This window comes from Akebia trifoliata, chromosome 5 (assembly GCF_017979445.1).
Source record: "Akebia trifoliata isolate Shusen 1 chromosome 5, ASM1797944v1, whole genome shotgun sequence".
Classification (NCBI taxonomy): domain Eukaryota; kingdom Viridiplantae; phylum Streptophyta; class Magnoliopsida; order Ranunculales; family Lardizabalaceae; genus Akebia; species Akebia trifoliata.
This window is the reverse complement of record NC_141379.1, coordinates 6274887-6346975: the sequence shown is the minus strand read 5'-3', so window position 1 is coordinate 6346975 and position 72089 is coordinate 6274887. Positions and strand designations below refer to the sequence as shown.

The following is a 72089-nucleotide window of genomic DNA, read 5'->3' as shown; positions in this document are numbered from 1 at the left end:
CCACTAGAACGACCAGAAGAGTGGCCACCGTATGATCCGTAACCACCACCACCACTCTGCAAAGAAGACATAAAGAACAATTTATAACAAATTGAGAGAGAGAGAGATTATAAAAAAATCAATCAAGGTGACATTGTATAAGTAGGTGCATAAACAAACTAAAAAATCGAGTTAGAAACAGTACGCCAGGAAAAAAAACATATTGACTCAAAACTTGGAAAATGGGGAAAAAGACAAACTAGTTGAACAATAAACGTGTGCAGATTACCTGTGAGCCCCCATAACTTTCATAATTGTCTCTAGGAGACACATCACTTGGACCACCATAACCACTAGAGTACGAAGAATATCCACGACCATGAGATTTACCATCTTTATTTTCATATTTTGAGCCATCAGAGACATCTGCTTCCATGGGGAAGTAAGGAACCGCTAGTGGAAAAGCAGATAATGCACCCTCCCTCTCAAAAAAATTAGCTTTTAACCGTGTTATTACTTGCACAAGAGCATTCTTAGCAACTTCAATGTCTCCACTGATCTGGATAGCACCACCACACAAATATGTAAGATATGGTCTCTACTGGTGCTAGAGGAGAACGCACAAAGTCGGCACAACAAATTATACAATTAATACTTATAAAAAGAAACAAAATATACAATTAATAGGATATACACGAAGTGCCAACTCAGTAAAGTTGGTAAGATGTGTGGAGAGTTGTTCTCACATCCTAGGTTCAAATCCCTTTCAACCAAACTTCACAATAATAGCCACCGACCCTTTTACCTATCAAAATAAACATGACATACATAGCTGAAAACAATATAATTATGACTTACCTGAACCATCTCATCATCTTCAGTTGCAACTTTTGGAAGGTTTTCCTTTGAAAGTACGCGAATATTTGCTTTGGTCTGTCTCCTCATCTCAGAGATGATAGCCCCACCTTTACCGATGAGGCAGCCAATGCGGGATGATGGGACAAGAAGACGAGTCATGTAAGAAGGTTCACCATGGTCCTTCTCTATTTTCTCACTACATCTGGGCTGTAGGCGCACTGCTGCACTGATAGTTGGAGAGATTGGGTCTTCAAAGAACTAGAGGATTTGGCACATGTTAGAATAATATGATGGCACATGACCTGCATTTCTTTGTTGATACAAAACCCAGATGTTAAGATGCACACCTCTTTTGCTGAGATAGTTATTATGCAATCATCTCCTTCGGCAGCTGAACTATCAACTTTGATATATGCCCCAGATTCCTGTCTGATTTGCTGGATAATGACACCACCCTTACCAATCACACCTCCAATATTTTCAGTCGGGCAAACCACACGAAGAGAAAACTCCTTTGCGGATGACCCATCCCTTGGAGCAGAATAAAAAGGAGCTTCACCTTTGTATCCTCCATAAGGACCCATCAAAGGAGCTAAACCCATTATTGAAGCACCCGCATTTGATCCCATGAATGGACCACCCGACTGATACATATTAGACATGGCAGAGGCGAGGAAATGTTGGGATCGAGACGGATTATCATGAAGTCGTAATGATACTTGATACAGAGCCTTCTTCACAACTGAGGCCTCCCCAGTTATCTAAAACAAAAAACATCTTGAGTTAGCTTCATTCTGCTAATATAATCAGTTTACAGCACCAGCAATGCAGTTCAACAATGCAAATAGTATTAGCAGGATAAAAAATTCATGATGGACTATAAACAAGAATAAAAGGCCAGGTAAAACTCACAACACTACACACATTCACTCGATTATAATACTGAACATAAATTCTCTACAGATATCCACACACACACTCACGCTCGCGTGCACACACACGCACATATGAGAAGCGTTCGGAGGCCCTAGAGAGAACCAAACAGTTTAGGTATGGGCTGATTTTTTTGTGAGGATGATCTCTATGGTGAAGAGATCATCCTCACCAAAAATCAGCTCATTCCAAAACTTCAAACCCTAGTTTACAAATTAAAGAATCATGGACCGTCCGATTTTTGTAAACCACTTTTGATGGGGTTAGAAGTTTCGGAATGGGCCGATTTTTGGCAAGGCAGATCTCCTCATCATAGAGATCATCCTCACAAAAAATCAGCCCATTCCGAAACTTCTAACCCATACATTGAAAAAATGTTCCCGCTTTTTAGGGCCTCCGAATGCCTCCCCATATATATATATATGGGGCAAGATCAAGATCCAACATTTTATCCAACATGTTTTGTCCTATATGGGTTAGAAGTTTTGGAATGGGCTGATTTTGTGTGAGGATGATCTTTGTGGTGATGAAATCATCCTCACCAAAAATCAGCCCATTTCGAAACTTATAACCCCATCAAAAGTGGTTTACAAAAATTGGACGGTTCACGATTCTTCAACTTGTAAACTGGCGTTAGAAGCTTTGGAATGGGGTTATTTTAGGTGAGGATGATCTCCTCACCATAGAGACTATCCTCACCAAAATTAGTCCATTCTGAAACTTCTGACCCCAATTTACAAAACATGTTAGATAAAATGTTGGATCTTGATTTTGTCCCTATATATATATAAAGGTGTTCCAGGGGGAGGAAAAGACTTATCAGGAACTGGTTCTAGACATCTTGGGCTTATTGTTTTTGTTTTTTTTTTTTTTTTTTTTTGGAGTAAGCTAAGCAAAGACGTTGAACGCATGTTTTTTTGAAGATGTTGTGCTTAGTGCGGTAGTGATCATGATGTGGGCTGTTTGTTTTTGTTGTTCTTTTGTCTCTCTTTTCTTTGTTTTTTCTTTTCTTGTACAGGGGCCACTTCTCTTTTTCAATCAATAAAAACTTAATCCAAAACAAAAAATTATAGGAGTGTATCGAAAATAAAGGGAAATCGATGAAAATGATCTGCAATACCTGAAGAAGCTCATCGGTAGTCAAAGCACATGGAGGTAGATGTTCATTCTTAAGAATTCGAATCTGAGCACCAGTATCACTTCGTATACCTTGAATTATCTGCCCACCTTTCCCAATAACACATCCAATCTGATCCGACTGCACAAGCAGACGAACAGTAACTTCATGAGGCCCTTCATCATCTTCATCAGCAGGAACCTCATCGGCAACAAGCCTGTCATGCACCTTGAAGAGAGCATCTTGAGCTGGGCAGATGAGATCATCGGTGTCTTCAAATGAGTTACTTTCCTGGCTCGAACTAAATATAGTAACAACACGTTCATCACAGCCTGGCACAGTGTCACCTATCCTGATCTTTGATTGAGTGTCAGCTCTTAATTTCTTAACAATCTCACCTCCCTTGCCAATGATACTTCCAATCTTTCTACCGGGACACAAGTAACGGAACACTGTATCTTCTGGCCCGGGAGCATACTGTTCTCTCTCATCACCAGGGTTTCTTCTTTTACTTCCTCCTCCACTGTCAGCATGATTGGATTGAGAGTGGGATCGCTTTCCATATTTATCTCTTTGGTCAGCCATGGCAAAAATGACCTGATACCTATTTCCTGATCAATTATCTGCAAAGTAAAACCAATGGATAAGATGCTTGAAGGTATCACAAACGGAACACACCAATTTTTTATGGCATGAATGTATACTAGAAACAAAAGTAAGATGTATGGAGGAAGAAAAACCCTATAGGTGACAATTACTGATTGAAGATATTCAAAACACCTACTGATTGAATAAAGGTGACAATTAGTGACTTACAGGGACTTTCTACCTCAAAATTTTAAACAATGAAAAATACATTTTACAGCTTTAAACTCTTAAAAGATAAGAAAGAAAAGCCCTAGTTTCCTCTTCTTAAGGCTCTGTAACTCTTAACAGCTATCTGCATAAAGTCATAGAGATAGTATTGCCCATGTTCTTCATGAAAACCATATCCAATCAAGAGCACAGTTGCAGACCAGACTCTGAGCTACACCTCATCATAGGGTCAAAATTAAACTGTTTTTTTTTTTTTTTTTTTTTTCAGAAAACTAGTGATCCTGACTTTGCAAGCCTGGAAGGAAAAAAAAAAGTGTCTTTGAGCTCTACACATTCAACCTTGATAGGATTACTTGTAGAATGCAGTGAAATTCAAAACCCAGAACATTAAAAGGTCAAGACGGCAAGAAACAACATTAACATCAGCATCAAGAGCTAAAAATGAACCAAACTACACAACCAAATTAGATCCCCAACGAAAATTAAAAAATTGCATGGACTTCAATAAACCTTATAATGTCAAAATATCAAACACACACAAAACACAACCAAATTAGACAAAGAACGGGTTTGGGATATTACATTCGGCTAGGAGAAGTATTAATGCTTTGAAAATAGGAAAAATGGAAGATTTCATAGATTAAACAGTTCCACTACCACAAATGACGACTTACAAAATACACATAGTGATTTACAGAGCATAAATGGAGACTTCAGATCACACAACCAAATAATAAACCCTAGAAGATAATATCAGTCTCCTCTGCTTAAGGTATGTCACTCTTAACAGCTGTTGGCATAAAGTGATAGTGATAATATTGCCCATGTTCTTCATGAATACCATATCCAATAAAGAGGGCATTAGCAGACCAGATACTCTGAAGGCTGAACTAAACCTCATCAGAGGTTTAGAAAAAAAAAAACATAAAACCCATTTTTTTTTTCAGAAAACCAGTGATCCTGACTTTTCAAGCTGAAAAAAAGAATTCTTTGATCTCTGCACATCAAATCTTGATAAAATTACTTGGAGAACGCAGTGAAGTTCAAAACCCAACACATTAAAAAGACAAACCCACAAGAAGCAACGTTAACAATCAACATCAAAGCTCAAATGCTAAAAATGAACCAAACTATACAACAAAATTAAGACCCATAACCCAATAAAAATTAGAATTTCTATGGACTTCAATCAACTTATTACATCAAAATTCCAAAAAACAAAACCAATTAGAAAAAGAACAGTTTGGATCATCGATATTCAGTTCGGAGAAGTGTTGATTCTTCGAAAATACCAAGAAATGGTAGATCATACAGTTCCACTACCACAAACAACGACTTACGAAATACACATAGTGATTTACAGAAAATAAAACGCAGAATTTAGATCACGAAACCAAATAAAAACCCTAGAATTTAGATAACATTTTGTACCTTGTCTTAGCGCGCGAATATTGTAACCTAACCGAGAGGGATTTCTCATACTAAATTTCAGTTTCTTCGGATAAGAGAAACTCTGTAAAAATATCTTCGGACACTGTGATTTTGACCCTAGGCATAGGGTTTTGATCAGATTCTACGCATGGCACAACATCGGTGATTTAGACATGCCACCCCATATTTCGGTGAATATTAGATATGCCCCCATAGATGACCTCAGTCTTCTTATAGACTAATAGTAAAAAAAGACTCAAATACCCTCATCTTCAACCTCCAACTAAAATCCTTGATTTTTCTTCTCAAAAATAGTCATCTTCAATCTCTTTTGAAAAAAATTTAAGATCCGTCATCAACCTTAAGATTTGACCTACTTCAAATCTTCAACTTTCAAATTTTGAGGCAAGATAGGGTTTTTGAGGAAGTATTAAATGATAAAATTTTAGATAGACTACAAATGAGACAAGGTAAAAACTAATTAATGAAAATAAAGTTAAATAAATTAAAATTAATATAGGGGTTGAAGAGTTTGAAGATGATTAGTTTTAGAAAGAAGAAGCAAATAAGATTTTTTGGGAATTATGAGATTTTCAATTGAAAAACTAGGGTTTTTTTTTTTTGTAAAGGATTAATTCTAAGTTGAAAATGATGAATCAAAGATAAATTTGAGTTATTAAAAAGTTTGAAGATGACTGATTTTGAGGAAAAATCAATGTTTTTTTTTTTTTTTTTTAAAGAGATTGAAGATTAGGGTATTTGGGTCTTTGGCCATTAGTCTAACGGTCAAGGGGTGCATGACATGAGTCCAGAACTCATGGGTATCTATAATATTCACCAGGCCCCTAATTCCTAATGGGCCAAGGACTCTGGACTTGAAAGATAGTGAAAGCCTCTAATCTACGTTGAAAATAAATAAACTAACAAATCACTTGTCATATGGAGTCAAAATCGTCATTGTCTCGCATCTTCGTGGACACGTAACCTGCATTTTGTTCTTGAAATTTGTTCAAAAAATTATATTTTCTTATTTTATTTATTATTTTATTGATACACTTGTTGGGATATCAATGGATTGGGACGGTCTTAAATTGTTCAAATCTAATCAAGTAAGATATCGAGCACAATTCTAAACCATTTATTATCCAACGTTGGATCTAACATTTTTCAAAAATCTATATATATATATATATATTGCTAAGCATTATAAAATTTTATATAATAAAACACTTTACTATAGTTGTGTGGGATAAATGTCTCGTCCGCTATAATTTTTGTGTGGGACAAACATCTCATTGAGTCAGAGATTTTGTGGGATTTACTTTATTATCTTTTGTTATCATTCATTTAACTCTATTATGTTTCATTTATTACCCTCTTATATATTTAATTTTTTTTTTAATAATATCTTTTCATTTTTTATTTTTATTTTTTACTTTTACTCCCTTGACCCTAAAGAGGATGATCATGTTGTAGGCACGGGTGAACTCTATTAGATAAGACGCACGACGCATATGCATTGCAAGAAAGAGTGGAAGGAAATACTGGAAAGAAAGAAAAAAATGCAGAAGATTCGAAAATAAACAAGCATTACTGTTACTTCTTTATGACACGAGCTCCAAATGAATGTCCAACCATCTAAAATAGAACATGTATTGTTCCTATTGAGAACTCGATCATTTTGTCCAAAAATATCATGGCTGAACTCCAAAAAAATTATTTACATGACAAAGGCATTGTTTTACATGAAAAAAGTTGCTTGACTCTTCCCAAAGATTAATGCGCATAGCATGTGGAGTATGCACATGGCAGTCCACAACAACAGTTCTCAATCACGCTCATGTCGTGTGAGCATGTATTAGATCACCTTGATAAGAGAAGTACAAAGAAAAGTCATAAACGAATCAAATCTTGCAAGGTTGCAAAATTGTGTTTTTCTCGCTTTGCCTATGTTGGGAACTAAGCTAGCAAAATAACACACAATAGGAAAGATCAATTTGGGATATATTCTACCCATCAATTGTATTGCATATATCTCTATAAAAACATCCCAACCCTTAAACACAAAATCCAATAGTTGAGATTTATGAGTATCTTGATAACACAAATCTCAGAGATACTTATCCCAATGATAAATCCATTGGATTTTGCATTTAAAAGGTTGGGATCATGTTTTTTTTTTTTTTTTCATGAATCACTCTTAGGAGTCAAGGGATCTTGACCCATCTCTATGTGTAGTTATTATAATTGTACTCTATATATCCAATCATGATTTTACTTATTCTAAAGTTTTTGGCATCTAAAGTAGCTCCCCAAAATTTTAGTTGTGTAGCGTAGTCAACCACACAATGGTATAAACATATATAGACTTAAATGAATTTTTGCCTATTATAAGCAACAATTATTAGAGATAGAGAGAAGAATGTACAATGTGTTCAAGATTGAACACCACGAAAGAGTAACAACAACAAGACTGTACCTTACAAACTTAATCCCATCTAACAACAAGATCTTCAAAGAAGGTTAAATTCATTGTTTTTTATCCACAAAATCTATCATCTTCGAGCTCTTCAATTTCTAAGGTAAATTAGTCTCAACATACCTTATCTTCTCTTCAACGTGTCACCTTCAATCTTTTGTACAAAACCCCTTGACTTTTTTACCTAAAAATTCATTGTCTTCTATGCCACCTAGTTTGCTTTCCTCCATGATGGTTTGGAGGTTGAAGGAGGTAGAATCCTTGATGTTGGAGAGTGGGGTTTTGGGTAATATTATTGTACTAGAAGTTGTAAATGAGTTTTTGCAGAGAAAAAAAGTAAATCTTTTCAATTAAAGACTAAAAATGATGGCATTTTAGTCATTTTTAGTTAAAATTCTCAGAGAGACCCTTGTCATGAAACATTGAAGGGTATGTCTAAATCACCCTTATTTAAAATTAAAAAGAAAAATCGTGATAATCCCCCCTCCCCCATGTCATACTTGAATTAAATACTCTCCTGACATGGCATGTACTAGAACCATAGATTTTATGCCCTGGGATACACAACTGCACATCCCCATAAATATGTGTAGTTGTTATCTTAATTAAAGAAAATCTATGATTTTGGCACATGCCACGTCGGGAGAATATTTTGAGTATGCCACACGGGGCTGTCATATTATCATTACTTTTAAAAAAAGGATCCCTTACATTTTGTTATTCAACAGAGAATCATCAAAGTGCTTAAAATACGAGGTATTTCAAATCAATCCCAAAACTAAGAGGGATGCATCTTAAATTCTAAAAACATAAAGAGGTTATTTAGACATAGACCTCCACTAGTAAATAATTGAGATACGACTGTATTTTCAAATTAATGGCATGTCAACCTAAATGTTATCAATCAAGTGCTAGGGTGGTTGATATGTGTGGCCCACCAAAGCAAAAAAAAAAAAAAACCCTAAATGTTATTAAGGGTACAATTTTTTATTGTGATTCGACTTTAAAACTCTATCTTGTCAAGCCTTCAAACCTCTAGAGAAAGATAGGATTTTTTGACATGTTAGAGATGATGTATTTTTACGTCAAACTTTCTTCCTCCAAACCTATCATATATGGTATTTTTTTTTTCTCCCCATTTTAAATCTTAATATTCTTTCTCAATCAATCCTCAAACCTCAAGAACAAGACATAATTATTGGGAAGTAGAAGAAGATGGAGGTATAAGTATGGAAAAACCGCCTGAGGGTTTTCCAAAAGGGTTGAAGATAAAATTGAAGATGTTAAACTAATTTAGGGATATGTATGAAAAAGAGATCAATTTTTGACGAATTTACGATTCTGGCTCATCATTCATTTCAATTGCCAAAACATGAACAATAATGAATTTAGAGGTTTTTAAAGTGACTAACTCAAATTCTTAACCGTTTTGAATTTTTTTTTTTTTTTATAATGAAAATACGATCATTCACGTTTTGATAATTAAAATGAACAATTAACCAGATTCGTAAATAACTCATTTTCAGCTCACGAAATGATAATTCACCCAATGATTTACTTGTTATAGGGCATTTAGGTCATTGTATAAAAGTTTTACGAAATAGATGGAGGTCAAGAGAGGCATGTCTAAAACGCCTAACAAAGGAAAATCTAGGATACTGTTGATTCACGTGGACTTGGAAGTAAGATATTATCAAATAATGAAACGAGGAGAAATAATTAAGGGCATAATGGGTAACAAACTATTAAAAATTTGGTACACCAATATGCTTCCTTTCTGATTTAAGATCTAATTAATTAACTATTGTTTTCATACTTATGGATACTTATGGCTTTCTTTATTTGTGGTTGTAACTTTTATATAAATTAATAAAAGCTGCCCACAACTCAAGAGCACTACCTACCCACCTATTCCCCTTATAATCAACAAACAAAAGCTTCCAACCTAAATAAATGTGTTTAAAGTTACAGTTAAAGAAAAGCTTCATGGAATGGGGAAATACTAATATTGTATTGCTTCACTTTTTGGTTACTTATGTTTAAATGGGTCCCCATTAAACCACTTAATGACTACTTAAGTAGTAATAGAAATCGACATTTGATTTCACATCTAGAAATGAGTTTCGATGAGAAAATTTGATTGGAATCTTACCATGAAAATTTAAGACGATAAAATCATTTTCCATCATGATTTCCTATAAAACTATTTTCTTGATAAATGATGAAATCGATGTCGACAAGATACTTCTTTCAGAGTTTGAGTTTTTTTTTTACGAAGAATCAAACACACCTCTGGTAATTAGTTGTTGCCAACTCTTATCAAAGCTCGCAAGTCAATTATGGAGACTACATGAATGGGACTCTTAGCCACTTGCCCTTGCCCTCTAAATAAATTTCATCACTAAGAATTATTACTTCCTCTAATTATTTCCTCTTGAATTACTAGGTACATTATTTATGTAATAACATGCAAACCACAGTGCCTCATTAGTGGAGAAATATGAGGTGGCCCTATGTGTTTTTTTTTTTTTTCTTCCCTTGGATGGTGACAACCGTTTAATTTGGGTTTTGCTCACAAGGGCATTTGGATGAATCTCAAATAGAAACCATTTTTTCCCCATCTATTGCCTTTTTATGTTACATTTTCTACATATATGTGATGATTCCAATCTCCCTGATTCCTTCGGATAAAAGTCTTACACGCACACGTACAAGGACGAAGTTAATAAGGAGTCTAGTGGGGGCAATTGCCTCACAAAACTTTGAGATACTCATGTATTTTGAGCTAATTATATGCCCCATTTGCCCCCACCCCCTCACCGCCCTCCAATTTTTGCCCCCACCCTACCTTTCAATGCTTTGAAGATGATATTACCTCTTAATTGAGCATTCTCTCACATACTAATTGGAAAATGACCTAAATATTATTTTCTTCGATTTGTAATCAGAAGGAAAATCTTGGGGTGACATTGGGATTTACTGTGATTCTCATATTTTTGATGTGGAGGTACGTACATATATTTTCTCTAGATACGAGCATAAGGCATCTACGAGTATGTGTGCACTTCCACATAAAAAATGTGAGAATCGCAGTATATCCCTAAGTAACCCCGACATTACTCTAACAAAAAATCTTTGAATTTCATCCTAAAATCATTCATCTTCAAACTCTTTAATTATATCATAAACTATAGTTTGTCCTCGCTACAAGAAAATCTTGATTCCACCCATGCATATGTGCATACATTAGCTACTAGAAATGTACAAAATAAAAAAAATGTTGAATTATCGATAGAACCAATGATAATTATAATTAGGAAAAAATACTTAACGGATCCCGTGAATTTCTTTCTAAATGTAATCTAATGTTTTGGACGGGATCTCAACAACCTGGCTAGTAAAACTTTCTTTCTTAATGCCTTGTCATCCCTATAAAATATCAAACTGAAATTGTTAGATCGGATCATTCAAATCATTGATCTAGATATTTGAATTGAATTTTCGACAGTTGTAAAAGGTCAATCTCAACAATTGATCAAAGGTCTATTTCAACAATTTGAATCATCGATCTAAAAATTGAAAGAGGGTAAGGAGAGCTAAAATAAACTAATCGGAGTATCAAGTTAGTGGTATTTAGAAAGAAATCACTATCTTAGGTTTCATTAAGTAATTTTCCCTTATAATTATATTTCGATCTATATTTACTTGTGGGGCCAATATAGATACCATCTATATAGATAAAGTCACCATTTGATATAAATTTTCTTTAGATTTAAAACGGTGATTGCCCAAATTATCTAAGACCATTTGATTAATTTGGTATTTTGCCACTTAGATCTCTTTGATATGACACATGGTAGGGATCCCAACCCAGTTGAATGTCGATGGTTAATATTCTTACTTTTTTTTTTTGTTTGTCTAAGTCGATTTGATTGCATGAAAATTCAATTTCCATGGATTTCAACAAAAAAAAAAAAAAAAAAAAAAAACCCATGATGGAAAATCAAATATTTGGTATTTGATTTCATCTTAAAAAAAAATAGTAGCAAGAAAAAAAAAATCAGAAAAGAGGAACAAGCAGAAGAAGAAGAAAAATAGAGGGATGGTGGTCACTAGAGATGGCGATGTGGTCGATGAAGATGGTGATTGTAACAATGATGACGACAATGATGGTGGTGGTGTGAAAGAAAAAGAGAGGTGATTAGAATTTTGATTTGGGGGATGAGAATTTTGAGAGAATTTCATTTTTTTATGGGTATAAGTGAAAAAATGAAATTCACCATTTATTAGACTTTTAGAAGAAGTGGAAAAATATAATTTTTCAATCAAACACACGAAAGATGACATTTTTCGTAGAAAATTATTTTCAGAAAATAATTTTCCATCATATTTTTCAAAAATCCCTCGAAAAAGTTTAAGGGACATAAAGGACATTCGGAAAATAATTTTCCATCATATTTTTCAAAAATCCCTCGAAAAAGTTTAAGGGACATAAAGGACATTCGGACAAAGGTCGGGGCAACGAAGCGAAATAAGGGAATATTCTTTCCCTCCGTCATAATTCATAAAGCAACAGATTAGGCTGTTTTAGCTGAAAGTGCTGGCCAGAAGAACCAAAAACACCTCTCTCTCTCTCTCTCTCTGAGAAATTAGGGTTTCTCTTTACTCTTCGATGACTTCACAGCAAGTTCAATCTCTGTTACTCTTCGATGACTTCACAGCAATTGCAATCTCTGTCACTCATTCTCTAATCTAATCGGTAAGCTCTCTCAAAAGTTTATTTTATTTTTCCCCTTTTTCTTAGTTTTTTTTCCTGTTCGAAAGGGTTTTTTGAGTACATGAAAGCTATCTACTTATGGTTGATTTGTGGGATTTTGGTTTCATTTTAAGACCATTTTCTTGATTGAAGTGATATATTTTATTCTGATTTTAGTGTTTAAATAGATTTCAGCTTCAAAATGGTTGCTCATTGTCCACATTTGATTGTATTTCGAGTTCTTATCCGATTACATGAAAGCTATGTACTTGTAGTTAGTTTATTGATATAGGGTTTACTTTAAGATTATTTTCGTGATAACTGTAATTGTTTACCTCTGATTTTAGCGTTTAAATCAATTTCATTTTCATCTTCAAAATGTTTCCGTATTTTTAACATTCTAATGATGTAATCGCATTTCAGGTTTTGTTTGTTGTTTTTTATGATCTCTATTGGATTTTTGGGTTTTAGATTGATAAGGTTGCTGTTAGATTGACCGTGGCCCTAAAACTGTTGCCCTTTAAAAAAAATTTATTAATATTTGTGAGTTTTTTTTTTTGAAAGATATCACCCTTTTTTTGTGGGTCATAATGATTTGCTGTCTGTTATTTTATTATTCAATCCTTCTAGGTGCTGTATTTGTTACTAGGTTACCCTTCACTTCACTTGCCGCACTCAAGCCTTTGATCCTTTTACTTGCTTTTGTGTCTATTGAGTGCAAAAAATGATTTTAGGTTCCACTGTTTATTTCTTTTCTGTTTTATGGTTTTTGTTTGCTTCCAATTTCCATGAAACCCTTTTCTTTGTCCTTCAGTTTTAGTTTATAACTTATTCTCTATATCGGTATCAATAGATGCGTTTTCTTTATTAATCGGTATCACACCACTAATCTTCGTGTGTTCTTTCTGTAATTCATATTAAGGTCTTCTATCCATAAATCATGATTTATGACGCTTTTGGTTTGTAGGGTATAATGTTAAATTGCGTGATCATAATAATTTTGAAATGCAGCTTGGTATTGTTGGATTCATATTATTTCAAAATTTATTGTTCTTTTTTATTAGTGCGCTAGAATTTGATTAAGGAATACGAGCTATCTTTTTTGGCATTTTAAACATTGAAGGCCTGGCAATGTCTCATTTACTACATTACTCCATAAGGATTTGAATATCTTTGTTTCTTCAAAGGGTCCATATTTGTCTTCAAATACCCCCTTTATAAGCTTAGTTACTTGATTGTGGTTTTTGGTTTGTGTTTTCTGTTCAAAATGGTATTTTAATTGTGTATTTTATATGGTGTAGTGTTGTCAAAAGCTGCGCCTAGGCCCACCTGTTTTAAGCGGGATTTTACAAAATAGGGTTAAAATGGTGAATTTATGTAATATATATTTTGTGAAATAGTGGTCCAAGGAGTATTTAATCAATTTTAAAACATAAGGAGTGTGTCAAATATTCACCAAATTTGGAGGGACATGCTTAAAATTAAAAGACATTTGAGAGGGGAATATTCGTGGTTGCATAGTTTTTATTTTGCTGGCAAGTTATTTGTGTCGACTTCCTGCTTGGTATTTTAATTATATTGGTAATGATATATTTATATTATTTTTTTTGCTCATTTTTTTGCATGACCTTTACTACATATAAAAAATTGAAATATATTTTTTTGCTGCTCAAGCCCTGTGGAGACCCTACCTAGGCCCTATGGGGGTCCACTGCCCAGGTCCCACCTGACTCTTTTAACAACCTTGATGTAGCTAGTGCATGGCTTTAACTTCCAGAACATGCTGAAAGTTTTCAAGACAGATTTTGGTGTTTGTCTTGTTCTGGTTATGTAAGCAATTGTTTTGTTTATATGATGCCAGGACTTCTGTTCTGAACCTAGTCGATTCTTTGAAAAAAATGCAATACTCACAAGATATTCAGGACATTATTGGAGTTAATGGTATGTTGCTAATATTTGTGGAAACCTGATTATCACCCAAATATCTGGTCTAAGGTGTGTGTGTTGATTGTTAAATTGTCCCAGTTGATATAAATTAATTTTATGGGGTATTTTTTTGCAGATTCCCATGCCATTGTACGCATTGGTTCTAAATTGGTTAACCATGGAGCAAGCTAATTTGAGGAAAGATTGTTTGTAACATAATGGAAATTCTGTATCTGAGGTTTTAAATTCATGATTTGAGTTAATCATCACGAGATAAAAAGGGTTAAAAGTGAACGGTACTGGTTTTTGCTAGTTCCAAAAAACATAGCTAAGACGGGGTCGCTTTGTTGTGTGGCTGCAAGGCCACATGTTTCCAATACAGCTAGCAGAGACTGGTCCATGGGTCCTCATGAACCCTACTGGAGGTCAAATATGAGTTTCTCACCTCCCATATCAAGATGGGAGCATAGATTCCAAAATGAAGGTCTACCATATGGGGAGCATAGATTCCAAACTGAAGGCCTACCGTATGGGTCACATAGCGGTGTTCAGCAGCATGGGTCTTCTCTCTCGTCAAACAGTAAAGAAAGCGGGATCTCGGTGAGAGATGACCATTTCCCCAATCATTCTGCATCTGATGGTGCTGGGTCGTATTTTAGCAGTCCATCTGACAGCTTTCAGACCCATCAGTGGACCCCATCACCAATTCAAGGAGTCAAAATTGATGATTTCATGTCTGGAACCATGAGAGGTACTGCACAATACCTATGTATCTCTGTATGTGTTCACTTTTTTCATGCTAGTATCTCTCTCTCTCTCTCTCACTATGCTAAAGTTGACAATATCTGCTTTTATATGATTCTTTTTTTGATCGTTTCTTTTATATGATTCTAATTCCATTATACTGTTCTATGTTCCAATTATGTTTTATTTTATTTTATTTTATTTTTTTGTTGTCCTTTTGTTTTAACATTTTTAATGATCAGAAAATTGGGAAGTTAGTTCCAGTTCACCTTTCATTCACGTGGTCTTGTTTACATTTTTTTTGTTAAAACAACACCGCAGCCAATGGTTTAATCTGGGCTATTTTGAGGTTTCATTAAGAAAGTGATTTGTTGACCTCATTTTTACCTTCTTCTTTTCTGTATTTTCAAACTAAAGTTAGAGATGATATGGTCGAGCTTATGGATTGACTCTGTAAACTAAGCAAGTTTCACATGCATATGTAGATTACTGCATAACTGGACTGGAAACTGATAAATTATCTTACCTTTCTACCATTTGTATTTTGAGTTTAAGAAGCTACATGTGCAAGGTTCTTACCTTCAGGTATAGGAAATAGGCTGACAGAGAAGTTCCTTGCTCCTGTGAATAACACAAGGGTAGATGCCCTAAGGTGGTGTGATTAGTTTAACTTATGATTGAGGAGGTCAGTTATATTGTATAACTGCTGGTACTTATTGCCATAGTCTTAGTTAGGACGTTCGAAGTACTTATGTTATTACTGTGAAACTTCAAAATGTCTACTAAATGTTTGCCTCTATATTTCCATTACATAACACTTGACACCTCTCCCTCCCCACCAAAAAAAAAAAAAAATAGAAGAAGAAGAAGAAAAGAAAATATACCTTTGTTATCATACAAGTAATCCCAGGATCGCTGACCTGTTTGAATGTACAAATAGAACAATTATTGGAGTGCAATGTAACTTACCTTATGGAAATTAGGAACACAAGTGAACAAGATATTTATAAAAGAATCCATGATTTACACCAAATTAGCCACTCAACAGAAAGGTTGACTTACCATAGAAGCTACAAGAAGAGTTCTACAAGAAGACTCAGGCTGTCATATATTAGGATTTAGTTAGTTTTTCCCCTTATCAGAAGGATTAGATAATATCTTGTCTATCTTTGATGCAAAAGAACCATTGATTGATTGTGAAGAATTGAGCTTACTTTCAAGTAGAGGATTTTCTCTCTTTGACCTTTGGTTAAAATCCACTCTTCATCTTTAATTATTAGCCACAGACGTACTTGTCTTAACACTGTATACATAAAAGACCTCTTAAAGTAATCGTCAAGCTTGACTCTATTTGTATGAAATATTTGCTTGACTTGTACACAGCCCAAATGCCAGACAAGGTGGTAAAAGTCTGCATGTTTTGACTTGGGGACTTGTGACTTGGAAGCTTGGTTCCCTAGGGTAGATTTTAGGAAAAAATGGTCCAGTCCCTTAATTTTGTCAATTTTATAGCATTGGAAAACATTCAGAATTTTTATTTAGTGAAATAATGGGATGTTGGTTGGCGTTCTCTTTATAGTTTTCCTGTGATTTTCCAAGCTAGGTATCATCTTATGTATCCCTAAGTGAGAATCACTCACATTGTGATTTAGTGATTTGCAAGTTATCTACTAGATCTGCCAACTCCGTTCTTGTCGACTTTAATATGGCTTTTCTTCTGTGTTTATTGGCCCTTGAGATTATTGTCCATTTTTCCCATGACTAATTTTAGCCTTCTGTTTTTTGCTGTTGGTTTTAGTTATGTTACTGTGTTTATCAAAGTTAATGTTACTCTTAGAAGTTACTTGATTTTTCAATTTATAAGTTTATTATTAAGATAACTGTTTCGTTTGTGAAAGTTTAAGGTAATTATAATGGCTAGGAATGCTCATTGTAGCTTCTCTATTACAGTATGCCAAAATAGAAAATTTTCTGAGATGAAAATAAAATAAAGAAAAAAGAAACCATAATTTATAAAAGAAGTTTATATAATTTTTGGAGGAGAAGCTATGCGTTTTTTTGGATCTTTGTTCTCCTTTATTTGAATTTCTAAGGGGTCTCAGTGTTTTGGACTTGAATAGGCTAAAAAAGAATACATGAATTTGGCAAGAATGGTGTTCCCACATGCATTGTGCATTTGTTTTATTGACAAGTATCTTACACGAAAGATGGACTGATAAAAGGTCGATTATGGTCTCTTTTTAGTTGCATTTCTTTGAATAGGAACATTTTTCATCCAATTTAAAATCTTCTAACAACAACAAAGCCTTTTCCCAAGGATTTGGGGTTTGCTAAATGAATCCTATTCTTCCGTTCTTCTCTGTCCAGAGGCATGTCTTCTGTTATTGACAGTGAACCACATATCTTAAAACGTACATCTCTTAATTTATGCAATAAACTGCACTGATGAGTTGATGTATCAAGTTTGGGGGGTCAATGTGTGACATTTTTGTCTGTTTTAGACAATGTGTGACCTTTGCCATCCAATCAAAAGACAAAAAAGATGACTCCATAGACATTGTTGGCATGTACCCTGTTTTCCATCCATCCATAATCATCATCAAATTCTTATCTCAAAGATTTGGGGTTGGCTAAACCAATCTTGTTCCTCCATTCAATCTGTTTAGAGCCACTTCTCTCTCTCTCTCTCTCATTAAAAATAGAATAAGAAAAGGAATCATCCTTTCATTTTCACCAAGCATTAGATTGGTTAATAATTATCAACAAGTAACTCATCACGGTCTCTCAATTGGACACATTGTCTTTACTCCTAGCTGTGGTAGAGCATGTGTGGGGGTTGTTAATTTTCTCACCAAGTTGGTTAGATTCCTTATGGACTTGGGCTTACTTGACCCTTTGATGATAAGTTAATTCAAGAGCACCTTGGAACAATTAAAGACAATGTTCTCAAGCCCTAGTTTTCTCGTAGGGTGCACGTTGATTTGATCGACATATTTGAGCCCTTTTTTATGCAAAAATACCATAATTTGTTTGCTAGTTGAAAAGAAAATTCTATGCAAAAACTTTCCCTTTCCTCGATTTTTCCAACTGTCAAGTGAATTCATATCCGATGAAATCTTAATATGGCTTAGATTCATGTAAAGTCACTCAATCTTCAATTTTTTTTTCCATTTACATTATAGAATTGAATCTTTCACCCATTGCATTGCTATCAGAGCCATATTCTTTTCTTATCATTATTTAGATACATGTGTCCATTTTCGTCCTTTCTTCCATAAAGGTGACAAACAATGATGGAAACTACAATCAAAGATCTTTAAGTGCCCACATCTTTTTTCTGCCAAGCATATTCTAATGTCTTTGGATTGAGATCCAAAGGATGGATAGGTTTTTTTTCTCTTCTTTCCTTCTTCTTCTTGATTGATTCAAAGAGTGGATAGATGAGCTCATGGTAGCTTCCATCTTAGGAATTATCATTCTAATGAAGATAGGCTCCAACCTCCTTTTCTTTGCCAAGTATTTCTTGGATAACTTTATATGTTTTCTCTTTCTTTCCTGCTTTATCGCGTTGATAAAAAAATTAAAAGAAGTACGAGGGATATATATATATATATAGGGTCAGGTTCCGTGTACACATATATCTACTCATATATCTACAACGTGTTTTGTCCTATGTGTCTAAAAGTTTCATAGAGATCATCCTCACCAAAAATCAGTTCAATCTGAAACTTTAACCTCATTAAAAGTGGTTTACAAAAAATGGACGGTCCATAGTTCTTCAACTCATAAATACAAGGTTAAAAGTTTTGGATTGAGCTGATTTTTGGTGAGGATGATCTCTCGTCATAGAGATCATCCTCACCAAAAATCAGCTCAATCTGAAACTTTAGCCCACATAGGACAAAACACGTTATAGATATAAGAGTAGATATGTGTGTACACGGATCCTGATCCTGATCCTGATCCATACATTATATATATATACATATGTATATATATATACATATAGGGCCCCGTTCAGCACCCTAAGCTTTACCACACACTTTAACAAACGTGTTTTGTCTTACATGGGTTAGAAGATTGGAATGGGCTGATTTTTGGTGAGGATGATCCCTATGGTGAGGAGATCATCATCACCAAAAATCAGCTCATTCCAAAACTTCTAACCCCATAAAAAATGATTTACAAAAAATGGACGGTCCACGATTTTTCAACGTGTAAACATGGGGCTAAACATTTCGGAATGGGCTGATTTTTGGGGAGGATGATCTTCTAATCATAGAGATCATCCTCACCAAAAATCAGCCCATTCCAAAACTTCTAACCCATGTAGGACAAAAAACGTTTGTTAAAGTGTGTGGTAAAACTTAGGGTGCTGAACATTTCCCATACATTATATATATATATACATATGTATATATATATATATGGGAAATGTTCAGCAACAAACATTTTGACAAACATTTTGGCAAAACATTTTTGAAAATATGGGTTACAGGTTTTGGAATGGGCTGATTTTTGGTGAGGATGATCTCTACAGGGAATAGATCATCATCACCAAAAATCAGCCCATTCCAAAACTTCTAACCCATCAAAAATGGTTTACAAAAAATGGACGGTCCACGATTTTTCAACCTGTTAACATGGGGCTAGAAGTTTTGGAATGGGCTGATTTTTTATGAGGATGATCTCTTCACCGTAGAGATCATCCTCACCAAAAATCAGCCCATTCCAAAACCTCTAACCCATGTTTTGAAAAATGTTTTGCCAAAATGTTTGTCAAAATGTTTGTTGCTGAAAGGGACCCTATATATATATATACATATGTATATATATATATGTATATATATATACATATGTATATATATATATATATAGATATATACATATGTAGATATGTACATATGTACATATGTACTATATATATATATAGATTAATTAATTAGTTAATTACAATAGTCAAGCTACATCAGAGTATAAAAGATCTCTTCTAACTTCTTCAACTATGGTATCACTCTTCATAGAAGCCGACCTTGGAACACAGAAGAACTAGATACCTTGGAGAATAAAAAAGTGTCAACTCTTGTTGATTATATGGGAAATTATTTATGATCCTTTATCCTTATCGGAAGCTCAACATTGCATTGCATGCTAGGTTATTTGCAAATGGTACCATGTCAACATGTAAGCTTTGGCTGATCTTAGTATATGAAGGAGAAAATGAGCATCCGCCTTATATGGGTTATCTACCAGAATGATACCAAAAACACACAATTGATCTCTCATTGTTGGTTCTTGAAATTCTGCCAATACTTGCTGGACTGGTTGTGATGTACTCGACACCCACTACACATGTCACATGACATTTTTAGAGGCCCAAACTCTCTCTAGAGGTGATTTCTCTCTCAAGTTGTTGTGCTAGAATTGTGATGAGTCTGAGACCAGTATTAAATCAAATAAACAATTCAAATGTAAATCTCAGCCCATGCAATCACATATGATAAAGGAAGTCTAGCGGAAAATTGAAGTCCAAATTCTAAAAGCAATCACAATCCCACAAGGCAAATCCCACGAGTGTTAGCAAAAAGGGATGCCAATGGAAGATTGAACTTCCATTATCTTAGGGCTTCAATCCAATACTTAATTAAGAGTTTATTGAAATGCCAAGGGTGTGAAGATGGTTCTAAATTCAAAAGTTTACATGACTTATGGTAATGTAATAGGGAAGTAAGTGTGCACATGACAAGAATAACCAAAGAAATTCCAACAACTTTAGTTCAAAATTCATGTAAAATTAATGAAATAAGTCTTGATAGGACGAGAATAGGCTTGGGTTAGGTTCAATAGGGCTAACCATGGATAATTGGGTAGCAAGAAAACCTAGCAAGATGTATGGGTTAAATATGGGTATGGTTGGGTAGATGGGGATTTAAGGTATGTTTTAGTTGGGTTAGAGTTACTGTAAATAAATGTACAACAAAGTTATAGTCTTTTGGTTTACTTGATTAGGGTTATAAGGTTGAAGGAATTTGATTGTGTTTATGAGACTGAGTTTTAGGTTAAAAGGGCTAAAACTAGAGTACAGGAGCAGCATGGGTTTTGGAAAAATTTGGACTGGATTTAAAGGGCCTTTTAGGTAGGTTTTGTGGTCCAAAAAGGGTTTGGTCAGTACTATTATTGCTGTGTTTTATGGTCAACAAGTAGCTTGAGATTTACGAAATGTATTGAGAGCTTTTGGGTGAGAAACGATGGTTCAGCCAACACAAATGGTGCTTAGAATCACACCAACGGTTGTTGATTGAGTTCATGGCTTCACACCGTGGACTCTCTTCACAAAAGCTTCAAAACTTGTAATTTCTGTAATCTCATTTATTCATCCATTCATAAGGAAGAAGTTACAGCACTAGACATCTATTTATAAAGTTCTCTAAACCCTCTATCTAGTCCCAACTATCTATCCAACATAACAAGATCTAATGGTTGTAATACAAATTAATGAACTTAAAATATAACAAAATAAAAATACCATCTTTGTCCCAATCTCATTACTTTATTTCTCATAGAATTTTCAGCCTTTGAAAACTCACTAGAAAGACGTGATGAAGTTACCAAACTACGACTATGAACTAATAAAACATAAAAATAAGCCCAAATACTAATCCTAATCACTAAAATAGACGCTCCTAAAAATATACTAAATAAAACATAAAATCTAAGTAATGACCTATTGGAAAAGGCCATGATCTCTGATGTCCTCATTAAATCGTTTTCTATTGATTTCTCTTCTTTACTCCTATTCTATGTTCCCTACTGTTGCCATTTATTACATCACGTTGCCCAAAGAACAATCAAAGTTGACCTTAACTCCGTTTGGTTGTGGGTAACACAATGCTACTTGAATGTCCAGGGTTGAGGGAAGGACCACTACTTGTGTCCTTTGACTCTTTCAATGCAATGGTCAATGAACCACCACCTTGATTCTCTTCTAAGTGTGGATAACTTGTTCTTGAAGATTATTTTGTTTCTTTCTTCCCGAGCAGCCTACATCATATCAATAAATTTGGATACTTCACACAATGTTTAAACAAGTGATTTACAATTCCCTATATTTCATGAGCATCACACAAATATGAGAGGATATGGCCTTTTTTAGGGAGTAGGACATAGGTATTGATCTTCTAAGAGCTGCCATGCACACAAAAGTTTTAATTTTAGGCAGAAGACCCAGATTCCAAATATCATTAGAAGGGAACATAGGAGGCCAAGATGAGGTCTGAGAAAAACTGCAAAGAAATATTTTGAGGAGAAAACACCTTGCTTTATGGAGACCATAATCCAATAATCACATTGTTAGAAAGAATAAAGATTCCATTTACTTTCTTGATTACAGAAGCCACTTAGTCTATTTTCACTTCTTAAGAATCCCTGTGGAATCTAGCATAGTAGTATTCCATGAGACACAAAAAGAGATACGGGGAGATTGCATTTGAGATGTGGTCTCTTTTCTAATATACAAATTATGAAGGTGTAGGTACTCACAAAGAGGTTTATCACCTCAGCAGAGATCTACTCATAATTTGATCCTGTCCCCAACACTGATGCAATAAATATTTCAAATTCATGTCCTCTCATCTCAACGGGCTGATCATTCAAGCCATCTCCACGATGGCTTAGATTTTCTTTGGAATTTTTCATAGATTTCATCATTTCACTCGGTAGTTTCCCTTGATCTTCCTTTTTTTCCTTTATTTTCAGCAGCTGGGGGTTTCATTTCATTTTCCGCATTTGGGTCTTTTTTGTTTCCATGATGTTAGAAAGAAACATGACATCTCAAAGTATTCTGAGACTGTATTGAAAACCTCATTAGTTAGGTTATTATATAACATTGTTTATTAGTACTCATAATAATTTTTAGGAGAAAATGTGGTAACTGGGGGAGTAAATTACAAGTCGTTTTTATTATCTTGTAGCACAATGGCATAGGTGCGTATGCACCTTATTCATCACTAGCTAGCAATGCATTTCTCATTGCTATAAATCTGTCTATTAATTAGTCCATCTTTACTGGTTGAGTCATTTAATTTTTTCACCCTTAATTTACCAAACTGCATACTTCACTGTACTGATGCGTATTTCAGAGAAGAATGCAGGATGTTGAATGGTAGTTTGCCTCTACTCCTGCTTAACCATCAGTTATTTTTCATATTTCACATTAATTTGTAAGAAGATAAAATCTTGAGGTTGAAAAAGGAGGGGGGTGATTAATCGGCAAATCACCAATTAATTTGTTGATTTAATTGGCTGGTCCCTTATTTGAAGAAGCAGGTCCTCTGGGATGCCCAACCATTATAGTCGTAAACTGATTCTTTAGATGCATACTGGGCTTGTGTGATATTGATAAAAAAAAGATGCATACTGGGCTTGTGTGATGGATTTTGGTTGTATTTTTCTCTATTCCTACTAACCACAAACCTGTCTCCAAAATCCTCTACGTATGTTCTTGTTTTTTGGTCATCGTAACATGCATGTGCAATTGTTGTACACATTGCACTATAACCTGATATTAATTTGTCTTGTTTTAATACAAATATGTATTTTAAATGCATAATTTATATTCTTATTTTATCCGCCACACATCTTTGATCTATTACTTGTGTTTTATGTAGTTTTTAGGGATTTTAAGTTTGCTTCCATTGCTCTGGTTTGCTGAAAGGGCTTATTGAAACATATTTTGGATCTGTGTTATCTGTAGTGCCGAAACGTCTGCAGGTTTTCTGTAGGGTCCTCCACCTTCTAGCCCAACTTCACTATGGTTATCATAGTATGGGTAATGGGTTTGTGTGATGGATTTTGGTTATCTATTTAACTTCCCACTAGCCACACACCTGCATCCAAATGCCTCAACATTGTTATTTTACCTTCTGTTTATTGAAACATGTGCATGCTTGGATACATATGTCCATACATATACTCATGCATGGATATGCTTTTGGATTGGCTTTATTATATACTTATTTATTTTTGGGTGAGGGCATAGCAATAAATATTGCCATATTTCCACAAGATTGGACTGGAAATTTAACCAACAGCTTCCTTTTACATATACCGTGAAGGTATATGCTATTAATGTAACATAATTATTCTCATTTCTATATAGAATATTGTTGTTTTTTGTTGTAGAAATTGCTAGTTTTCTAAGTTGATTTAAGTCTGTGAGTGTTGATACCATGACTTGGGTTCAAAACCTGTCTTCACCTATCAATTACTGTCCGTTGATCTCACTTGCTTGGTGAAAGAAAAGAAAAATGTTGTTATTGGTTGTCAACGTAAAAAAAATGCTACTAATCTTAATTTCCATACTCCAACCGAATTAGAACTCGCGGAAGTCGATCATCTACTTGATTATTCTTTTTATATTTTCCCTGCACCTTAAGCTGTGGAACTAAGCCCTCTACTCAAAGGAACGGAACACCTTCTATCTGTCTTGCGTTCATTGAGCTGGACAATGAAAAGGTCTCAATATTTCCGCAATTTCTATCACATTTCCATGACTATTGTATTTATGAGACACTGGTTGAAATATTTGTATTTCCAAGCTTACTGAAATAGACACCAAAACCAAAATTTAATTCCTTGGGTGGGGGTTTCTCCCGAGTATTTGTCACCTTATTTCCTGTATGAAAACTTTTCATTTTGGTTTTACTAATCGGTCAAGAAGGAAAAAGGATTTTGATTGGAAAAAGTTACCCTTTTAACAAGTAAAATAAACAATATATATATATATATATATATATATATATATATATATATATATATATAATATATATATATATATATTTATTCTTTGTAAACTTTTTCTTTAAAAATAGTTATTTGAAAACCAACTCTTTTTTGGCCATGGAGCAATGATCTAAAATAGTTTGCAACTCCACCCCCCAAACCCTGCGGCAATATTTGGGCAATTTGTTCCTGTGAGAAAATTTCTGGGTGTAACCATATGGAGCTCGAGAGAAGTGGAGGTTTATATTCGTCCCCTGTGACCTGTTTGATTTTAGTTATTCAGTAAAGGTGGGTCATGAACCCTGGTCATCGTATCTACACTCACAAACTTTTAACTTAGCAAGCTTTGCACCTTCGAAGAACTCCCCCCGGCCCGTTGAAATGTTTACTTGAGGATTAGAAAGATGCCAAAATCGACCATTCTCTTAAATGTTTATCACATGTGAGATGATTACAAGGAACCAAAGCATAACTGGATGGATCTGAATTGATTGTTTTAGCATTAAAAGCTACAAATGACAATATATTTATTTCATAAAAGGAATAACATAATTTATAAACAGGAAATGATACTCTGTTTTATGTGCTTTCCTTTCCCTTTTCCAAGTTTAAGATCATATCATAATATAATGAGTTTATTGTGTACCCAATGAACATAGAGATGTGGGCTGTTGCAGTACACATGTGCGTGGGGTGGGGGTGCCTGGGGGGAGGGTGGTCAAGGCTCTATTGGGCCTCTTTTGGTTGGTCAGAGATTGACCATGAGTACTGATTTAAAATTTATGCACGGGTGATTTGGGTTCGAACTTGACAATGTGTTAATGATGCTAATACCCCAGTGAAGGTTGGGGCATACACCCATATCAACTCTCCGATGGTTGGCAGTGCAACCTCATTAGTAACTCATTTTGTTCTTTGCTGGTTGTCCTCGTTCTCTTTACCATTAGTATAACGCAATACTTGTTCGTTGTTTCTGCATTCTTTGTTTTGTTGTAAAATATTATCTGTGTTATTTATTACGATTTTGTTAGTATTTCGATTTTCAAAAAGTGCTGGTCTATTGCTATGATTTCATCCATTATTTATTAAAGACTCTTTTTCCTTTGCCAGAACCAGCATCTGGGCCGTTGGTGTTTACTCCGACTATGGAGGTATTCTCTTCTGTTTGTTGCATGCGATATTGAGTTTCTTGCAACATCTTTCTTTACTTGAGCCAACTTCCTTACTGGATCCTTACATTGCAGGGAACTTCAGCGCTTCCATACAGTGCTGGCTCTACCTCTTCCCGTTCAGATGGTAGTGAGTACGATGCTATGGTTAATAGACATGCTTCCTCAAATCGCAGTTTCTCTAATCGATGTTCCTTCATGTCCAAACCCATTCACCCTATCTCATTTCCAAAATACCAAACTCCTGATAGGGACACTCATGAGATCATTGTCACAGGAAATTTCCTAAATCGGTCAACACCCAGCACTCAACATTTTGGTGCTACTCGAGGAGGCACACTTCGGTGCAGCAGTCCTAGTAGCAGCATCGATTTCACCGATGTCTCTGAGTCATTGGATTCTGAAGGCCCATCATCCTCTAATCTATCAGAAGGCTTTCAGTGTGGATTGTGCGATAAGTTCTTGTCACAGAGATCACCGTGGAGTTCACGCAGGATTGTAAGAAGTGGTGACATGCCAGTGACTGGAGTTCTTTCTTGTGGCCATGTTTTTCATGCCGATTGCTTGGAGCACACGACTCCTAAGGTGCACAAGCATGACCCACCTTGTCCAATTTGTGCAAGGTCAGAGGAGATTAATGCGTCATCTCCTCTCGAGCAGTCGGTGGTTTTCAGGTTGAAGAAGAATGGACTCCCGAGGCTCAGATCATTTCAGGAGGACGGATCGTCAAGGCATTGGGCTTGTGGACAGGTAGGAGATTGTGTAGAAGGAGCTTTGCATGCGTCCCCTCGCAATAGTATGATGTTGTTGAACCGGAGCCGCCTCAAGAAGCATCTTTCCTCCAAGGGAAATTCGAGCAAGGAACCCCCTTATAAGTTAAAGAAAAGTGGGTCATTTTCTTCGCAGCAGTTTGAAGGGAGAAGGTCCATTGAACAAGAGGCAGTTGAGTGCTCAAATCTGACAGCTGGGCCTGCACTGAAGAGATGGTGAATCTTCGACAGGTAAGGTGAGGACTGTCGATTGCTTCTCTGAGGGGCACATGCTATTTTATCTTGCTTGATATTCTATTCAGGGTAACTGATTTGATGTTGACGATGGAATCGGATTTTAACATATTTTATTGTACAGAATCTCTTAAGTGCCCAAGAAGATCAGTAATTCTGCATTAGGGATTTGCGAACCCGTTTTCTCCAACCTAACTTGTGATTTTCAATTCCTTTACGAATTTACTTTTTGCGAGTGGATTGGAGTCCTAGTCTTGAAATTTTTTCTAGTTTTTGTCATGTTAGGTTCTTGGTTCTGCGAGTTTCACGCATTAGAAACAATCCCAAAAGATCTACAATGTCAACAACTGCCTCCCATCGGCCTTTCGGATTGTGACCTGAGGAAGGGAAAAGAAAACAATCAATTTGGGTTTTCTGCGGATCATTTATTGGATTAAAAAACAATCATTTATTGGGTTTTCTGCGGATTGTTATCTATTGATGATTAATATTCGCCAACCCATGCACCAGGTAATTTCTGAAGGGTTTGATTCAAGCTCAAGACCTCTGCTTCCTGAGGTGTGGTCCCAGCCATTTCGCCAACACTTTGGGTTAGGAATTAGTGTTTTGAGAGGAGTGTAAACCATCGGTAATTAACATCATTTCGTACTAATTGTACCATATTAGATAGAAAAGAACTGATGGTTCATGTTTCCCAAAGTTAAACTAAGAAGCAATGGAGGTGTTAGATTGATAGGTGATAAAACTTAAAAAGAGTTTTGAAACAGTTTAATCTTGAATTATTGTAAAAGTAGAATACAGCCTACTTACAAAGAATATGCAAGTTGAATGTTCTGAAGTGCAAGAGAAAGACCCAAAAGATTATGATTTGAGATAGTGGAAGTAGATATGAATACAACAGAATTAATAGAAAACATGATATTAGTATTAATTTAACAGAGATTTTATTGCCACACACCCAATCCTATGTAAGTAACCAAAGAATTTCACAGTTGGTGTGGCAATAGTAACTCTCTAATTTAATGTAAGTAATTATAAAGATGGTGAACGGCAACACTGCTGTAAAATCTAAATTCTTATATAAGTTTTTTATTTTATAAATATAAATTATAGAATGCACCTTGACTATTATTATAATGAAATAAGGGTGAGTATTGCTGGCACAAATCCATATTAATTAAATTTTAAATTATAAAAATATCCTTACATTAATTTTTGAAAGAAAACTGTTGAATAAATTCAGATTGGTTACTTTCAAAAATTATAAAATGCCTTCAAATTATTTTTGCTATTATAATGAAATAAGGTTGAGTATAAAGTATCTTGACTCAAATTCACATTAATTAATTTTTTAAAGGATCAGGATCCCTTGACTCGTAAAAATGACTCATGAAAAAAACACATGATCCCAACCGTTTAAATGTAAATTCCAATGGGTGAGATTTATCCTTGGGATAAGTATCTCAAAGATTTGTGTTATCGTGATACTCATAAATCTCAACCATTGGCTTTTGTGTTTAAAATGTTGGGATCATGTGTTTCTTTTCATGAGTCATCTTAGGAGTCAATGGATCCCAACTCTTTTTTAAAATAAATATATTCATGTATTAGATTAATAGGACAAAATGTGTAAAAACCCTCTGAACATGAAGCTTCCATGGTGATAAGCAGTCTATAAGTCTCAACAAGGAGTGGGATGGTCCTCGCAAGAGATCTAGCCAAACATGCTTGAGCTAGTCATGAAAAAAATAAGAAAAATGAAAATGGAGGAGATCGAGAAGCGTTGCTCTAGGATTTTTAAAAATGTATCATTTCCAAGTGTTATAGAATTCCATTATAAAGATGAAAGAAAATAATTAAATAAAAAAATAGAGAATTCAAAATACAAGTCAAAAAGGGGGATTTCTAAGATGGGACAAAGTAGAGAAATTGAAAAAAAAAAGGTAAGTGAAAATTGCTAATGGCTTTGGGAAGTGAGGGCCAATATTAATAAAGGAGATATGGGTAAGTAAACTGGTAGACTTTCGTTGGAGTGTTTTGAAATGATTTAGAGGAATGTATTGACCTCTCAAAGTCTTGTCACTCCCACCCATGTGAGGGTGTTTCAAGTGGAGAATGAATAATTTATATCTTAAATAATATGATTAATGGAAGATTGTTATACTTCCATCAAGTTCTATGATCGATCCAATAACTAAGATGAGTCTAATAAAGAGAGATGGTGGGGGTGATATGGTCACTATCAAAGTATTGCTATTTTCTACTATTCATGTATGGCACATATCTCAAAGATACCTAAGTTGTATGATGTCTAAGGATATATCTCAAGAGTAATCTATCTCACTTAATCGATCCCTTAACACTTACAATTATAAAAAAATACACATAACGAGACTTTTGATCACTACATCCAAATCATTGGATTTTCATGTAAGTTGGGAGTTTTAAGTGATCAAAATCCAATAATACACTATAGAACTATGAGAAAAAATATAAAATATGCGCATTGTCCCTACCTTTCAAAATTTCTAACCACCTCTTAAATTAATTGTAAATGATACAATACAATATACTACAAAGCTAGACTGTCCATTCATAATTAAAAATTTGTAACCATGCGCGTGTTTTAAATGCACTAAGTTTTGGGGTGGTATCTCAATAATTAGAAAGAAAAAGAAAGAAAGACGGTGTTCCCACGTGTTAAGCGATGTTCTCAAATTGGATTGACATGAATCGATTATGGATGGTCGATTAAGAAGTGATATTATTAAACTTTCTTCATCTATGATCGTTGAAAAGAAAAGGGAAAATTTTCTTTTATAGTAATTAAAAAAAATCTTTATTTGTATGATGAAATATCACAATCATAGACAACTGACCTCTTAGAACATCGTATCTCACCTAAATCCCCCACGCCCATGCAATACCTCAGCAACCACACATGCCATGCAAAAAGTTGGGCCCACTTAACTATCTTGTAAGACATAAATGGAATTTTATCATGAATAGAACATAAAGTAGTTAGGGGTTGGTGTGGTGTGAGGCTGGAAACATTTCTTGTAAAGGTGAAATGCCCCGACTAATCCTTGCGCCATGGTCACATTTCACTATCTAAAGATGCTTTTTCTAGGGAGAGAGGATAACTAATAATTCTTATGGTCTTTGTTGAACCCTTGTCTTCAACAGAGCTTTCATCCTTAATTCTTCTTTTCCCATACCATGTGCTTACTTACTTAGTGTAATCGAATATTGAAATAAGAGTTTTGGAAGAAATCCGGATTGTAATTTCTTACTCAGAATGAATGAATCTCTCTCATATTATTTGTGGACATAGGTATTACTGAACTGCATTGAATCTTGCTGTCTATATTTATTTGTATCTCTTCTTATTTTCATTATTTGATTTGAAATTTGTCGCTTGCACGTATTACATAAGCGGGATTGTAAATTTGTACATTTGGACGTATATGTTATATCAAAATCATGCCGTCACTGTCTAGGTGGGGTATGTGGTTCAAGAAACCACAAAATTTTGGGGTCAATCAACTTAGCGAACTTTGGTCCTTCTATTTAATTATGTCTACAGTCAAGTCACACATGGGTAACATTTATAACAATTAACAGTTGCATTATTCATTCACACATGGATAAGAGACCATCCTCACACTGAAAGAAGTAATTAAGCAAATTGAGACTCTTGGATTCTTTTAGATATGAAGTATTGTAATAAGATGTATTATGATACAGTGAGTCGCATTGATTATATTTCTTATATGTTAGAATTTTAGATATGAAACATTGTAATAAGGTATATTATGATACAATGAGTCGTATTATTAATTATATGTTCTTGTGTGTAGAGTTAGATTTGTAGTATTTCTTGAGTTCAGGCTTCCTTAACCACCTACAAGTATTTATCATGTTTTGTCTGGTATGTATGGTTGGTGGGGGTATTGCATATATTTAAAGGATTTGAGCGAGATATTGTACTCAAAGAGACTAGTTGCCTTGCCCCACTAGCTAGGCCTATGGTCCGGACACCTCGTCATCAAATAAAAGTTTGGTAGAATTTCTCTAATTAGGATTTTCTTCTACTATTTTCTACACAAACAAGAGCTTGTGTTTCGATAACAAAGTACTCTTATCATAATCTATCTTTGATTCGAACCCAAAATTATCTGAGTAGAGATTTAACTCTATAGCATGGCCCATCAATTTTTACGTTAGATCTACTGAATTCTTCCATTACACAAACCACATGTATTGAGAACATCCCAAATTACAAAACTACCCTTGTGCAATGTCACCGGAAACTGTGTGAAATCTTGGATTAACTTTTATTTGAAGGCACATGTATCACATAAGAACTTATTTGTAATTTAAAATATTAATTAAAGATTTATAAAATCTAAGCAACAATGAATTGCAATTTTCTTGACTTTTTGTTATTGAAAGAACCTTGATTATATTAAATTTATATATAAAAATAGAGGAATTAATGGCAACTCAAATTTTAGTGTCGAACTACTTTTGTTCTATCTTTTCTCATAATAATAATAAAGATAAACTAGATAAAAATTAAAAGAATAATTCACTTTGATCTATCTTAATCTTTATAAAATTAACCACCAAGAGGGTGGTTGAATGGTAGTAACTTGGGACCAAGGAATCTGCTCTTTCTATGGTCTCAAGTTCAAATCCCACTACCCATAAAAAAACCTTGGTGGTTACGCACTACTCCACGTAGTGGGGTATAGCCTGAGTGTGGGGCGTAGGGACTAGTCTAGTGCGTGCATGCTAGTCCGGATACCCTTCGTTATAAAAAAAAAAAAAATCTTTATAAAATTATAATCCGTGGTGCATTGTAATACACCTCATTACAAGTCAAATTAGTCTATCATACTATGCGCACGTGCACGATTCTAAACTTTATACTATTAAATTTAAAATTCAAAACAAGAATCTAAAAAAAACTACACCACACCAAATTAATGAGAACCTTAGTGACTTTTTATACAAAATCGACTTAAAGTTTGAAACAAGTGTCGGGCAATTTAAAGGCTGCACCATCACGGTGTCATCCAAAATGGTCTTCCCTATGTTTAGACCGTTAGATGGTCTTTGATATTTGACTTATGTGAATCCCAATGCACTATAATGATTTGAACCTATTCAAATCAAATGGATCTCATTAAATAACCATTTCAGTCATGTACCTCTGTTTTATTCTTTCCCGCCACTCCATGTTGAATCAACATCATTCACATCTGTCAAAAATTCAAATTTAACTGTACTACAACTAACCCAACCAATCCATTCTATAATTAACCTACTTTTACTTTTGTGATTATTGTTTGTAATTATTAACTCTATAGACTTTACCAACTAAATTAATTACAACCTTCATTTGTATTTGTGAGTAAATATTTTCTTGGAAAATTAATATTTGAAAAAAATGGTTATGTAAAGAGATGCAAACTTCTATAGAAGAAAATTATTTCTTAAAATTTTTTTTTTTTTTCTTTTGCAGTAGTACACAGCCCACATAATAAAAAATAAAATCAATGTGATAGGTACAGAAATCGTAGATCTGCTGTTTGTGTTCAGTACACACAGAACCGCACTTCCTCGTAAAAAGATGTAATTTTGTAAAAAGATGAAAGTAGATTGATTTACAGTCTCCAAACCTGTCACATCAAGATGTCAATTGACAGCTATTTAGCATTATGAGTGGCGATACAAGGTTTATGTTCAGCCACGAATATTTCAAGGTCATTTCATTGAAAAAATATCAGAGTGATTTAGGACAAATTGTTCGTACATAAGGTGTTTATGGTAATTTCGCTTTTTTAGACAGCTGGATCCAACGTCCTCCAATACGTTAGAAAGATCGCATGGGCAAAATGGACATTTTATCTCCCATATTTCAAAAATCCGAGCGAGCACACTGTTGGTTTACTGTATAAAAATTCCTCGGACTCAAATCCATCAGGATCCGCACAAAAAATAAAAAAAATTATTTTAATAAATTGACCCTAATAGAAGTCCTCAATTGGATTTAAATGTGTCAATGGGGCCTATTTAATCGAAATTGAATCATAGTCAAAGATCTTGATTCCTGACATTTTTTCTACACTTGATTACAGTTGGGTCTCAAAAAACAGAATCAATAGGAATTGAAATCAATTCGACTCTATTTAATAGGTAATCATAATCAGAATCAGAATCAATTCGAATGGTGTGCTCTATTCCTTCTTGGAGTATCGAAAAATACTTACAAGGGGGGATGATGATACATGCAAATTGTACTTGTATCATACCCACAAAAATAAGGAATTTTAACTTTGCTCATAATTTATGATCTATTTCTCATAAATTATAATTTTGATGGTGAATGTCGTCGTGTCATTTCTTACAAAATTTGGATGAGCATTTCAGAGGAGAAATTCATCACTTTTTTGGGCTGCCAAGTCCACGGTGAACTACAATTCCCTTGACATAATGAAATGTGGTCAATAGAATAAAGGAGAGACATAAAGAGGTTAATGTTTGGATTTTAATAATTTGTCTTTGTGAGTACATGCTTCAAATTTAGATGCATTGTCGAGGATCTTGACAATCATCTTAATTTTAATTGAAAAAATATTATATTATTTCTAATTATTTTAGTATTGAAGAAGCTCGTAATTTCAACTTCTAACAGATTGATTTTATTTTTTACTTTTTATGTTAGTTTCCTTTAGACGCGAAATTTAACAAAGAATCAGAACTAGTTGGTACCTATCGTTCTTGTCGATTTCAATTCCACTTATTTTAGGATTGTAATCGAAACCATAAAGAAGAGGAACCAAGAAAAACACGATGGTTCTCAGTTCTAGGTACCTTAAGAACCAAATCGGAATCAACCAACCCATTGACACCTCTTCCTAGGATGTTGAAATGGAACAGTAGAAAGACAATATTAGAAATAAATGCATTTGATAAAAAAATGTAGGATCCATAGTTGATAAACTTATAAATAATAATAAATAAAAAAATCGGGACGGTAGGGGCATGACCTAGTGTTGTACAATGCTTTTAGCTCATAGGCAATTTATGTCTAAATACACAAAATGCCTATGAGTCAGAAGCATTGTACAACACCTAGTTAAAAGAAATATTTAAGTTGAAATATTAAAATATAAAGAAGGGGTTTTTCCCAAAAAATGCGCAATTTATGTCAAAATTCCAGTTTTGGTACACTATTCATTTTCATTCTCAAAATATGTTTTCCTAGTGAATTCGTAATCAATGAATTTGCTGATAAATTACTAACGAGATCGTTGATAAGACAAAATCAATGGTATTTTATCTACGACTTCATAGATTATAAAAGTGATGAGTTTACTAGAAAAGTATGTTTTGAAAATTAAAACGAACATTGTACCAAACTTAGAATTTCTTCAATTTCAATACACAAAATAGAGATTTACCCAATAAAAAACTTAAGTGAAAGATTGAGAATTAATAAAAGTTGGGGTGCCAATAGAAACTCTCTCATTTTCTTTTGCTAGATCACTATTTTTTGGGGTTTAGGATTGCATATGAGACTAATGATAATTGTAAAACAACACTGAAATTATTGGAAGACATGTTATAATGTTTTGTAATGTTGAGATAATAATTTGAGCCAAACCTTGGTGATGTTTGATGAAGAGTGTGTTTTAATCGTTAACTGGGGTGTGATAAATCATTTAAGAAATTAGGGTGCAATAGCATCTCTCTCCACTTACTTTAAGGGTTTGTTTGATTGCTTATCGATTCAGATTGGTCTCTAATCTCAAGCAAGGATGAGCTAAGTTGGCACCTTCGCGCGCGCGCCCACACACACACGCATCTATTATTGGATCAAGTCAGAATCTGATTGATCCAAAATTAACTCTATTATAAATTGGAATGGATCTTTATCAGATTGGATCCTTATCTGAGCCCTACTCCTCGATTGGAATCTACTAAGCTATCATATTGTATGAAAATATATTTGAGTTATTATTATGACCCATTGATAGCCCTAATTTGGAATATTTGTGGAAGCACATTTTTCATTAGATCAATAAACAAATTCATTAGGATTTTAATTCTAAGACATCTTAGTTTCATTTTTCCCATTTTAAATTTGAGAACTTTTATTGCCACACCATTTTTTTTCTAACACCACCCCAAGATGTGTGTAATTCTTTGGTATTTACATATGAGTTAGGGTGGTATTAGAAAAAATTGGTGTGGCAATAGAATCTTTTTTTAAAATTATCATACTCGTTTTATTTGGGAATTTTCCCATTGTGAAATCAGAAACCCAATGTTTTTCATCTATGTATAGACTCATTAATCCATCATGAAAAATGCTCAAATCCAACAAGTCGAGATCACCTATTTAGCTTGATTTTATTATTTAAGTCTACCATGTGGTGGGTCAAACCTAATTAGTTCGAAAATATGTCCTTTCGATATTTTGGTTTCACAAACATCTTGAATAGGTGTAAATGATCATTACTCTCTTCTCAAAGCTTTATCTTAAAGATTTAGGATTGGTTAAAGAAATCATGTTCTTTCATTCAATATTGTCTATGATCATTTCTTCTTTTTTTGAATGGTGTTTGTATATGTTTTTACTATCCATCCATATTTTTTTAATATGTTTTTCTCTCGTTTTTATAATTTTTAACTTGATTATCTTTTTCCAACTAAGATTATAATTAACCTTCATTGAACATGCCCAAATTATCTTTTTTGATTTTTTCAATTTATTGTCGTTGAAGTTACTCTGACATTTTCCTAAGCTCTTTCTTTATAATTTCATTTTTTTAGTCTTTCCATTCATCTATCTCAACACCCTCATTTCTACTGTTATTCAATTTATTAACATGATGCTATTCGATTGTCAATCATTATGCTCCATAAGAATAATTGATCTTACGACCGACTGTCTATAAAATTATTCTTTTTAATTTGATTGATATGCATCTTATATGACACTTCATAAGAGCACATCCCCTTACTTTTACTGTCCAACTCCAATTTTATGGACATCTTCCTTAATCTCTCAATCCTTATGAATAATGTGATGTATCAAATTATAAGATTTGGAGCAAAAGAAAAGAGACCCAAATACATCGTACCCTCAAAGGTATCAATCATCAAATAGTTGTGAATTGTGAATTGCCAGTATCACATGTGGGAGTCATTTAATCATTATTCTATGGTTTAAAATATAACGACTTCTTAGTATTATACATACACACACACATATATATATATATAGAACAGCGTTATTACGATCCCTATTACGACTCATATTACGACTCACCGTTTGTCTTATATGGGCAAAAACGTTTGGAATGGGCTGATTTTTTGTGAGGATGATCTCTGTGATGAGGGGATCATCCTGCCAAAAAATCATCCCATTCCAAAACTTCTAACCCCATCAAAATTGATTTACAAAAATTTGACGGTCTAAAAATTTTCAACTTGTTAACAGGGGGCTAGAAGTTTCATAATGAGCTGATTTTTGGCAAGGATGATCTCCTCACCATAGAGATCATCCTCACAAAAAATCAGCCCATTCCAACCATTTTTGCCCATATAAGATAAAACGGTGTGTCGCAATGTGAGTCGTAAGAACTCGACCCATATATATATATAGGGGGCGGTTCAAGGGCCATATGAGAAAACATATAAAAAAACTTTCGTTTTTCACAATAAGAGTTAGAGGTTTTGGATTGAACTGCTTTTTTGCAAGGATGGTCACTATGATGAAAAGATCATCCTCACAAAAAATCAGCTCAATCAGAAACTTCTAAATCCAGCAAAAGTGATTTACAAATTAGTGATAAAAATTGGTAAAAAATCGACGGTCCACATTCTAAATCACTTTTAATGGGGTTAGAAATTTCAGATTGGGCTGATTTTTTTTTTTGAATGATCTTCCCATCATAGAGATCATCTTCACAAAAAATCAGCTCAATCCAAAATTTCTAACCCATATTTTAAAATTTGATTAAAAACGAAAGTTTTTACATATGTTTTCTCATATGGCCCTTGAACCTGACCCATATATATATATATATATATATATATGGAAATGTTCAACAACAAACATTTTTCAAAACATGAGTTAGAGGTTTTGGAATGGGCTGATTTTTGGTGAGAATGATCTCTACGGTGAGGAGATCATCATCACCAAAAATCAGCCCATTCCAAAACTTCTAACCCCATCAAAAATGATTTACAAAAAATGGACGGTCCACGATTTTTCAACTTGTAAACTGGGGCTAGAAGTTTTGGAATGGGCTGATTTTTGGTGAGGATGATCTCCTCACCGTAGAGATCATCCTCACCAAAAATCAGCCCATTCCAAAACCTCTAACCCATGTTTTGAAAAATATTTTGCCCAAATATTTGTCAAAATGTTTGTTACTGAACGGACCCATATATATATATATATATATATATGGAAATGTTCAGCACCCTAAGTTTTACCACACACTTTAACAAACGTTTTTTGTCCTACATGGGTTAGAAGTTTTGGAATGAGCTGATTTTTGGTGAGGATGATCTCTATGATTAGAAGATCATCCTCCCCAAAAATCAGCCCATTCCGAAATGTTTAGCCCCATGTTTACACGTTGAAAAATCGTGGACCGTCCATTTTTTGTAAATCAATTTTGATGGGGTTAGAAGTTTTGGAATGAGCTGATTTTTGGTGAGGATGATCTCCTCACTATAGAGATCATCCTCACCAAAAATCAGCTCATTCCGAAACTTCTAACCCATGTAAGACAAAATGCATTTGTTAAAGTGTGTGGTAAAACTAAGGGTGGCGAACGGGACCCTATATATATATATATATATATATAGTCATGCTGGGGGTGACACAAATGGATATCCTAGGGTGACAAAATCTCTTGGTGTCGTGCATATATATATATGGGTCAGGTTCAAACGACAATCATTTCAACACACATATAGACAACGTGTTTTGTCTTATATGGGCAAAAATGTTTGGAATGGGCTGATTTTTTGTGAGGATAATCTCTGTGGTGAGGAGATCATCCTTGCCAAAAATCAGCTCATTATGAAACTTCTAGACCGTCCAATTTTTGTTGAAAAATTATAGACCGCCCAATTTTTGTAAATCAATTTTGATGGGGTTACAAGTTTTGGAATGGGATGATTTTTTGCCAGGATGATCCCCTCATCACAGAGATCATCCTCACAAAAAATCAGCCCATTCCAAACATTTTTTCCCATATAAGACAAACACGTTGTCTATATGTGTGTCGCAATGTATGTCGCAGGAACCCGACCCTATATATATATATATATATATATATATATATATATATATATATATGAAACATATGAAACAACGTCATTGTTTACTAAATCGTCGGTAATTCTTCTGTTAATAATTTTTAAATTTATTAATTATTAAAATGCAACTAATAGCGGTTTAAAAATGTTGGTAATACCATATAAACAACGACATTTGAAAAAAATATCGTTAATTAACTCAATTAATTTTTAAATATATTAAAGAGATTTAACGACGGTTTGTATGTGTCGCTAATTCCCATGAAAGAACGGCATTATTTACTAAACCGTCGGTAATCCTTTCGTTAAATTTTTTTAAATTTATTAATTATTAAAATGCAATTAACAACAATTTAAAAATGCTAGTAATACCATACAAATAACAGCATTTTAAAAAATGCCGTTAATTAGCTCGATTAATTTTTAAATATATAAAAAGAGATTTAACACCAGTTGTTATGTGCCACTAATACACAAGAAACAACTGTGTTTCTCTTAAAAATCGTCGGTAATTTAATCCGTCATTTTTTAAATTAATTAAATTTATAAAATATGTTTTACAACGTTTTTCAAACGTCGGTAATATAGTCTTTAGTGGCAGTAATTAATGATTCGCTATTAATACATTTAGTTTATTTGGTTATAAGCAGCAAAAAAATTTCTTCTCTTTATTTTCCTCTGTCTCATGCACTTTGTTTTAGTGAGATCATCATTTTCAAAATATAAATAACAGCAATCTCGCTACCTTTTATAAGCGAGATCGTTATATTAAAATCTCTATATGTTTTCAGAATTAAATGAACAATGTACTTGACTGTGAATTTTAACAAAAGTTGCACATGTTTTCGGAATTTTATCTAGAAGATCTTCGATTCTTTCCCTTTTATATTATTAAACAATTTGAGTGTGTGATCAAGAACCGGGGCCTTTTTCTCTTTCATCCATACTTTCTAAAGCTATCTTGTTTAGCTTTTCTCTCCTATACTCACAAAATATCCAAATTTATATCTTAAATAATAATTATTATTACATTAAAAAAAAAAAAACAAAACAAATTAACAACTAAACAAGGAAAATTTTTTGAATGAGTTATTATTTAATACGTCTGAAGTATAACATAAGTTTTTAGATCAGCAAAATCATTGTCACAAATCTCTATGAGGACACCATTTCACTCCCTATATTTTCTAAACTACCCAAAGATCAGGCAATGAAATTATTGATATCACATGGTACTCAAGGAAATATTCACCTTTCTACACATTAGCACGTAAAATCATAGTTGTACAAGTTGTTGAGTCAACTCAAAACTTGATCGAGTCAATTTCACTTGATTGGATTTCAAGGTGTCTTAACCCTAGAACTTTATGAACCCAACTTACCAAGTTAACTCGGCTGATCAACTGACTCAATTTTTCATTTTGACCGAGTCATCCCAAAAATGAATCACATTGGGTCAGAAAATTCAACCGATTTAATTGACTATATATGATATTTTTTAGGAGATGTATCTTAAAAATACTTATAGGTTAAATATATTTATTTATCTTATCTGAGTAAACTTGTAAATTTTGATCCTTCTGGATTAGTTGGACATTCGATTCGATTCAAGCTCTTGAATTTTAAAATTGTGTAAAACTTTACATTGATTAAATACACTTGAAAATCCAACTCGTTTATGATGTTGATGGAGTTGAATCTCAATTTTAAAATAAGAGAGATTCTATTGCCACACCAACTTTTGCTTACGCCACCCAATTCATATGTAAATGACAAAAAAAAGAAAGATGCTAAAAATAGACGTCTTTTAGAGGCGATTTTGTTGTGGGGCGCCACCAACACAGCAATTTGATCGGTAGTTTTGCAGGAAGAGCTCCCAAAAGAGATGAAATCAGTGGCGATTTTTGGGAACCGTCGACGAATCACCAACTCTTTTGGTAATTTTTGGCGCGAAGCTTTGATTTTGTTTCCTCTCTCCCTCTTTTTCATTCTATCTCCCTCTCGCACTCTCTCCGTCTATCTCACTCTCTCGCCCTAACTCCCAATCTTTCCTTCTCGTACCCTCTTCGTCTCTGTTACGATTTTCATCCTTAGAAGGGACGTAGAAGCTCAACTTGTTGCAGTTTTTTTGCCAGGGCTTTGGAGATTTGAGGTTTGTAGAGTTTTGTTTTTTGAATCTCATTTACTTTGATAAATCTCATTTACTTCGTCTTGAATGTTCTTTCATACTCTCTTTGAATGCAGATGAGTTGTGGTATTAAAAGGGTTTGTTCTTGATAAATTCCTTTCAACGTTACTCTAATGTCGATGTTTGATTTTCAGTTTTACTTATTACTTCCATTTTTGCAATGAATAAGATGGGTATAGAGAAGAGTTTCATTGTTTGTTTTTGTGGTGCTAGGGTTACGGAATAGACTAAATTAGATTTTATTAGTGGTAAAAGCATGCTTGTTCAGGTTTACCACCGTGCTTATTCAGGTAAAAATAGGTGTGTAAAATTTGTAGAATTGTACTACAAATTTCGGAGTGCATTCCATTTACATGAAAACACACTGTTTAAAAGTCATGTGTGCGTATCCTACAACTTGGCTAGATTTGTTAAACTTTATATAATAGACAATAATTCACTAGTAAGTGTATATTTAGAGTTTCCTTTGATATTTTATATAACTTCCCAACCTTTTTTTGTTCGGATTTGAACCAGTTTTTTTTTTTTTTCATGAATTTTGGAGTTTTTGTTCCCTTTTCTTTATAGAACTATAGATTTTTTTGGTAAAATTTTTACTTGAATGATGGGTTTTGTGTACTTATATTAAAGTGGGTATGTTTCTACCTGTTTCAGGAAATTTATGGAGGAATTTTTTGGTTTTTGGTTAATAATTAAGGGTTAAGTTTGTGGGATTTGTTCTGTTTCTGGTAATTTGATATTTGAAGATACCCAACTTGTATTGGGTATTATTGTTTACTAGTTCATGTTATAGTGTGAACTTGGATCACTTAGAAAAAATGTTAAATTATTTGTATTTTTATGCAATCTTGCAGCATTTGATTGATACAAATCTTTCTTTTTCCTGTAATTTTCAGAAACAGAAAAACTGGGTAAGATGCCACTGACTGATCTTTTCTTGGGTGGTGGAAATAGTTTGCTTTGAAGCTATTCTTTGTGGGTCTCTTGTGAATTGGATTCTGGCTTCGATATTTGGGAATCTATTTGCCATGTTTTTCCAATCTGTGGTGGAGGTTTACTTTATGGTGGTTTGGTTGGTATACCACTTTGCAGCAAAGTGAAAGGATGTCAATTCAGATGGGACGAGGTTTGGGAGGAGAAATTTGGAAGATTATATCAATGGCATCAAATGATACTAGTGGTAACTACGTGGAATTTCACTTCAAGGTACGTAGCAAAGTAAATAAATAAAAAACAAAACAAATGAAGTTCACTTCAAGGCTCTGAATGCAACTGAAATATACCGGTAACATCTTGATGCTTTTTTCTCTTTTGTACTCCATATGTGTACTTCATCGGTCAGGAAAACATATGAACTTGTTTATAATTTCACGAGAATGTATTTGTATGTAAATTGCATGATTCCAATTTCCTGTAGTGTACGATTTGTTGGCACTAGTGAAATGAAAAATCAGATAAGGCTCATGATTTGCTTAGCTGAAAGCTTAAGTATTGGTCTATAATATTCTTTGTTTCACTTCATATTGTATAGATTAAAGCATTTTCTTTTTTAGGCTGTACTTGTATTTCTTTTTCTGGACAAAGCAGACTAGAATATTGGTATTGTTGCTGTATTGTAGTGTTATGCGATGAACTTTGCATTTGTTGATGTTGGTCATGTTTCTGTATGTGGTCGTTTGTTTAGTGGCAAGACAACTATCTTCAGGTCATCAGAGTCTTTGGTTCTCTTTAAAATTGAGAATCTTTCTTTCTTCTTTTCGTTTTTCAGGGGAACACTGAACTGCTTTTGAAATCCTGCCCAACCTAGCACATAGAGACTATTTTTTTTGATAACCAAAAGATTTGTTGAAAATAGGAGTCCTCAAGGAGAGATACAAGAAGCAAAGGCCAAAAGGCCAAAAAGAAAAAAAAGAAAAAAAAGAAAAGAAAAACATAAAACCCCCAAAAGAACGATCACCATTTACACACAAGGTCCCACCCAAACAAGAGACCCTTGAACAATTGAAATTGCTTACCTTGATAAAACAGCAAACCTGCAATGCTAAAAATAATTTCCTGCAAAGAGTGTTCCTTTCCTTAGAAGATTTTCCCCGTTCCTTTTTTTCCATAAGCACCAACAAATAGTCTGGGGAATAAAATTCCAAAGAATCGTCTCCCTACCAAAAAAATTAGAGGACCTCTAATACTCAACCACCCCTACAAGTAAGGGGCACGCCAAGAGAATCCTCTCCCTATCAAATGGCATGCAACTAGGACATGGTTCTTTTCTTGGAAAACCCTATTGTTGTGCCTTTTCCACACATCCTCAGTGCTGTTAAATAGCATATGCCATGGTGTGCAACTGGGCATATGCTATGCACATATGTGATTCGCATTAGCATATGCGATGGCAGAACAAGAAAAAAAAGATTTAAAAAAAAAAATGCAAATATTCTAACAACCAAAGGAAAATATTCTTATAAGCTTTCATTCCCAACATGATTGTAATTTATATTTGCATATATATAACAAGTATGCAAGAAGGTAAGAATGCATGGACTCAAGAGCTTGAAAACAAAAATGAAATCTATATTAATTATAAAAAATTAATGAAGTTCCAAATTCTCGACTTGTATTTGATTTTAAATTATTACATTTGTTTGACTTGCTTTGTGTAGAATAGTAGAACCTTGAATCTTGCTTGAGTTGTTTCTTGGCCTGATTCTTGTCTTGCAATAGAAGATAAGAAGTAGAAGTATAAAAATTAAGAAAACAAGTCATAGATTAAAAGAACCAGTAGAAGTAGTAGAAAAATTAGAAGTAGTGAGCCTTTGAGTGTGTGTAAGTGTGATTTGGAGGGTATTAGAGAGAAAATGTTGGACTTTAGATGCTTAGAGAGTGATGGGAAAGGGAAGGGAGGGAATGGGGTATTTATAGAGGTTTTTGAAGAAGAAACATAAAAATAAAAAATAGTGATCAACAATCAGGGGTTTAGCCAGGATTTTGCCTACGTGGGGGCAACTCAAAGAGTGGAAAAAATTGTGGGGGGAAATAAGAGTAAATTTTTATTTTTTATTTTTTATTTTTTATGGATGCTTTAGCAGCAGATTTTTTGATTTGCCGCTGTTATCTGTCGCAATAGCTCTTAACCCCATATAGGCTTTGAAAATTCTTGCAGGGGCAAATTCTCCCATTGCCCCCATTGTAAATCCGCCTTTGCCAACAATAAGATTTTGACTACTGGATAAGTATGCCATCACATACTGCACACATACTGCATATGCGATCGCATAGTGCAGTATGTGATCGTATACTAAAATATAGTAAGCGATAGCATATGTGTCTGGCATGTTTGCCACATATGCCTTGATGGCATATGCGGAAAAAAAGTTGTGGATGGCATATGTGACTGCATTTGACAACAATGCACATCCCTGAAAGTGCGCAGAGAGGATCTTTCAAAAGATTTTGCTAGTTGGCTAAGGATGTGAAGATCAATTAAGGAGTAAGTCAATTGCCCTCTTAGGGAACAATTACTTAATATCAAGGAGATATAGACTATCTTCTTGGATGGCTAAAACTGACAGAGGTACAAGGGAATAGAGATTGAGAGAACAGAGGAATGTAGAGATGTGAGGGGTTTAGAGGAAAAAAGAGTGATAATGGGGAGACAAAGGATTTGGAATAGCTAATGAGTCTACAAATGGAGGATGAAGAATTCAAGGAAGAGAAGGGAAAGCTTGCTAGAAATGTTGAAAAAGCTACAAGGAAGTGCAAGGCTAGGCTGGTGTTAGTTGGGATTTTGTTGGTGTTGGGTTTGAAACATTATTGGGTCAAACCCAACTAGTAGCAGGAGTATCCCTAACCACAAGGCTATGGAAGCCATCTCACGCTTTTTGACCTACAATACCTTTTTGGTGGTTTTTTATTGATTGCAGTTCATGTACCAACATCTTCCATGCATAGGATTATAGGAACTTTAGTGACCCATTTTTTGTTGTTGGAGTGAAGTTGCATAAAATCAAGGAGCAAAGAGATTGTGAGATGTTACACTAATGCGTTTTTCGTGATGCCACAATTGCGTTGTGCAAATCTAATATTAGGTGAGTTTTTTCACCATTATTTCCTTATTTCAGTCCCAATGTTACTGAGAGTTCAAATTGAACTTCAGAAACATTGAATGGATCTCTTTTAGCTTCTAATTCAATAATTTTTTGAAGGGACGTCATAATGAAGGTGCATATAGTTTGCTGAGTCACACAAAGGTGACAGATGTATCAGATCATGCACCTTTATCTAATTGTAGATTTTAGAACTAGAGGAAATAATTAAGAATGATACCATCCTTAGATGGTATAGAGTTCCGGAGCTGTGTGGATCATTTTTCTCTAAGGTATGGTTTTACCTGCCATGAGCTGCTTGCACACTGATTTTATTCAGATTAAACTGCAGACCTGATCAGAGTGTAGATAGCCTTATCAACCAATAATTATATAAGAGTGCAGAGTTCATATATAAAAAAATATGTAATTTTGTTATTTGAGTTGTAGTTGCAATCGTATGTTGTAGTTGGATCTGTGTAGTTTCTTTCAGACACATCCATAAATGAATTTGATACTTTGGACATTTTACATGTTCCCTTTTTGAAGATTTTGCCCACTTAAAAGTGTTTGGGTTTAACTTGTGAGATGGGTGTTATTAGTTGTGTATTAATAAGTTAATGTTCATTAGAACATTTGATTTTGAGTTAATGTGCTTTAGAGCATTTGATTGTACTTGGCTGGTTGTGTAGCAGCCATAATCTATTTGGAATTATTTTGTTTTACTGCAAACCATTATAATGACCTAGTTAAAAAGGGTTGCCTGGTTGGAATGTGGTTGCTAGAGAAACATGTTTCTAGTTGGTCTTATAATTTTGACATTAAAGAGGTAATAAGAATATAAGATGCACAGTTGTGTCGTACAGATGGTTGTTTTGGTTGACTTGACCTTGTAATTAGTGACTCTTAGGCAGTGTTTGTTTGCGCTATTTTTCAGCGCTTATTGCTGAAAAAAATTAAATTCAGCATTTTTTGTTAAAATAGCACGTTTGTTTACTCTATATTTTCAGTGCTTATTGCTGAAAATAAGTGAAAAAAATTCAGCACTATTTTGATGCTGAAAAAAAGTGCTGAAACGATAAGCACTTCGTTTTTTCGACACGAACAAGTATGCCCTTCATTTTTTTGAACATGGACAAGTATGCCCTTATTCTTAAAAAGATATTACCTCTTATATCCCATGGATAAGTATATAAACACCCCCACAAATTAATAAACCCACACCATAATTTGGTTAAAAGTTTTGAAATGAGTAGATTTTTTATGAGGATGATCTCCTCATTAGTATATAAGCACCCCACAAATTAATAAACCCACACCATGGCTAAATTATTTTGTCTTATATGGGTTAAAAGTTTTGGAATAAGTTGATTTTTGATGATGATGATCTCTACAATGAAGAGATCATCCTTACCAAAAATCAGCACATCCTGAAACTTCTAACCCTATCAAAACAAGTTCAAGAATCGTAAATCGTCTCTTCTTTAAAAAAAAAAAATTATTTTTGACGAGTTAGAAGTTTCAAAATGGATTGATTTTTGGTGAGGATGATCTCTAGACTATATAGACCATCCTCACTAAAATTTGCTCATTCCAAAAACTTTAACCCATATAAAACAAAAAAAATTGGCTATGGTGTGAGTTGCCCTTATTAATTCATAGGGTGCTTTTATAATTACACATCCTTCATTTTCATCGAAAATTATTCATCCAAAATTAAGTTATTTTAATGTTGATTTTAAATTTTTGTGACTTGTATGACATTATTATTTTTAATTTGAAATTTGTGGGCTTTTATTAATAGAAATTATTATTTATAAATTGAAGATTTGAGTATTATTTATTATTTAAAAATGAATTGTATTTTAATTTTATAAGAAATAATATATTTTTTGTGTTTGATAAGAAATAGGCATTTGAAACATACAAACAATGTATAATATAATTGTAAGGGTAATAAAGACAATTTACCAACTTCAGCAATGTGTAACAAAATGTTTCAACATCTAAACAAACAACTTTTTCAGCAGTTAAATTCAGCGCTTATAAGTTTCAGCGCTTAATGCTATTCAACACTTATTTTTTTCAGTTTAACAAACAACACCTTATACTTTTTTCATCCTAAAGATGGATATTCATATTTTCTTTCCTAAGGTACCACCTTACATGGCAACTCCTTTCTCCATCAAGATTAATTTTAGAGCATCCATTTAATGTGGCAATGCTCCATTACTATCGTAGTTACATGAGAAATCTTTTATGGATCATTATTTTCCATTCAAATTCCAGTGATTTGACATCTGATGTTTCGTATTTACTCATTATTGGACTTTGAATTGCCTCATTAATTCAGGTAACACCCACAATCTTAAATGCCCCGATTCTGACGTCGTCTTAGAAACTACATAAGTTTTAGAAAATCCTCTGATGTAGAGTTTTATTTTTCTCCAATGTAGCAAAACCACATTTGTGAATTAAACTTGGGTGTCTTGATCTTGTTTTCTGTTGTTAACTATTGATAGTGAAGGTTTGATGTTTCACTTGAAAGACATTTATATCTTTTCCATTTTTAAGTTAAAATGATCAACTTTGTTCAGATTCTAGTATTGTTAAATTGTTAGATCTGCACCTATGCATCTTGAATTGATTTTCATATGCTAGTAGTTAATGTAAATCAAGATTTTCATATGCTAGTAGTTAATGTAAATCAAGATTTTCATATGCTAGTTTTTTTTTGGTGCAATTTTTTTTCGCTTCAGTTTTTGTGCAGTTTGTTTTGCCTCAAAAGATAGGAAACAGGGTGAGTTGCCCAATCCACACTCGGGCAAAGCAAAATGGAGTCAAGCCATATTCACAAGACGAGCCTGACTCAATCAAGCTAAATCTTACATTGATTATCACAATCAATTAGCTCATGGGAGCTAGTAGTTTCTTGTTCCATTGAAGAGAAATGTCCAATTGTCACTTTTTGGGTGTCATCGACAAATGGGTTAAAGCCCTTTTGCTTGTCTTTGAATTCTCAGGTAGCCATTCTGCCATACGTGTTTTCCTTTCCTAACCAGGGATCCCCGTTGAGTCAAGTTCCAAAGGCAATGGTGCTGGGTCCCGTCATGGGTATTTGAGTCTTGCCTTTGCTTCTCCTGCATCTTCCCCTCTGTTTCTATTAAGTTTAGTTTGGCAAAAAATTTAATAAAGTTGATCATCCTTATTGCATAAGAATAGAAATTTTCTCTTTTCTAATTATTGATTCTCAACATTTTTTGTGTTATTTACATTATTACCTGCCCTCGGAGTAATCCAATATAACTTACTGATCAATGGTATATATGGATGCTTCTAATTGACTGCAATGATCAACTTATGACAGGAACAATTGATTCAAATGGAAAGGACTAGAGCATCTGCTGCTCTACAGGCAAGTTTCTTTTCTTCTTCTTATTCTTGTTTTTCTTTTTTGCGAGTTAAACAAGTAACCAAAATACTGAAATATTCTATATTTACTTATAGGAGTTAAACAAGTAACCAAAATACTGAAATATTCTATATCTACTTAAAGAAGTTGGTGTATTGTACATTTATACTAAGGTTGCAATCATAAGGAACCTAATGAATCGGCTGAAACCATTCATTGTTGCTAGTTTCTACCAAGGTTTGATTATGATGTGCTTTGTTGTGTCAAATAAGGACAGTGTTGTTATCTATTATTTATCAAGTAGATAAACATGTAGTAATTGCAGCAATGGGATCAATTAGTGTTCTTGAAAATTTGGACAATATTTCACCGCTAAAGCTCATAAAGATAAGGTGTACACTGTTGGCCCCAAAAAATTGTCTTGGTTAAGAAATTTCTCTCTGTTATAGTTTGAGTCTGAGCTTTTGCCTTGGATAAGTTATCTCATGATGCTTTTGTTTTGCTTTTAGATGGCAGAGTGAGTTTATGACTCTTGCCTTTCTTTTTTGATTTACACATATCCATTGTCGACCACTTAGGCCAATTGAGCATAAATACACTCATATCTTATTATTTCTCTCAGGTAGTAACAGTTCCAATGGGTAATCTTTTACCTGCTAACCCAGATATCCTTGAGGGTGTGGATGATCTTATACAACTCAGTTACTTGAATGAGCCATCGGTTCTTCATAATCTCCAATACTGATATTCTCATGATATGATTTATGTGAGTATGATTCCAATCAAAATGTTAACTTCACTGTCATTTTTCTATTACTGATTCTTGTTTATTTTCTAATAGACTATAGCAGGACCTGTTTTGGTTGCCATTAATCCCTTCAAAGATTTTGAAATCTATGGAAGTGATTTTATCACAGCTTATAGGCAGAATGTTATGGATAGCCCTCACGTATATGATATAGTAGACACGGCCTTCAGTGAGATGATGAGAGGTAACAATACTTTAGCAGACCATAGTTGTTTGGAGATAATTTGATTCTTAGGTTGACTACCTATTGTTTGTTAATGAGAGGCGTGCATGACTTGTTTCTGAAGCGATTATATTTATTTTTCCCATTTTCTGAATTTTGCAGATGAAGTAAATCAATCCATCATCATGAGGTAATTTGATGTATCTGCAATTCTGCATCTTAGTCATGTTTGAGATGTGGCTGCTGATCTCCATATATTTGCTTTTGTGGCAGTCTCCCTATCTATGGGTTTTCAGCTCTTATTTTAACTCTCGAGAGTGTTTTGTATCTTGATGTAAAATATTAGTTACGTCTGTGGATCTTATCATATTCAATTATTTCTTTAAGAGTTGCACTACCATTTACAAGTCATGATTTTCATCAGTAATTAAATTTTCCAGTCATCATTAAATTTCCAATTGACTTTCATTTGATCGCACCATTTTATTCTTTTTTTTTTTTTTAAAGTTGTAGGAGTTATCTTAGTTGGAACTCATTTAATTGCTGGCATCACCTCTTTAATGTGTTATGTGTCAGTTGGTATGTTGCTGGTAGAGTTCCTTATGATCTATCCCTTCTTCTAAGATATATCCTATGAGATTTCTCTTATGATTTCATAATTGACATAGCTGTTTCCATGTGCAGTTTATCTTCTACTCTTTCTCCCTGTTTGATTGATGGACTGGTTATAATCTGAAAACCAATGCAACTGGACACTTGTAACTGCTCTATGGGATTCCTCAACCACTAAATTTACTTTTCAGATTTTTAAATTTTTATGGATTGGGGAGTTGAGATCATCTGGTCAGTGTAATTTTTTGGGCTGTGCTCCCATCCAATTGGTGGCCCATTGTTGAATGAATTAGTCACTGAGTCACTTGCAGGGTATTGAGTGAGAATGATGGATGTTAGGTCCATATATGTCCATTTAATTTTTGACCTCACAATGTCCATTTTGGCCCGGAAAGTTTATCATCTCCAGTCTCTATTAAATTTCGATATATTTCCACCACACATAATAATAGTCACTAATAGAAATATTATGCATAATTTCAATTATTAGTATAAATCAATTTGGGGATACTCTTTTTCTATTCCTTATTGCTGAAAATTTTCATAGTGCTAATGCATAACTTCTTTAAAGAACTACAGTACTGCGTATGATCTCATACTGTCTGTTCCATTAAATTACATTTATTATTTCTCAAGCTTTTTATATAAAGGTGATTGTATATGGCTTTTGATTGACAGGCAATGATCATGCACACATTAGCTTAACTTTTATGCATTAAAGTTGTGTTCATTCATTTCCTTGTCATAATACGTATTGTTCTATACTTCTGGTTCATAGGTAAAAGTCATCTGCTTCTCACGAACAGGGGAGCGTGCCGCTCCATTCTTGCGTCAAGCTGCCAAAGATTATTGGGCTTATGCCTCTTTTGTTGAAATCATTTGTACACACTCTCTTTCTCTCTCTCTTTCTTTCTCTCTCATTTTTTAGTTTTATGTTTGAACTTACATGGCTATAAAAACTTCTTTTTTGGATGTTTCAAAATGGTTCATTTTATTTTGGACATGGTAACAGATAGGTGTTCTTCATTTTATTTTGCCTAGGATTTTCCATTTATTTTACATCCTCTATTTTTATATTTTGTGTGAATCAAAAGTTCAATAGTCCAGAATCTTCATGCGCCCATCTCAGTTAGTATGTTTTTTTGTTCTTAGGGTCAGCACTGCTTGTCTACTTGGTTAAATAACCATCTATTAACTACTGCATTAATGCTTTTTTTTTTTTTCTAAGTATCTATAGATATTGCATTAATATATCCATGAAATTAGAACATGGACGATCGTATGCGTGACATTCTAAAATGCTAAGATTAAACTAGGTATGATATGTATGTCCACATTTAGAAACATTGAGCTACATTGATAATTTAGAGAACACACGTTTAGATGCGCGGTTTACTATGAGCTGCAATGATTAAGTGGGGTACCCCTCTAATAAGTTGGAAAAATGTAAGGTAAGGCTTCTCATAGGTCTTGGTGTAGCAGGGAGGCCCATCCCATGTGATATAGTTTCAGCTGTGGCTGTTCACAGTTGAGCCAATGGGACTACTCTTTTTAAGTGTTCATCAATTTTTTTCCTTCAATTAATCAGAATTGCTTTGTGCTACATAGTTTAGCATTTTATGAACTTTTTAAAGATGCATTGTTTCTCACCTACCTTGGATATTCTTAGAATTAGAGGCATGTTTGTTTTTTTATTAATCATTGTTTCTTGTGAAGATTAACTGAGAGCCGGTTGACCAATTGTTCATTCATTGTGCCTATGTAAATTCAGTGTGATCCCATTTCCTTTCTGTTTTTCGTTTGTCTTGGTTCAGTCAAGGTCTTTGATTCAACTCTTTTATAGTTGGAGGTCCACATTGGTGTAAGCAAAATAGGGATTTTTTTTGAAGATTTTCTGTTTATTATTAACAGCATTTATTGGAAATCGTCGGTAAATAATGTATTAGAGGCGCTTTCGGCAGTTTATTATTTAACGGCAGTTTACAATAAATGACGTTAAAAGGATACATTCCCCGCCGATTAAGTAAGCTCCTCTAATACAAATTTTAGTGGCGGTTTCTGTTTATATTATATATTGTCGGCGGTTTACAATCGCCAGTAATAAAAAAAATACATGTGGATAAAGAGTTCTATTAGTTTTTCATAACCGCTGGTAATTGGTTATAAAACCTCCATAAAAAATCTATTATTGTTGGTGGTTCTATAACTGTCGTCATAATTTTTCTTGACGCCATAATTGTCAGCCAAACGCTAACCGCCGTTGATATATAAAATCGACCCTTCTTTAGCATATGGTGGTGATTTGAAAACGCCAGTGAGTGGAAAACCTAGTCTCCAACTTTTGAAATATCAATATATATATAAAAAAAAAGTACTAATGGTAATAGGTTTTAGTAGATTAGTGGAGTAGTGTCAAATGCCTCTTCAACTTTTGCAAAATAAAGAAAACTAACTCCTTAAATTAATTTGGCAAGTAAGCCAAAAAAAAAAAAAAAAAGGGTTGGAATCTATTCCATATTAATGGGTAAACCGCCCTAGTTGAATCTTGACAAAAGAAAACATATATTTAATATAATTTTTTTCAAGGTATTAGATTAAGGGTCGGGTTCAACAGCCATTTTGAAACACTTCTAATCCCATGAAAAATGGTTACAAACTATTGGTTAAAAATTTGACAGTCTACATTTCTTAGACTTATAAATTATAGATATAAATTATATAATGGACTGATTTTTAGTGAGGATGGTCTCTTCACAATAGAGATAATCCTCTCAAAAAATTAGTCATTCTTGAGCTGGAGAACACAGCCAACCATTTATGATAAATTGTCAAACCGATCATAAGATCAGGAACCAACGATGAGTTTCACACTGGTCAAGTACTGGAACATCAATATATAAATCGATACTTTTGTATTGATCATGTACTCCGATCCCCTAATATGCACAAGCACGACCCACCTTGTCCAATTTTTGCAAGATCAGAGGAGATTAATGTGTCGTCTCCTCTTAAGCAGTCGGTGGTTTTCAGGTTGAAGAAGAATGAACTCCCGAGGCTTAGACCATTTCAGGAGGATCGATCGTCAAGTCATTGGGCTTGTGGACAGGTAGGAGATTGTGTAGAAGGGGCTTTGCATGCGTCCCCTCGCAATAGTATGATGTTGTTGAACCGGAGCCGCCTCAAGAAGCATCTTTCCTCCAAGCGAAGTTCGAGCAAGGAACCCCCTTATAAGTTAAAGAAAAGTGGGTCATTTTCTTCGCATTGGTTTGAAGGGGGAAGGTCCATTGAACAAGAGGCCAGTTGAGTGCTCAAATCTGACAGCTGGACCTGCACTGAAGAGATGGTGAATCTTTGACAGGTTAAGGTGAGGACCATCGATTGCTTCTCTAAGGGGCACATGCTACTTTATCTTGCTTGATATTCTATTCAGGGTAACTGATTTGATGTTGACGATGGAATTTGATTTTAACATATTTTATTGTTCAGAATCTCGTAAGCATGGTTTTTAAACTAGTCCGAGACCGAGACGTATCGCTGGAGTTAACTTGGTATCAGAGCTGAACGAGACCAACTCACAAAGTCATTTTTTGACCGAGTTTTACTTCTCATAGTGTAATTTTTTGAGTTATCTCACGAGACGTCTCAAACGTATCGGAAAACTCATCCGAGACGACTCGGTATCAGAGTTGAACGAGACGAGACGCGATACCGAGTTTCAAAACCATGCTCGTAAGTGCCTGAGAAGATCAGTAATTCTGCATTAGGGATTTGCTACCCGAGGAAAGGGAAAAGAAATCAATCATGTTGGGTAGAAAAACATCGTTTGTCAATTAGACGGTCTGAAACAATTTGATATGTATTGATGATTAATATTATGATGTTGTCTTTTTTGGGTGGCACTTGAAGTCCCCTCGCCGCCACCACATGCACCAGGTAATTTCTGGAGGGTTTGATTCAAACGCAAGACCTATGCTTCCTGAGGTGTGGTCCCAGCCATTTCACCAACTCTTTGGGCTAGGAATTAGTGTTTTGAGAGGGAATGTAAACCATCGATTATTATCGATCGTCTCGTACTAATTGTACCATATTAGATACAAAAGAACTGATGGTTCATGTTTACCAATGTTAAACAAAGAAGCAATGGACGTGTTAGTTTAATCATGAATTATATATTGTAAAAGTAGAATACAACCTAGTTACAAAGAATATGCAGGTTGAATGTTCTGAAGTGCGAGAGAAAGAAGAAAAAGATCATGATTTGAGATAGTGGAAGTAGATATGAATACAACAGAATTAATAGAAAACATGATATTAGTATAATTTAACAGATGTTATTGCCACACGATCCTCTGTGGAAATCACCAAAGAATTTCACACAGTTGGTGTGGCAATAGTAACTCTCTAATTTAATGTAAGTAATTATAAAGATGATGAACCGCAACACTGCTATAAAATTTAAATTCTTATATAATTTTTTTATTTTATAAATTATAAAATGCATCTTAACTATTATTATAATGAAATAAGGGTGAGTATTGCTGGCACAAATCCATATTAATTAAATTTTAAATTATAAAAATATCCTTATATTAATTTTAGAAAGAAAACTGTTGAATAAATTCAAATTAGTTACTTTCAAAAATTATAAAATGCCTTCAAATTATTTTTGCTATTATAATGAGTTAAGGTTGAGGATAAAGTATCTTGATGCAAATTCACATTAATTAATGTTTTAAAGGATCAAGATCCCTCGACTCGAAAAAATGACTCATGAAAAAAACACATGATCCCAACCCTTTAAATCTAAAATCCAATGATTGATATTTATCCTCGGGATAAGTATCTCCAAGATTTGTGTTATCACGATACTCATAAATCTCAACCATTGGATTTTGTGTTTAAAAGGTTTGGGATCATGTGTTTTTTTTCGTGAGTCATTCTTAGAAGTCAATGGATCTCAACCTTTTTTTAAAACAAATATATTCATAACCTTTTTTTAAAACAAATATATTCATGCATTAGATTAAGAGGACAGAATGTGTAAAAACCCTTTGAACATGAAGCTTCAATGGTGATAAGTAGTCTATAAGTCTCAATGAGGAGTGGGATGGTCCTCACAAGAGATCTAGCCAAACATGCTTGATCTAGTCATGAAAAAAATAAGAAAAATGAAAATAGAGGAGATAGGGAAGCGTAAGCTCTAGGAATTTTTAAAAATGTATTATTTTCAAGTGTTATAGAATTCGATTATAGAGACGAAAGAAAATAATTAAATAAAAAAATAGAAAATTCAAAATGCAAGCCAAAAAGGGTGATTTCCAAAAGGGGACAAAGTAGAGAAATTGAAAAAAAGAAGGGTGAGTGAAAAATTGCTAATGACTTTGGGAAGAGGGGGCCAATATGAATAAAGGGGACATAGGTGAGTAAAATGGTACTCTCATTCGAGTATTTGAAATGATTTAGAGGAATGTATTGACCTCTCAAAGTCATGGCACTCCCACCCATGTGAGGGTTGTTTCAAGTGGAGAATGAATAACTTATATCTTAAATAATATGGTTAATGGATGGTTGTTATACTTCCATCAAGCTCTATGATCAAATCCAATAACTAAGATGAGTCCAATAAAGAGAGATGGTGGGGTGATATGGTAACCATCAAAGTATTACTATCTTCTACTTCCCATGAATGGCACATATCTCCAAAGATACCTAAGGTTGTATGATGTCTAAGGACATGTGACTCATTGTCAAAAGAGTGGATCAAAGTTAGGCTAAGGAGACCCATCTAGAACTCATGCCCACTTCTATCGGGTGGTGGCGATGTGCTAGAGGGCATCCACAACATCGACTTGGAGTGGACTTTTGATTGGGGTCTAATTAATGTTTATTAACCCTCATCCTTAACTTTATCGGTCGACACTTTTAGAGCGATTTTTAGGGAAACATCTCGCTCAACTCATACGCTCTTAGTTGCTTCCAAGAGTAATCTATCTCACTTAATCGATCCCTCAACACCTACAATTATTAGAAAATACACATAGCGAGACTTTTGACCATTATATCCAAATCATTGGATTTTCATGTAAGTTGGGAGTTTTTAGTGATCAAAATCCAATAATACACTAAAAAGATATGAGAAAAAAATATAAAATATGCGCATTGTCACTACCTTTCAAAATTTCTAAACGCCTATTAAATTAATTGTAAATGATACAATACAATATATTACAAAGCTAGACTGTCCATTCATAATTAAAAGTTTGTGTGGCAATAAAAATTCTTGTTGGTACTTACAAACATAACCCATGCCCTTTCGTTCTTCATATCACAGTTCAAAGTTCAATTTTTGGTAAATTACTTAATTAATGGAGAGACGTGTTTTAAATGCACTAAGTTTTGGGGCGGTATCTTAACAATTAGAAAGAAAAAGAAAGAAAGTTGTTGTTCCCACGTGTTAAGCTATGTTCTCGAATTGGATTGACATGAATCAATTTCAGATGGTCGATTAAGAAGTGATGTTTTTAAACTTTCTTCTTCTATGATCATAGCACCATATCTCATCCAAATCCCCCGGGTATATGCAATACCCGGACAAACACACATGCCAGGCAAGACAGAATAAATCCTTGTGAGTGATCACCGACGGGACTAGAACTCGAGACCTCTCCTCGGAGGGAGGCCCTAACCATTACGCCTAACACTTGTTGTTTGATTTTCATTTATTCTTATTTGATGTATAATTTTTAATTTCATTAATGAATGTATTTTAATAAAAGCAAAAATATATAGGTCACAAACTGGTGAAACTCTGGCCGTTGGTTGAATGAAAGATTTTTAATTTTATTTTGTTATTATCTCTAGACAAGGACACAAGAATCTTAATAGGATTTATGTGGGCCCAAAAATGGGTATAAAAACAGATCCTCTGTAAAAGGTTGGGCCCACTCACTATACACCATGGGCTTTGTTTAGATAATAGTACTATATCTATGACTTCAATGAAGGGTTCCCATCAGTGCACAAGTAACCATCTAACATCAACAAAACATTAACATCAACCAATCAAATATTGTTGGGTGAGCCCCCCTTCGACCTACTATTTAATAGAAAAAAGCCCATGGGTTTTACTCTCCTTAATCAAATATTGCAGCATCTCGGACGGGGACCATGTTTTCTCTCTCTCACTTTCTTGTTCATGTGCACTGTTGACAATACCCTGAACAATCGCATATTACTCATGCAACGCGACATGACTCGGAACCATCATAGAACCTGACATGGGGTTCAATTTTTTGTACCCTTGAGACCCATTGCTCAATTGGGACAAGTTGGATTGTGATGGGGCTAGCCAGAATGGGAAAAAAGTAGCCCAAGAAGATATGGTTTGGAGTTTGGACCACGACCACATCATTAAAGCACAATCTCCATCGTTGGTTAATTTAGATCACTCTATCGTGGCATGTTGGTGACACTTATCATGATTGATGATGTTATCGTGATTGCGTCCAATAGGGAAATTGATGGCTTGAGAGTGAACCCTCATTTAAATATCAATATATAGCCTAATCATCGAAAGTTCTATGTGGGCCAAGGAGATGACCTATTTGATCAATTGGGCACATGGTTAGCCCAACAAAGTAACCATCAACATGGCGTTGCTAGTGACAGTTCAAGTGGTCGAGTCGAGTTTTCCCAACAGAGGGCCCGTTGTTCTTAGTGACATCATGATGTCGTGCAATATAGAAGGGGATGACTCAATTTGACTGCAATGGGTCACGTATATAAGCAACCAAAGGAGACAATTAAGCCCAAAAAAAAAAAAAAATTTCATTCAGGGATGTCTTCTTATTTGGGTGTTCTAACTTGACATTACTATTAAATACTTGATACAATTTTTGAGGTCAAGGATTCACATATAGATAATTGAGGTATACGCCCTATGCAAGGAGGCATCCAAACGGCTTACGACGCCTAACTTCATGTGTATTTCTTTCTTTTGTGAACTTCTATTAGCGTCCCGAACTTTTACTTATTACACTCCAACTAAATTAAAAAAAAAAAAAAAAAAAAAAAAATTAATTGGGTAAGTAATTCTCTCACTTTAGAAAAGAACGATAGGTCTGGATATTTTCTTCTTTTTGATGGATATATATTGAAGAACACAATATCAATATCAAAAGGTTGGAGTAAGAAATGTTTTTTATGTCTGTTCTTTTTAGTGAGTTATTGTCGATCGTAGCAATTCATAGCTTTTCTATCCTATGCAAGTATTATGAAGAAAGTTTTGATGTGGAAATGATAATTCCTATTTTAAATGGGGTGTGTTAAGTTTTAGGTCAGAGGTGATAAATAATTAAGTAATTGGGGTGTAATAAGTAAAAATTAGGGTGCAAATAGAAATACACTTTCTTTTTAATAATTATTATCTCACTGTATTTTTTTCTCTCTTCTTCTTCATCTTTTCATTTTTCTTCCCTTTCTATTTCATTGTAATTGATGGTATACAACATAAATGAAGCATTTGGAAATAAATTTAAATAATAAATAGTGATAATATGCACACACAAAAATGTTGAATTAATTTGATTTAAAAATAAATTTCCATGGCATTACTTTAGAGAGCTGCTATTGACACACCAACTTTTACTAATACCACACCAATTCCTTTATAAAACATCAAGAAGAATTGAACACAGATGGTGTGGCATTAGTAAAAATTGGTGTGACAATAGAAACTCTCTTAAAGAGAAAGTTATTTAAAATTATTGTTTATTGTAAAATAATAATAATAAAAAATTAATTACTCAAATTTAAAATATTTCTTTCTTGCTCAAATGCATCCCTTATTGAATTTCTAGATTCATTATCAAATGGGTCTCTCATCAAATTTCAAGCCTTGCATTCCTTAATCATTCAAACAGGGCATTCCTCAAGTGTGCCAAAGCTAGATTACGAAAACGCAAGGTACTGTTCTACATAAGTCAAGTGATGTACTATGTTGATAATTGGGGTTAACTCCTCATGTAGCCATGTGATGATCATGTGGTGAGGGGTCCCCCTTCTTTGTGTCACCTTCCATTCGGGATGAGCTTTATTATTTTTACTGTACATACATAATCAAATTGTATACCCATTCAAACCCCTCTAAAGATAGTGGGACCTTTAAAGATTAAATCTATCTCAAACTAGTAAAAAAAAAGTTCTCTCTTAAGCAACCCATTCTCTAATATTGTGTTAATAACACCATTGGGGGTTAGATGTTTAGAATTAAGGTCCTTGTGGGTATTGTTTATCAAATAATATATTGTGGCAGAGAGTCGTACGAGATGGGAGGTTAATTATAGATATTTGATGTGAGTGAAAACATGAAATTTTGGAATTTTAAATAGTTGATTTTGGATTGGAAAACTTAGGATTTTATAAATCAATCATTCTCAAATATAGCGAAATTCTCTCCTCTCTCATACATGATTGTAGGCTTAGCCGAATCAACTAAATCTTGTGTTTCTTGATTATTAATTGTATATATCATTAGGGCTTAGACACATACCTTAATTGATTTGACACATTGCAAAGCATCTTTGAAGTTGTGGGTTCAAGTCCAATTTACTTATAAAAGAAGTTGCATTTATCACTCAATACCATCTCTCAGGCAAAGTACCTCTAGGATATCTATATAACAAAACAAAAGGTGAACACACTTCTTTTATCTCATATAAAGAGGGATTGAGATTTAATCTCACTTCAAATACAACTTTTGACTTTATTGTCTTTCATTTTCTACTTCACTTTCAAAGAATATCCTTCCAACTTTATTGTTTCTTTTACTATCCATTTTTTTAATAATATCCTTCTAATTTTATTACTTTTCCTCTGCTATCCCATTTTAATCTTAAAGAGGATGCCCGTGCCGGTAGGTATGGACAAACTCTAGTCACCCAATAACCCACACTTAGTTTGCGAAAAGTATAAGAGTAATATATTTGTGTAATAAAAAAATGTGAGTGCTCTTGTGCACGGTACGAAAAGAATTCATCTTTGAGACAAAACCCTGAAAGGGTTGGTGTGAGTTAGAGAGAGTAAATGTCGAAATCGTAACGAAGGATTTAGACATTAAGAATACTAATTAGGTAACTAGTGACTTTGGGTTTCTTTACTTTAGTGCCACTTAGCTATCTTGTCAAACATAAATGGAGTTTTATCTTCAAAAGAACATAAAGTTGTTAGTGGGTGACACCACATGTGTGGTGTAAGGCTGGATGCATTTCTTCTAAAGGTGAAATGCCCCTACTCTTCGCCATGGTCACATTTCACTATCTAAAGATGCTTTTTCTAGGGAGAGGGGATAACTTATAATTCTTATGGTCTTTGTTGAATCCTTGTCTTCAACAGAGCTTTCATCCTTAATTCTTCTTTTCCCACACCATGTGCTTACTTAACTATTTCTTGTCCCTTAGGTGTTTATCACCTTTACATTGCATGGACCACATTGTTAGCATTACTGTAATAGGGCTTCTACATCTCACTCATACAAAGATAGTACTTCAATGGTAATAGGTGCTCTAAACACATGCACATGGTGCCTGACCCAAAAGGGTCTAATGACCTTCCTAATGTGTTTTTTTCTTTGAGTGTTCACATGACTTTAGGGAGAATTGGGGTGTTCTAACTTTTTTTTTGTGTGCCTATGTCATGAGTTTAGGCAAGATCAATCAAATGATTTCTGTGGATATCGTGGGGTTGCTTTGACTATATTATGCATAAAACGTATGATTCATACTTAGTCAGATTATCTTGATGGAAACTCGATTGATTCATTTATTTTTTACTACTAAAGCTATAACATATCAACCTAGAAATCTGTCGTCAATTGTGACGGGTGTTGTATGATGGCGTCTTGAATTTAGTTGACCATTGATCATCCCACCTAATTACGGTATTTTGGTGTGTAATTACCATACACATATAATTATTGACAGGATGGAATAACCCAAATCCTTGGAATAAGGCTTTGATGATGATGTATACGTATAATTGTAGCTCATTTTAGGGTTACATACTAGTGTAATCGAACATAGAAACAAGGGTTTGGGGAGAAATCCAGACTGTAATTTCTTACTCAAAATTAATGAATCTCTCTCCTATTATTCGTGGACATAGGTACTACCGAGCCACATTAAATCTTGCTGTCTTTATTTGTTTGTATCTTTTATCATTTTCATTATTTGATTTGGATTTTGTCGCTCGCACGTACTTTATAAGCTGGATTGTGGGACAGAATTTTACTTAATTTTTTTTTAAAAGATGATTAGCCCTTCTTTGCTCAATCTAGTAAATGATGAGTCATTTAATTTATGCTCTTATATAATACGATGATTAGTGACCAAACATGTCATACATGTTATGCATGGTCACGCGGATTCATAAATAAGCTCAAAGAGATTTTACAACAAAATTGCTGGAGGAACATACATGTCAACTTGTAAGTACGTACATTTGTATGTATATGTTATGTCAAAATCATGCCATCATTTTCTATGTGGGGTATGTGGTTCATAAAACCATGATACTTTGTCATTTAAGATGGAAACACCATGCATGTGGTGATGGAATGTATGTTCCAGGGAAAGTTAACAGTCTCTTTGGGTAGAATTTAATGAGTTTGTACAGATTTGAAACAATTGAAGTTGTGGTGTCCATGTAGCTGAGTTGCCAGTAAATAACAGCAAACCCTGACTTGGATATGTCTAAGGACATCTTTTTGTATGGTTGAGTTCTCAAGGTCATTAATTGGGATGATATCTCCATGAAATTGTTGATTTGAAGTCCTTTTTGTGTGTGTGTGTGTGTGTGTGGTATATGTTTGATTTATGAAAGATTATACAAAGATAGATGGGAATGGTGGGGATGTGTACATTTATTAAAAAAAAGCTCTTAATCTAGATATTATTATGGTTCTTTACCTTAAGTCATTATCAAGATTTAATCCAACTTTACCACTATATGTCTTGATATCTTGACCTAGTCAGCTACAGTCAAACTATCTTGCGAAACACAACTCTTCGACAGCATTGAAACCTTGTTTGATATTAGCATTGAATTCTAAGGTTTAGGACAATCAGGACACATTATCATCATAATTAAAATCTTATCTCAAAATTTTGGGGTCGATCAACTTAACAAATTTTAATCCCTTTATTTAATTATGTCTAAAGTCAAGTCATACATGGGAAAGATTTATAACAATTAACAGTCACATTGTTCATTCACACATGGGTAAGAGACCATCCTCACACCAAAAGAAGTAATTAAGCAATTTGAGGCTCTTGAATTCTTTTAGATATGAAGCATTGTAATAAAGTGTATTATGATACAGTGAGTCGCATTGATTATATTTCTCATGTGTTAAAATATTAGATATAAAACATTGTAATAAGGTGTATTATGATACAATGAGTCGTATTATTGATTATATGTTCTTATGTGTTAGAGTTAGATTTGTAGAATTTCTTGAGCTCAAGCCTCCTTAGTCACCTACAAGTATTTATCATGTCTTGTCTGGTATGTATGGTTGGTGGGGGTATTGCAAGTATCTAAAGGATTTGAGCGAGATATCGTATTCTAAGAAATCAGTTGCCTTGCCCTACTAACTGGACCTATGGTCCGGACGTCCTGTCATCAATTAAAAGTTTGGTATAATTTTCTCTAATTAAGATTTTCTTCTACTATTTTCTACACAAACAAGAGCTTGTGTATTTCGATGATAGAGTACTCTTATCAAAATCAAAATCATTGATATGGACCCAAAATTAACAGATTAGAGATTTAACTCTATAGTATGGTTCATCAATTTTTATGTTAGATCTACTAAATTCTTCCATTACACGAACTGCATGTATTGAGAACATCCCAAATTACAAAACCACCCTCGTGCCATGTCACCAAAGATTCTATGAAATCTCAAATTAACTTTTACTTAAGGCAAATATATCACATAAGAACTTATTTGTAATTTAAAATATTAATTAATGATTTATAAAATTTAAGTAATGTGTTTATACGATAAATTGCAATTTTCTTGATTTTTTTTTATACCAGAAGGACCTTGATTATATTAAATTTAAATCTAAAAGTACAGGCATTTATGGCAACTCAAATTTTAGTATTGAACTACTTCTACTCTGACTTTTCTCATAATAATAGTAAAGATAAATTAGATAAAAATTAAAAGAATAATTCACTATTATCTATCTGCATCATCGTAATACACCTCATTACAAGTCAAATTAGTCTATCATACCATGTGCATGTGCATGATTCTAAACTTTATACTATTAAATTTAAAATTCAAAACAAGAATCTAAGAATACTACACGAAACTTTTACATTAAAAATTTTAAACGTAAAAACAATGATCCATGATGAGAACCTTAGTGACTCTTTATACAAAATCAACTTAAAGTTTGAAACAATGGGGATCTAGAAGAACCTTTTGGCAGCACAAGTGTCGGGCAATATCTCTCTTTTTTAACTATCTACTTTACACACGCACACTCAATTTAAAGGCTGCACCATCACGGGGTCATCCCAAATGGTCATCCCTATGTTTAGACCGTTAGATGATCTTTGATATTTGACTTATGTGAATCCCAATGCATTATAATGATTTGGACCACATCATTCTCAGGTGACATATTTTCCATATAAAAAAGCTTCCTATTCAAATCAAATGGGTCTCATTAAACAATCATTTCAGTCAGCTTCCTCTGTTTTATTCTTTCACGCCACTCCATGTTGAATCAACATCATTCACATCTTTCAAAAATTCAAATTTAACTATACTTCAACTAACCCATTGTATAATTAACTTGCTTTTTGTGGTTACTGCTTGTTGAGCTCATTTTCAATGAAATTTAGCAATTGAGATGGGTACGAACCCCGTAGACTTTACCAACTAAATTAACCAACACCTCTATAAAATTATGGTGTTACTATTGGGTAATTTTACTTTTAACAAAATCAATAACTCGGGTGAAGTTAGGGTTTGAACCTGGGTTACCCAATTCATTTAAGTGGTACTGAATCGTGAATCGATTCGATCTGCATTAGTTCCCGATACAATTTGCTATGAGTAGGTGAAAACTAGCAAACCAAACAACTTAAGTTATTTTGCTTTACTTTCTGCACGCTCTCTCAACATGTTGATATATTACGATATCTTCCTAAAATTTTAAATTGATAAAATACCCTTTGACCTTGGCCTTTATTGTTTAACTGATGAAAAAATGATTAAACACCTTCATCTTTTCCACCTTATTCATCATTTCTACCTTCAAATTCCCTCACCTCTGGCTAGCCCTACGAACTAAGTTCGTTATCAAATGGTGAACAACGAATCCGAATTAGAACTAAGCAAACCCATGAATCAGATAACATAGGTTTGAACTATGATATATGCTATCGACTCTATAGTCCTATAGATTTAACTAAGTTAACTAGCACCTTTATAATTTTTTGTGTTGCCACTTGGTAAACCTGTTTTTAATAATATCAATAACACACAATAACGGTGGTTTTTAAATCCAAATCTATGGTATCAACACATATGGAATGAATTCTACTTGTTTGCTAAGTTGGTAAGGTTTGCAAGAAGAGGTGATAATTTTAACATGACTTAAAAACGACATGGAATTAGTGAGTTGGTCAAGCAAGTTGGGTTGCATTGGGTTGAATTGCATTTCACAATAGAAATGACCTGAGATTCAGAGAAGTCATCCCCGATTCAGGTCAAGGGACATCAAACCATATTCAACCCTTTTTTTTATATTTGTATCTACACTAAGGATTCAAATCCTTCAAATTAGATTTTTGGATCACTCAAATTTTGGGTCAAGTCCGAGCAATGGGTAGCTAATTACTCAATGTATTAGAAATTGATTTTGGATTTACCACTAATGATCATATGCTTATTTGATTCTAAATACTATCTTATGGATACCCAGATGAATCCCAATTCTTATTTCCTAAGTTGATACCATATTCACCACCAATTACTAACCTGTTGGCGACAAAAAAAAAAAAAATGTTTTATTTTATTAATTTCAATAGTCTTAATAAGGTTAATTAGTTAGGTTAGCAAGTTCAGGCAGGAAGACCCACTCAATCCATTAAAAAGATACAGATTTCTCTCTTTTTTAAGACAAAGCTACCGTTGATCACGGGCTCCCATCATTTCTAAATTCCAATTTTTTAGCAACTTTTTCTCCTAAGAAACCAAGACTTCATTCTTACCGTCAAATTCAGTTATGAAGGGACAACATCCAAAAATCAAATCTAATTGGGTCCTCACTACAGTTAAGTCAACCAATTATAAGGGGGGGAATATTATCTCTTAGCTTAGTATCCAAATCTACATGATTTAATATATGATTAAGACTTTTGGAAACCTCATTGGATGGTACAAAAAGCGGTTAATTATTATCTGGAACGAAGTAATTCTTTATTTGATCTTCTAAAGTGTTCTTAGGAAGAAGAATAGTAATAAAGAAATAGAGTACAAAATTTTGAAAAAAATAATAATTACTAGGAACCATTAAAGTAGAAACGACCATATGAATTTTTTTTTATGAAAAATACGAACCTTATGGAAAATATTTTCATCATGCCTTTAATTGCACATTTTCACGAGAAACCCTTATTTTTTCAATTAAGATAAGGAAATATCATATTGACGATCTGATCATATGTGCAAATGACATGCTGATTATAATAGAAAATATTCACTTTTATTTTTTCCTTAACGATCATTCTTTGAAACTTAAAATGGATTCTCTTTTGAAATTTTCCTATACGTAGTTTTAACATGAACAAATATTTTCTTGGAAAATTATTTCTTAAAACAAATATTTGTCTTTACAAATGTACACACACTAAATGGTAAAAATGGCTATGAAAAGAGATGCAAATTTATATAGAAGAAAATTATTTCTTGAAAAAATATTTTTCTTTGCAATTGCACACAGCCTACATGATAAAAAAATTGAATCGTGATAATCTGATTTGACGTGATCGTTTCAGGAATCGTAGATCAGCTCTCCTTAGGATACAGAACTGTACTTACTCATAAAAAAATATGTAATTTTGTAACTCAATGAGAGTAGATCTACAATCCCCAACCCTGTCATGTCAAGGTGTCAATTGAGTATGACACGTGGGTAAGTCAGATTATCAGGACTCTTCGAAAAAGAAATATAAACTTCTTATAGAAAAATATATTTTAAAACATTTGAGCAAACTTGACAAAGTAGATAGATAGAGGGAGAGAGGTGGGTCACTAGGGTTACCATTGAAGGAAAGGGACAGCTAACCATGGTTAGATGGATAGTCAACAGTACAAATGATATTCTATTTTGACTTTTGGGCCAAAGAGAATAATCCCACACAAGGGTGAATCCATAAACAGCAGTGAAAAGTGAGATAAAACACAAAAGAGGTAGGGGACCAAATCTCTTAAGGCATCAGCATTTCTGATTGTGGTTAAGAGAGATAGAAAATGGACGGTTCAGATCAAGTAGAAAAAGTTACTGACATGCCCCCTACCCTACATGATAAAATAAAAACAAATTGTAATTTTAAAGCATCTCAGATAAAAAAAAAGTTGGTTATGACAGTTAAATGATAAGATGTAACTGCGAAAAGATCCCTATCTTATGTGAATTGACAAAAATACCATTATATTTTATGTTGACTAAAGAAAAAAAAAATCATTTTAATAAATTGGTCCTAATAAAGGTCCTTAATTGGATTTAGATGTGTCAAGTTGTGCAAGTTGTGCTTCTATCGTACCCACAAAAATAAGGAATCTTAACTTTGTTCATAATTTATGATCTATTTCTCATAAATTGTAATTTTGATGGTGAAGGTCGTCGTGTCATTTATTATAAAAATTGGACGAGCATTTCAGAGGAGAAATTCATCACTTTTTTGAGATGCCAAGTCTATGGTGAACTTCAATCACCTTGACATAAAGAAATGTGGTTGATAGAATAAAGGAGAGATATTTAGAGGTTAATGTTTGGGTTTCAATAATTTGTCTTACTGAGTACATACTCCAAATTTAGATGCATTGTCAAGGATCTTGACAATCATCTTAATTTTAATTGAAAAAAATATTATATTATTACTAATTATTTCAGTATTTGAAATGGGGCTCGTAATTTCAACTTCTAACAGCTTGATTTTATTTTTTATGTTAGTTTCCTTTTAGACTCGAATTTAGAAAAGAATCGGAACTGGTGGGTACCTATTGTTCTTGTCAATTTCAATTCCACTTATTTTATTATTGGAATCGAAACCATCAAGATGCAGAATCAAGAACAACATGACAAATTCTCAGTTTTAGGTACCTTAAGAACCAAATCGGAATCAACCAACCCATTGACACCTCTACCTTGGATATTGAAATGGAACAGTGGAAAGACGGAGAAAGATGATATTAAAAACAAGTGCAATTGATAAAAAATGTAGGATCCACAATTGATAAACTTATAAATAATAATAAATAAAAAATTGAGTCAGTTGGGGCACGACCTAGTGTTGTATAAAGCTTTTGGCTCATAGGCAATTTATGTCTTAAGACACAAAATGCTTGTGAGCCAGAAACAATGTACAACACCTAGTTAAAAGAAATATTTAAGTTGAAGTTTAAAAAAGAAAAAGACAAGAATATCTAAAAAGAATGCGAATAAAGATAGTAAAAGCAGATACTGACAATCTTTCAATTACAAAAGATTTGAAGTTATGTAGAATAGAACAATAAAACAATTCATTGAGCCGATCTCAAACCTCTGAGATAAGGCTTCGACGATGATGGAAATCTGTTTGGGACCATCAAATTTTTTTTCATGGTTAACATAGCTTGCATAAAGGTACTATGATGGTCCTTATAGCAATAATTGTTTGGCCAAGTTGTTATGTGGATCACCCCTATATTTATTATAGAGGTTTTCGTTTTTTTTTTTTTTTGTAAGATAAAACAATCGTTAATATCATTTGCAAACTCTATTTTTTTAATAATATTTGCAAAAACAATGGTTTAATTTGAGAGTTGTTATTGACACCCTAACTTTTACTTATTACACCCCAATTTCTTAGATTATTTATCACACCGTAACTAAAGATTAAAACACACCATTCAAATATTACAAAGCATTATAATACATTTAAACAACTTCAGCAATTGTTTACTATTAAGATTAGGCTCATATAAGATCCTAAATCTAATAAATAAAAATCTAAACAAGAAGAGAGAGAGAGAGTTTGTACTGGCATCTCAACTTTTACTTATTCTCAACCATCAAATCATTTTTTATTGAGCAAATTACTGTTTAGTGTGCTGAATACGATGGAATTTCGAGTCTAAGACACTATTCATTTTAATTCTCTTTTTTGCCCCCGAGAGCATCACTTTTACTAGGGAATTTCCCAATGAACTCGCTCAAAAAGCATGTTTTGGGAGCTAAAATGAACAATATATAAGAATCGGAATTTTTGCAAAAGTTGGAATATACCTTTCTTGTTTTTATTTTAAACTCGGGTCTTATAAGTAAAACTTGGGGTGCCAATGGTAAGTTAACTTAAAATTTACTTTTTACAGCTTTACAAATGGATTTAATAGTTTAAAATTTTGAAAGGCAGTTATTACTCTGTAAAAATAGCACCATTATAATTCCATGAAAAGTCAGAGTGTTATTTGTAATTTTACCAAAAATGAAATGGAGGACAATTAAACTTCTAAAATCTGTTTCACCATATCAGCAAAGTGTAGTAAAGACACACTCACTTGTAAATTACCCATCAAACTACAATTTCCCAGCTTTGTTGGTTATGGGGGTCTCTTGTCTTTGTTTTGTTTCAGTAATTTTTTTTGAGAGAATCTATGAGAGATATAATACAAGAAGAAAAGGAAAGGAGAGAGAGGGCAAAAGGAGTTTTTAAAGAGCAGAGATAGAATGCAAACAGATGATGGCATGTGCCCTTGGAACGTGTGAACAATGAAGACTCTTGAAGTCGCTTTCAAGAGCTAAAGTGGCAGATACACACAATCTATATCAAAACAAAACCGTTTGAATTTCTATTTAACTTTTATCACAAATGGCCAAACACACCCCTTAAAAAAATATCTGTTTTTTATTTGCTTAGAATTTTTTTTTTGAGAACTGCCATTGTCACCCCAACTTTTACTTATTACACTCCAATTTAAAATAAAGAAGGCATTTTTCCCAAAAAATGTGCAACTTATGTCAAAATTCCAATTTTGGTGCACTATTCATTTTAATTCCCAAAATATGTTTTCCTAGTGAATTCGTAATCAACGAATTTGCTGATAAATTCTCAACGAGATCGTTGGTATGACAAAATCAATGGTATTTTAACTACAATTTAATAGATCATAAAAGTGATGAGTTTACTAGAAAAACATGTTTTGGAAATTAAAATGAACAGTGTACAAAACTTCGAATTTCTTCATATTCAATGCACAAAATGGAGATTAACCCAATAAAAAACTTAAGTGAAAGATTGAGAATAAGTAAAAGTTGGGGTGCCAATAGAAGCTTTCTCATTTTCTTTTGTCAGATCACTATTTTTTGCGGTTTAGGATTCCATATGAGCCTAATCATAATTGTAAACAATACTGAAATTATTGGAAGGAATGTTATAATGTTTTGTAATGTTGAGATTATATTTTGAGCCAAACCTTGGTAATGTTTGATGAGGATTGTGTTTTAATCTTTAACTAGGGTGTGATAAATAATTTAAGAAATTGGAGTGCAAAAGATCTCTCTCTCTCTCTTTCTTTCTTTTGAAAGGTCAACAGGGTTAAAGCATCTCTCTCTCTCTCCACTTACTTTAAGAGTTTGTTTGATTGCTTATCTATTCAGATTGGTCTCTAATCTCAAGCAAGGATGAGCTAAGGGGTCACCTTCACACACACACATGTTTATTATTGGATCATGTCAGAACTTGATTGATCCAAAATTGACTCTATTATAAATTGGAATGGATGTTTATCATATTGGATCCTTGTCTGAGCCCTACTCCTTGATTGGAATCTACTAAGTTATCATAATGTATGATAATATATTTGAGTTATTATTATGACCCATTGATAGCCCTAATTTGGAATATTTGCGGAAGCACATTCTTCATTAGACCAATAAACAAGTTCATTAGGATTTTAATTCCAAGACATCCTAGTTCCATTTTTTCTATTTTAAAATTGAGAGTTTCTATTGCCACACCAATTTTATTTCTAACACCACCCCAAGATGTGTGTAATTCTTTGGTATTGACATACGAATTAGGGTGGCATTAGGAAAAGTTGGTGTGGCAATATAATCTTTCTTTAAAATTATCATACTCATTTTATTTGGGAATTTTCCCATCGTGAAATAAAAAACCCAATGTTTTTCATCCATGTATAGACTCATTAATCCACCATGAAAAATAGTCAAATCCAGCAAGTGGAGATCACCTATTTAGCTTGATTTTGTTATTTAAGTCTTCCAAGTGGTGGGTCAAACCTAATTAGCTTGAAAATATGTCCTTTCAATATTATGGTTTCACCAACATCTTGAATAGGTGTAAGTGATCATTACTCTCTTCTCAAAACTTTATATCAAAGATTTGGGGTTGGTTAAAAGAATCATGCTCTTTCATTCTATTTTGTCTAGGATCATTTCTTCTTTTCTTGAATGGTGTTTATATATACTTTTACTATCCATCCACATTTGTTTAATATGTTTTTCTCTCGTTTTTAGAATTTTTAACTTGATCATCTTTTCCAACTAAGGCTATAATCAACCTTCATTGAACATGCCCAAATTCTCTTTTTTGATTTTTCCAATTTATTGTCATTGAAGTTACTCTGACATTTTCCTAAGCTCTTTCATTATAATTTCATGTTTTTTAGTCTTTCCATTCATCTATCTCAACACCCTCATTTCTACTGTTACTCAATTTATTAATATGATGCTATTTGATTGTCAACCATTCTGCTCTAGAAGAATAATTGATCTTATGATTGACTGTATATAAAATTATTCTTTTTAATTTGATTGATATGCATCTCACATGACACTCCACAAGAGCACATCCACTTACTTTTACTGTCCAACTCCAATTCTACGGACATCTTCGTCAATCTCTCAATCCGTATGAGTAAGGTGATATCTCAAATTATGAGATTTGGAGCAAAAGAAAAGAGACCCAAATAAATCGTACCCTCAAAGGTATCATCAAACAATTGTGAATTGTGGAGCTTGATAGTGTTGGTGGATAAGGAGGTACTATTAATCAAACCACGCGCCTCGTTGTCAAGCTCGCTGGGAGGTGTGAGGGGGATCAATGACGCCCTTTGGAGGGGGGGTGGAGAGGAGTCCCAAATGGTATTTTTATAATTTCACTGATATTATGTCACACCATAGTTGGGTTTCCATAGACATACCTCAACCTTGAAAGAACCACATAAATTCTATGTATTTTATGTGTGGTGCATCTTGATTTACTTTTCTTTGTGTATTATTCTCTTAATGGATATCTTTATACAAAGTACAAAGGAGCTCCTAAGGGTATTTTCATATCTTCACTGGTATTATGTCAAACCATAGTTGGGTTTTCGTAGGCATACCTCAATCTTGAAGAAACCACGTAAATTCTATGCATTTTGTGTGTGGTGCCTCTTGATTTACTTTTCTTTGTGTACTGTTCTCTCGATATCTTTATGCAAAGTACAAAGGAGGTATTTTCATAATTTCATTAGTATTATGTCAAATCATAGTTGGGTTTCCGTAGACGTACCTCAATCTTGAAGGAACCACGTAAATTCTATGTATTTTGTGTGTGGTGCATCTTGATTTACTTTTTTTTTTGTGCATTGTTCTCTCGATGGATATCTTTATACAAAGTACAAAGGAACTCCCAAACGTATTTTCATAATTTCATTGTTATTATGTCAAACTATAGTTGGGTTTCTGTAAGCGTACCTCAATCTTGAAGAAACCACGTAAATTCTATACATTTTGTGTGTGGTGCATCTTGATTTACTTTTCTTTGTGTACTGTTCTCTCGATGGATCTCTTTATGAAAAGTACAAAGGAGTTCTAATGGTATTTTCATAATTTCACTGGTATTATGTCAAATTATAGTTGGGTTTTCGTAGATGTACCTCAATCTTGAAGGAATCACGCAAATTTTATGTATTTTGTGTGTGGTGCATCTTGATTTATTTTTCTTTGTGTACTGTTCTCTTGATGGATCTCTTTATGCAAAGTACAAAGGAGTCTCTAAGGGTATTTTCATAATTTTATTGGCATTATGTCAAATCATAATTGGATTTCCGTATTCCTCAATCTTGAAGGAACCACGTAAATTCTATGCATTTTGTGTGTGGTGCATCTTGATTTACTTTTCTCTCGGATGGATC

General features: G+C 33.7%; 3 protein-coding genes across 39 annotated transcripts in view; 2 read left to right on the top strand and 1 right to left on the bottom strand.

Annotated features, from left to right (window-relative positions):
• The window catches only part of LOC147401271 (RNA-binding KH domain-containing protein RCF3-like), a 30568-nt gene extending 25277 nt beyond the window's left edge, over window positions 1–5291 (bottom strand). For all 7 annotated transcript variants that reach the window (XR_015178414.1, XR_015178411.1, XR_015178413.1 and 4 more), the window contains exons 1-6: window positions 5135–5291; window positions 2891–3510; window positions 1185–1598; window positions 838–1095; window positions 269–538; window positions 1–56 (exon numbers count right to left, since the gene is read on the bottom strand). The exon at window positions 1–56 is cut by the window's left edge and continues 6 nt beyond it. Coding sequence is in view for 1 of the 7 variants with exons in the window: in XM_086442487.1 (XP_086298613.1) it covers window positions 1–56; window positions 269–538; window positions 838–1095; window positions 1185–1598; window positions 2891–3472 (1580 nt within the window). In the remaining 6 variants the exon portion in view is untranslated. The remainder of the gene's footprint in view (window positions 57–268; window positions 539–837; window positions 1096–1184; window positions 1599–2890; window positions 3511–5134) is intronic.
• Window positions 5292–12190: 6899 nt separating this feature from the next.
• Window positions 12191–27222, top strand: LOC147401270 (RING/U-box superfamily protein). Of its 4 annotated transcripts, none has more exons than XM_086442482.1 (5): window positions 12191–12372; window positions 14231–14310; window positions 14432–15046; window positions 25930–25970; window positions 26064–27222. In XM_086442482.1, the coding sequence occupies exons 3-5, from the start codon at window positions 14695–14697 to the stop codon at window positions 26976–26978; spliced, it is 1308 nt and encodes a 435-aa protein (XP_086298608.1). In that variant the 5' UTR covers window positions 12191–12372; window positions 14231–14310; window positions 14432–14694; the 3' UTR covers window positions 26979–27222. The 4 variants fall into 4 exon arrangements, with proteins under 4 accessions (XP_086298608.1, XP_086298611.1, XP_086298610.1 ...); XM_086442485.1 differs by lacking the exon at window positions 14231–14310 and adding an exon at window positions 14123–14194; XM_086442484.1 differs by lacking the exon at window positions 14231–14310 and adding an exon at window positions 14044–14194.
• Window positions 27223–40126: 12904 nt separating this feature from the next.
• Window positions 40127–53767, top strand: LOC147401269 (myosin-2-like). 28 transcript variants are annotated; one of them, XM_086442480.1, is made up of 9 exons: window positions 40134–40281; window positions 40439–40496; window positions 41429–41443; window positions 41625–41738; window positions 47979–48026; window positions 48865–49015; window positions 49157–49184; window positions 50385–52970; window positions 53093–53767. In XM_086442480.1, exons 4-8 carry the CDS (start codon window positions 41637–41639, stop codon window positions 50386–50388), a joined length of 333 nt encoding a protein of 110 aa, XP_086298606.1. In that variant the 5' UTR covers window positions 40134–40281; window positions 40439–40496; window positions 41429–41443; window positions 41625–41636; the 3' UTR covers window positions 50389–52970; window positions 53093–53767. The 28 variants fall into 28 exon arrangements, 3 of the variants coding, with proteins under 3 accessions (XP_086298606.1, XP_086298605.1, XP_086298604.1); XR_015178407.1 differs by adding an exon at window positions 48646–48789 and having other exon boundaries at window positions 40127–40496; window positions 47635–48026; window positions 49157–52970; XR_015178400.1 differs by adding an exon at window positions 48646–48789 and having other exon boundaries at window positions 40129–40496; window positions 47371–48026; window positions 49157–52970.
• Window positions 53768–72089: the final 18322 nt, after the last annotated feature.

Excerpts from the sequence above, each read along its gene's own strand:
- LOC147401270 (XM_086442483.1), top strand. The coding sequence starts at position 14,695 with ATGGGTCCTCATGAACCCTACTGGAGGTCAAATATGAGTTTCTCACCT. Across the intron at positions 15,047-25,929 it reads CATGTCTGGAACCATGAGAG|AACCAGCATCTGGGCCGTTG; the intron begins GTACTGCACAAT and ends TTCCTTTGCCAG. Across the intron at positions 25,971-26,063 it reads TGTTTACTCCGACTATGGAG|GGAACTTCAGCGCTTCCATA; the intron begins GTATTCTCTTCT and ends CTTACATTGCAG.
- LOC147401269 (XM_086442480.1), top strand. The coding sequence starts at position 41,637 with ATGTCAATTCAGATGGGACGAGGTTTGGGAGGAGAAATTTGGAAGATT. Across the intron at positions 41,739-47,978 it reads ACGTGGAATTTCACTTCAAG|GAACAATTGATTCAAATGGA; the intron begins GTACGTAGCAAA and ends AACTTATGACAG. Across the intron at positions 48,027-48,864 it reads GAGCATCTGCTGCTCTACAG|ACTATAGCAGGACCTGTTTT; the intron begins GCAAGTTTCTTT and ends ATTTTCTAATAG.